The 72,089-nt window shown below is 41.0% G+C and overlaps 2 protein-coding genes across 2 annotated transcripts in view; one reads left to right on the forward strand and one right to left on the reverse strand.

Annotated features, from left to right (window-relative positions):
• Positions 1-5,703: 5,703 nt before the first annotated feature.
• Positions 5,704-41,602, forward strand: TTC39A (tetratricopeptide repeat domain 39A). Its single transcript, XM_018072368.2, has 18 exons — positions 5,704-5,797; positions 7,915-8,019; positions 14,367-14,498; positions 15,171-15,247; positions 15,685-15,752; positions 17,988-18,052; positions 19,320-19,419; positions 20,311-20,376; positions 25,849-25,957; positions 26,593-26,660; positions 26,790-26,849; positions 27,633-27,794; positions 29,400-29,491; positions 30,491-30,611; positions 33,193-33,304; positions 35,913-36,027; positions 36,680-36,796; positions 39,799-41,602. Exons 1-18 carry the CDS (start codon positions 5,760-5,762, stop codon positions 39,917-39,919), a joined length of 1,728 nt encoding a protein of 575 aa, XP_017927857.1. The 5' UTR covers positions 5,704-5,759; the 3' UTR covers positions 39,920-41,602.
• A 6,798-nt stretch (positions 41,603-48,400) lies between these two features.
• RNF11 (ring finger protein 11) overlaps positions 48,401-72,089 on the reverse strand; it is a gene marked incomplete at its 5' end in the record, with an annotated part of 29,250 nt that continues 5,561 nt past the window's right edge. Inside the window, 2 exons of the mRNA XM_018072019.1 lie at positions 48,401-49,616; positions 49,994-50,163. Of these exons, the coding sequence (XP_017927508.1) occupies positions 49,445-49,616; positions 49,994-50,163 (342 nt within the window). The remainder of the gene's footprint in view (positions 49,617-49,993; positions 50,164-72,089) is intronic.

Here is a 72,089-nt window from a genome sequence, read left to right on the forward strand (position 1 = left end):
AAATTCTCCCTGAGTCTTATTTCAGAAGTAATACAGACCTCTACCCTGATCTTGCAGTCTTTAGAAAAACAAATCTCAGAAATTTTTTTTTGTGGCTTCTTACCATGAACGTGGCAGGGTGAACTTCCCTTTTCCTTCATACTTTTTTGTTTGTTTCCTGGGTACCTAAATGTGCTCAATACCATTGCATGACAGTGGTCTAGTGCAACTCTTATGGATTTATCATCAGTTTTAATAAGATGAGAGTTAGACCTTTAAAAATTGAGGGTAACTATCAGAAGTGTAGGTTGACTGGAGGCAATAAAAATGTGAGAAGTTAGAGGACTTGGAGAAAAGAGCAAGGGGTATTGTAAGGTTGTCTAAAGACCTTTAAAAAAAACATGTTATGAATCCTGTGACCTTCAAAGTGACAAAGGTTGTAGAGCATTTGAGTTGAAAAAGAAGAGCTATTAAAGCTTGCTAAGTATTAATGTGGTCTGATTTCTGATTAAAATTTACTCTTAATTGCAGCTATCCTATAAATGCAGAGTATATTTGTTTTATTTCAGTGTTGACCCTGTGTGAGGTAATTTTTAATTTGTACGTTCCAATTAGGTTAGTGCAATTTGCAGGATGCTTGGGTTGATAATTTGTAATTTGCCAGAGTATATTGTGTGTCTTTTTCATTCTATATAATGCAGGCAGCTCTACTAACTGGAAGTAATCACCCACAGTGGTGCATTGAGCCCTCTGTGAGCAGTCCTGCTAGTACAACAAGGAAAGGGAACTGCAGAAATTACACCAATACTTTTTATTTGTCTGAACAAACCTATCTTAATGAATTTATTGCATTGTTTGCCTGTTCAAATACAGGATGAGAACTGTGAATGTATTGCAACCTATATCCTGCTTGGTCCAAGTTAATCATGGTGGGACCAAGGGCAGAACAAGTCTGCCAATTCCCTTGTCTCTTTGCTGCTCGCTTGTCTGCTTTGCCACATCCCTTTGCTTTGTGAGCCTTTGCTGGAACAGAAGGGCCAAAAGCTTGAGTGTCTTCTTAGCAAAAGACCTTTGACATTGCTGAGGCATCAATAACTCAGTGGTCTGAGAGCTGAGTTAACCTCAAAAATAAATGGTGTCATGCTCCATGTGCAACTTGAAATACCGACTGAGAGATCCTGAATTCCAGAATTGCATCACTGTTGTGTCTCTATGCAGAATATTTGAAGAACATGAATATTGAAACCTTTCCAGTTGCTTTGTTGTTGAAGTCATGGCATTTCTGCAGCGCCGAGGAGTCTTAGTCGTGGGCCAGAAAACTGTTCAAGAACTCAGAAAGATAAATGCTGAGGTATTACCAGCTTGGCACATATGACAGGAAGGGATACGGTAGAATTAATTTTCTTGCATTAACTTATTTGCTTTTGAATTAGGAAGAAATTTCTGTATTGTCTGAAAACTGAATAGTAACAAATTATTGTGAGAACTGCTTACTTGTTCTTTTCATCCAAGATTATTTCTGATCTCATGTGGGTTTGGAAATGTTTGCAGAAGAGGAAAAGAATTCTTCCCAAGCGATGTGCTTTTTGTTTTCTTTGAATGTAGGCATTTTTTTCAGCCTCATAACATTTACAGCACATTGCTCATCTATTTAGAAAAGTAGTAGTTGATTTAGGAATGACCTGGCAAACTTGAAAAGGCTAAAGGAGATAACCCTGGTATCTCCTAATGTCTCTGATTATCCAGCATTAGGAGAACAGAAAATGGCTTCATGGCAAGCGTTTTTATATTCAGTGGTGATCTTTCTGAAAACAAGCGATGGGAAGGACATCCCGGTGGCAGCGATGGTGGTGCTTCCCACACACGTGGTGGCCCACGGATGAGCCAGCCAGGTTGTGTCCCTGTGTTGGACGGGTCTGTTGAGGGTCCATGCGGTGCCAGCAGCTCTGGGTGCAGCTGCAGGTTGAGCTCTGGGGGGCAGGAGCCCTCAGCCCCGGCCAAGAGGCCGTGAACTGCCGACCCTTTGCACAACAAAGGGCCCGGGGACCGGTGGCCCATCCAGGGAACCGCGTGCTCAGAGATACAGGAGGAGATAATGACCCTCAGCCTTTCCCCGCCCTTAGGCTGTGACGGTATAAAAGCCCAGGAGTTCCTTTGTTCGGGTCCCTCCTCAGAGGCACCAGCTCGAGCTGTTATTTTGTAATTTATCTGTAGCACCAAGATTAAGTTATTTTAAGCATCGGCACATCTGAGACTGCTATGGGAAACCAGGAGTCGAGCCGGTAAGGAAACCGGGTCTGACCGTGAGTGTGGGGATGCAGCTGCCGAGGGGCTTCGGTCCCAGCTCAGGTGGTGGGAGTGTGACCGCCAGAGTGGCTGCTGCGTGGCTGACAGGGAAGATACCTCAGTACTGAAATGCAGACCTTGAAATGTGCTCTGGGAGGCTCCACACGTGTGCGAATGGGTGAAGTTTTGGTAGGTTTTGGTAGCCCGAGGGGCACAGTGTTGGTAGGGAGCAATATGGTTTTATGGTTTAATATGGTTTTAATCCTCCTTTCTCTTTGGATAAAATGAAGATGCTTTGGGCATGTGAGACTAATCTCTTTTCAGTTCCATTTAATATTCTGTAAAGAGATTGTTTAAGAATTTATTGCTTTCTTTTTCTGACCACATGGCAAAAAGCAGCCCTCTAAACCTCTTCGTACAGATAAATTGGACGTGGCACTTAGTGCTAGGGTTTAGTTGACATGGTGGTTTTTGGTCAAGGGTTGGACTCGATCTCTGAGGTCCTTTCCAACCTTAATGATTCTATGATAGAGATAATCTAATGCTAATTGTTGCTTCTTTGTACATACTTAGCTCTCCACCATCATAGTTGTAAGTTATGCTGCCAGGTGGCTTAAAAGAGATGCAGAAATGTTTCTATCACCACTGTGAGTGTTTGTGCTTCCTTTTAATAACATAAGATTAACATTATCATGCAAAAATTGAAACTGTATATTACACAGAGAACCCTTGATACCAAGGGAGTGAAGGAGGCCAAAACACCATATTGTCCAAACTGTTGAATATAAAATAGAATAAAGAGCAAATACCTCAAAACTACTTATCAGGAAACTTTTGAGCTGAAATTACAGTAATAAAAAAAAAAAGGGTTTCAGTGGGACAGCAGGAGCAGAAGGCAACAATGTGGCAGAGGTGTTGCATCCATGAACCCTGCATTCACTAGAGTAGCTTTGTTACTGTTTCTGAATAAGGTGAAAGCAGTGTCAGTTGTTACTGAGCCAGATTGTGCTGCTCAGGGCCTTGAGACAGGAGATCTGTGGTGTGATCACAGAGATTTTCCTTTGGAGTTTCTTTGGGATAGGAATATAATAATTTCATCAGATGCTTTTCTCTGATCTTGCATCTCACTTGCTGTACCTGTTTGGGACTAACCTGTATTTGGGGAAATGGGGTGTGTGTCCACTGCTCTCCACAACAGGAGTCTCCTGATAATGGAGGGAACAGAGGCCCCAGCATGTGGGCTGCCATGTGCTGGTTTCTCATGAAGTGGTGGTTTAGCTCAAGACTGCTTGACTCTTTGTATTTTATTCCCTTCCTCCACCTGAAGTTACCCATGCACACTACCTCAGCTGACTTATGCAGATAAGGTAGATTTGGCAGAGAAATGCATTAGTCTTTTAGGATATGACTGATTTAACTTGCTTTCAGTGTTTCACAGTACTGAAGGAGCTTTTGAATTACTAATAAAAGCATTACTATAAAGGCACAAACTTCAGACTTACCTTTTTTGTAAAGTTCTGATAATCACATAGGTTGACTGAGGAGTTAACCATTTTACACAGTGCAAGGTTCAAGGTGTTTTTTTTATTGAAGAAGTCTGTAAAACCCAATGACAATTCATAAAGCTTAGGCACTGCAAACTTACAGTAAGAAAACAGTCAACATCGTGCACACAGTGAAGTAAAATTATGCATAAATAAAGTAACTGCCACGCTCAAAAAGTCTTCCATCCCCTTCCTTTTGACCACGGAAAACATAATTCTTTTATTTTGAAAAGGAGGGGCAGGGAATGAAGATTTCATAAATAAAACCACAAGGAGAACCATATGACTATCCTTGCAAAACCTGCTGCCAACAAGCAAAAAAAGGAAAGAACCTTGTAAACCCAAGGGGAAAATGGCCTAAATTTGGAAACATTTCAGATCTTAGTTTTTTTAGATTTGTTTTCTTTAGTCAAAAGAAGACAGAGCTATGTGTGGGGAAGGAGAGGTTTCATGCTGAAGGTTGTCTGAGCATATAATTGTTTCTAGAGAAGTGGTATTCAAATAAAAACCTGCCAACTCAAGTCTGGAAGAACTTGGCAGAAACAGCCAGAGCCTTCACCATACAGGGCTTTAAGGTCTATTTGGGGAATACAATATTAATTAGAAATTGTACAATAAGCTAGTGAGAATGATGAATAATCTTTTCAGAGTAGCTCATGATCCTGCCATGGAAGCACCTAGCTAATTTTAAGTTGTAACCAGTACTTATTCTCAACTGGGGGGAAATAAACCCTGATAATGTCTTTTACCTCCTGCTGTGGCCCAGGTACATAGTGTTGTTAGGAAAATGTAATAGAGTCGTTAATGGGGCAGCCTGTGGATCTGTTACAATAATTTTTATACCAAATGCAGCACAGGCTTTTCCTGTAGAGGATGCCGTAAAATCAGCAAGAGATTTAATCAGCAATGTTAATGGATTCAGAGTATCTTCCTGGAATTATCCTTTGCTGGTTTATCATTTTTGGGTCTTCCTTCAGCAATGTATGTCTTCATTATTGGCACTGCTTTGTGTAATCTAGCAGGTGGATAATTTTTTACATTATATGCTCTTGGAGAAATTAATTTATCTGTGTAGATCACAGCTGATCAACTTTTACAGTCCAGCTGTCATACTGAGAGGACTATGAGCAGCTTCTGCTACCTGTAGTTATGGACAGGGCCAGTACTGCTGATGTGCCAGCAAAGCAGTTTGGGAGCGTACACTGTTTTATTTTGGGCAAAATCAGCCAGATCAGCTCACTCCACGGATTAAATTGTTAATGCCAACTCTCCTCGTTTTCCATGGCAATAAAGAGAGATTTTTACAAAGAGCGTGGAGAGTGTCAGTTCCTCCCAAAGGCATAGGAACTAACAAAAAGCAGTAGTTTGGCTGATGGGTTGAAGCCTGTTTTGCAGAGAATCCTTGCTGGGAAGAATTACTTGCTCGTCTCTCTTGCCTGTGTGCTTCTCACATTTGCAGCAGTTATTGCCTCAGTTCCCCTGCCTGTCAGCTGGTCTCGTTTGACTTTCGTTCTGGTTTGCAGGATTCTGATGTGCTCCAATTACTGCCACATGCAGTAATTCTTGTTGTCTCAGCTCTGTAATTACAGGGATATTTGGCTTCTGCCTGGTTTGTGCTGAATGAAAGGTGGTGATGCTGCTGCTCACTGCAGACAGGTCTGTAAGATCAGAGATAACGCTGGCAGCCGCCAGCACCTCCTCCATTAGTGGGATCCAGCGATAGACAAACTTCACGCGTCACGGGCTGGCATCCAGACTGCTCCCTTGTAGGATGCTGCCGGTGAGCTGGTGATGCTCCCAACTCCCGTGGTATCACCCGTAGTGTCCAATCGGGAGTGCGGTGCCGCAGCAGGCGCTGCCCTGCGCTCGCAGCGGGACTGCCACTCACAGCTGGCTCAGTGGCACCGGGTGCTGCTGGATGTTCGTGCCTGAACGCTGAGTGGGCTTGCAATGACTATGTCAGAAAACGCAAGAGACTCAGCAGAAAGGTAAGGAGCAGCACACAGCATTTTCCATTTGGCTTAGAGGCAGTCCTGATCCTGCTGCTGGAAGCAGGAGAGAATCTGCAGCCCACCGAAGCATGACTAATCAGTTTGCTAAAATGCTGAGCACTCTCGAGTTTAAAGTATTTCTTCCCTGTTGCTAACAGCGACAAATGACGATTTTTGTAGCATTTAAGTAAGGTGTGTATTGTGCTCAGGTCTAAAGCCCTTGACTTGGGAGCTACAGCCGATGGCAGGTTTCCTTGGAGCGTGAGGGAAACGTGCAGCTTGTGTTTTTGCTGCTGCTGTGGGTGGCACTGTGTTGTTAATTCTTATTCCAGAAAAGATGCCAAGTAATGAATATCTTATTTGTGCTTTGAGCTTCAACAGTGATTTGTTTCTTTGTCATCCTCCTGTTTCAAAGGAATATTTTGAAAAGGTTTATTTGTATTGAATGGGGTAATTCTCCTGCATGACAAGAAACAAGCAAACAAAAAACCCAGGTAAAATGTTACTAGTCTAAATATTTTAAAGCAGATGAGAATGTGTTTTATATCATGTTAAATATACTATTTGGTTCAGGGACACAGATTTAAAAAAAAAAGAAGATGGGAATTTTAGTACATGTAAGCAATAATTGATAAAGTTTTAATTATTAAGTAGGGCTCAGAATAGTTGGGCGGACATGATGTTGCATATTGTATGAGATGGATGCCAAGACTTGGTTAATCAATATTTGCAAAGCACTTGAAGAGCGTCTTGGGTACAGAAGGATTTGCATTTTATCTGAAATGTGATGACAACAGGCACTATGAACAAAGTCACATAATGTTTCTCTCAATTTTACAGTCCAGTTTTTCATATATGCAATTATGCTCTTTATTTCTTTGCAGTCATTATTCTTAAAACCAAAACCAAACCACTGCTGCAGTGGATGGTTATTACTGATGTTATCTGCTAGTTCTGTGCTCCCCTGCCTTTTCCTTAAGATGATATCAGGACTTTGCTTTCTGTTTTTCCTTTCAGCAGTCCGTGTTGTGCCATTTTTAAGGAACTAACACAGTTTCCAAGTCACAAGATAGATCACATTAGTTAGAGCTGTTTGGAGTCAGGAACATGATGGTGATTTGTTTGTATTTTGTTGGAGGCTGTTTTGTACAGACTTGTATACAACATATTAGTGCAGTATAGCTCTTTGATCATTAAATGCAGATGTTTTAACTGTCCTGATGCTGGCCAGGTGACCTTAACTTTGTTAGTGCAAGGCCTTATTGTTTCTTCTGTGGATTTTTTTTTGTCCAGCAGTTCTGGTGGTGATGAACTTGGGCCAAACTAACTCAGCTGGTCTGTATTATCCTGTTGCCAGTAACCTAAAGACCAGCTGAGAACCCTTGTGACGGGTCAGGCTGACATCTGAATGTTGTAAAGGAGAAAAGTACAGCCAGACTAAGGCACTGAGACTCTTCTGACTCCGAGATGCAGCAGCAGCTTTTTTTTCTTTGAGTGTGGAGGCACTTTGTAGGGACAGTGATGTTCCATGGGGCAAGCACAATGTGAGGTTTTAACCCACCTGTGAGTTTGTAGTGGTCAATTGCACAGGAACATCCTGCACATGAGCTGAGCTAATGCAGATGTTCCAGCAGCAGTTGGTATAATAATCTGTTGCAGACTGACAGTGTCTCATCCTTAAAGTGACAGCATGATCATAATGTCACCAGCCTGTGGTCTGTAAGCCTTCCAGTCAGATGTGCATCATCACCCTGTGTGATGAACACAGTGCTCCTGTGTTCTGGTACCTGAGCTCATCAAGTTGCTCTGCTCCCACATGGCAAATTCTGCATGTCCAGGTTCTTATGTAAAGTAGGTGCAGTTTCATCTTACTTTCAGAAAATAGAAAACTTAGAATTGCTTTTCACGTGTTAGTTGGTAAGAGCATAGATTTAAAAAAAAAAAAAATCCACAAACATAGTGGAATTCACTTGCATTTTTGGCTGTCACTAGAAATGGAATAGCAGATTATGCATGGGAATAAGGCTGGAACTGAAGAAGGGAGATTCAAATGTAGCAGTAATGCATTGGTAGGAGGAGAACAGATGTGCTGAGTTTGTTATCTCTTCTGGCAGGTCACCTACATCAGACCTCAACGTGGCACTGCGTGAATGTATGGCAGCTCTGGATTTATTTCTTAACAACAAGTTCTCAGATGCTTTGGCTTCTTTACAAGCAAAGTAAGTTGATAAGTTTTACTAGTTTTCCTCTGTTTATTTTTCTTTGCTTCACCATCTCTCAGGAGATTGTGACTAGACAGCTGATTTTCTGTTAATAATTGATAAGTCTTTATGGTTTTTGTTCAGAAGGGGATGGTAAGTTGATGTGTTAAGTTTTGGGGAAGACAGATAAGTGCTTTACACTTGGGTGGGTAAATAACAAGACTGATCAACAGTGTCTGCCAGAAGGAAGGAATTGATGTCCAGAGACACCCTCAGCTATAGTGCAATATGTGAGATTCTTGCTCCTTCAAGAATAAAAACCATCCTCTGTCACCTTTTAATTTTGCCTCCTTTCCCATATTTTTCTGCATATTCTGAGAATTTGAAAATTTATAGCTTTGTGTCTAAATGAGCAACTGACCATGAATTGAAGATTTGAGACACATTAGGTATGAATTCTTATTTTTGGTGATTGTTTTTTAATAACCATTTGCAGAAACCTTCTCACAGCTTATTTTGCAATTCAGTGTTGTGGTCATGCACCCTGTTTCCTAATTATGTTGCAGCCCTACATTTAATGAGTGGCCCAGCTGCAAGCAGTGAGATCATAAAATAGTTTCTGAAATCTGTTGTCTCAGACCTGTTGTCTGTGATCTGTCATACCCTATCCTGACGTTACCTGTGCTCTTGGCTTGTTGCAGTCTGTGGTCAATTTAAATTTCCCTCCACCCATCCACCCTCTTTGCTCCATTTATTTTTGTGCCATCAGCAAATTACATCATACCTTCTTTTAGGACACTGGAATATGAAACAAGTAAAATTCGTGGGTAATTGCTTTGTGTCTGGGTAACTACAGTGAATACCACATATCTGCTTTGCTGAGGTATCAGCCTCATATTTGATGCCATAATCTGTAGCTTAACCATGTAAGGACATTCTGGGAAAGACATTAATGATAAATTGTAGTGTCAGCTGTATTAATAATGCTGGCTTTATTCACAGTGTTATTTAGTGTTTATATATCATCAGAAGATATAATAAAAGCAGTAAGAAGAAAAACTGTGTTTTCATTAAATTCTGGCAGTAAAGCCCCTGTGCCCATCTGGAAATGCTTAGTCAGTGCTTAGCATAAAATAAGGAGATATTTTATTGAAGGGGGTTTCCAAAACACTGCAAAAGTTAGTGAGGCTGTGGCTCATTTTTTTCTGTAAATCCATTTTTCTTCTGTTGCATATGGTTTTCATTCAGCTCTAGCTGGGCTCTGCAGAGTGTAGTTCATGAGCTGATACTCTGTTTTTGTGCCTGACTGTATTCCACGCTGCAGACCCATTTTGAAAATAATTTTTCATGTTAACCTGTTGTTATGTTTCTGTTACCTCTGTCAGTGAGGGAAATACAGACTTGTGATCTTTGTGAGTGCAGTGAAGAAACAGGATGCTAAATTTCCCCACAGATGATATCCATTGTGGACAGTCCACCTCTTTAAGGAATGAGAAGAGTTGTAGAGAGGGCACACATGGTAGTACTGTGGGTTTTCTTTAGGAGCCATCAGTTCTTTGGTGTTCTCTTTTAGTGTGCTGAGATTTGAAATTGGTTTCCACAGTCCCTAAACATACCATCTTTGTTTAGAGAAATACTTTTCAGGTTTTATATGCTTGTGAAGAATTTCGTATCATAGATTTTTGCGGCTTTAACACGGTGCAGGAGATACTCTGCTCTGTATTACATTAGTGCAGATTCATTAAATTACTCACATTTGGCTTCCACAATAAGTGTATTTTCAACTAATTTGTACCATGTGCAGGTAACAGCAGATTTGGCAATGTATGAGAGTTAGAATCGGAAGAGTTTTCCTAGCAGCTTAAAAATAAATATCTGAGGATGGTGTCTAGACTTGTGTTGAGGTAAAGCTCTTTTTTTCCTGTTAGAAAAGCAAATCCATCATAATGAAGAGATCCAATTTCATAGAAAAATACATCTGGTGTTTTAGTTTCGTGTTATATAACCTTTCTTGTTTCCTGAGCTACCTTTTAGCTTTTAGAGTCAATATTCTTTATTATCATTAGCAATCTTTGTACAATAGTGGGTTCTGATTATCTTGTGCTTTCTGTAGTAAGATTAAATTAATCTTTTATATGGAGTTTTTACACTATATCTAAGAACTCTTAAGAAATTCCTTAAATTCAGTCACCAAGCAGTGATTTTCAATATATGATGTATTAACTGTAACCATGAGTAACACTGGAACTGTCAGTCACTGGAGTGGGGAAAAAAAATCCCATCATCCTTCTCAACCCTAAGACACAGTAAATTGATTAAATGTTGACTGGATTTTAGCCCTTGTGTCGTTGCAAACAGATAATAAATTAAAGAGTTGATTCTGGTGAGGTGTCCCCTTCCCTTCCCAGGACAAATGCTTAATATTTTAATAATTATCTTAAAGGGAAGCAGGGCATAATCACCTGATGGTTTGGTGGTGTCAAATCAAATTGGGACAATGGTAAATAAGATAAATTCATGACAGAATTATTGGGACCATTGGGTGAGCTGCACCACGTGTGTTGCTGCTTGCACTATTATAGGAACAATATGACAAGGATTCATTCCAGGCAGTTGACTTTATTCTGAAAATGGACTCCAAAACGCACTTGATGTTGTTTGGTGAAGTATTAATTCTAGAATGACTGTGTTTGAAAGGTAAATTCAGTCATCTGATGTGGGAGTATCTCAGGTAGGTGTGAAGAGATTGTGTTACTGCTTAGGTAGTTATGAAAATCTTGGTGGAATAGTAGAACTCTCTTACTGTCTGTTACTATCATTGGAATTTTTAAATATATGCCCATTTTACAATATTAAATGTTATCTTGTATATTCTGATCTTTAAAAAGTTTGAAGAGGTTACTAAGGAATGGCAGCCTTTTGTAATGGTTGTCTTCATGGTGTGGTGAAATGTTCTTGCCCTTATAGAACAAAATCAAACATGAGATTGTTCAGTGGGGTGGAGGAGCTTTCTTTGGGAACTGATCTCACAAAGAGAGGGTGTGATTATTTAACTGAGAATGGTGAAAGAATAAGGGGAAGCACACAGAGGTAAAATGAAGCCCTACACAGTGTTTGGATAAATATGTTGCACAGCTCTGCAGAAAGCTTGAGCTAGCTATTTACTGTGAAGAATATCAAGAACATGAAAAAGGTAGTTTTTTCTAGGGTTTTCTATCTTTTTATACCTGGAGTCTGGAAGACCAGTTTTATAGTTCATAAATTAATTGCTACCAAAACCTGACTTAACTGTTGGTTTCTCCTCTTAGCTGGAAGAACTTACTAGATTCCAAATTTTGGAAAATGGCTTAGACAAAAAAGATTTGGGGCACTCTCGTTTTTCACAAAAGATTAATAGTCCCAGGTTAATTCTGAGGTCAGCTTTTTGACTTCAGCTGGAGGGCTATCACTGTCCTCACTTAAGCACTTGTTTTCAACCAGGAATAAAAGTGTTCTCCAACCAGCTCCAAGAAAGGGCAGGCTGCACCAAAGTTGGAGAAGAAGCATGTGGCAGAACTCCATAAGTGCTTAAAGATATTACTTATAATCCTCTTATTCAGTCATGTGATACCAACTACTGGGATAAGTTATTAATCACAATATTAGTTGTATTGATGTCATACAGGCTTGTTAACTCCAACAATGTCCTGAGGAAAATGCTGCTGAGGAATCAAAAGAAGGAAAATTAAAAGCTATCAAGTTTCATTCTGTATTCACCCATATAAAACCCAGGCCTTAAAACTCCCGGCAATACACCAGGATGTAACTGGCAACTTCATTTGTATGATTAGGAGAAATAACATAGATAAGTTATATTTGGTTGCATTTCTACCAGCATCCCAACCCCTGGAAAATAAAAAGTTGAATGTTGATAAATACTAGTTGGCTAATGATAGACATTAATTACTGTCTCCTTCAAATATTAGAAGCAACATAGATGAAACCATTGATTAGGGAAGGGGCGATTTGGTATCAGAAACAAATTACTGGATAGAGAAATCTTCACCACATAAATGTGAATAGTACCAATTTACCTTTTAGTGCATTTAGTGAATTTAATATTTATTTGCTTTGATTTTGAAAGAAAATGTCTGTAATTTTGGAAGGGTACTATTTCACTCCCTCCCTTGTGCTTTGAATTTAAATCTCTGGAAGGGTTTTAGTTCAGTGAATACAAGGTGAAGTGTGTTTTTCTGCACTGAGGCTGATGAATAATCAAATGAACAGGAACACTTCATCAGGCTGGCATTTTGTAGTAGGTTCATTTTTTCCCCTACTTTTCATTATCAGTGTACTGAAAGAATCATGATGTGTGAGGCCAAGACAGAGCTGTCCTGACTCCACTGGATTTTAAACTCATTTCTCTGTCATCTCTCTGTTCATCTTACCTTGCAAATGAGATGGATGTGAGCATGGCGTGGGGTTTATAGCACTTATGGCACTAGGTGATTTCTCAAAATGGCTCTTCTGCTAGATTGGTTTAGATGGTGAGGGCCAGTAGGAATTAAGGGCAGCCACAGAGCACAGACTGCAGTGAAGTTTAAAGATGTGCACTGCAAAATTCTTCAGTGCAGCCAGCCTGGTCTGTGCCATGTGTATTGGAAAAAGTAGCCCTTGATGGTATGAAGCAAAGGAAGCATCAGGTACCTGTGTAATGCTGTCTGCTGAGTATTATTTTAACCCCTAGATCTCAAAAAATATATATACAAAGGAAGTCAGGATTTATCATCACTTGTATTTTTCTTTGGTGATTTTATTGCTTAATGTCAATGAGAGGGGGTTGCTTTAGTTGTAGACAAGGTTTATTTTTTGGTTCTGGAAAATCCTAATCAAACATCAGAGACTCCTAAGGATACTTAAAGGTGTACTCCATTGAGGAAACTAATTAAGGCATAATAATATATGAATTATTAGAAAACTTTGAGGCATCCAAGTCAAGATGGTGAGTTACTAGCTCATGGCTTAATGTAGGGTTGTCTGAAGTTATCCTTAAAGATGTCTTTCCATGCAGTTCAGTTATTAAAACTTCTGGGGGCAAGTGCTTTTCCAGGGGCAGAATTAAATGGATTGAGGTGTCTTTAAAGTCTGGCTTTTCTCCTTAAAACAAAACCACAGAATCAGAGTAGTTGAGGTTGGAAGGGACCTCAGGACCCCCTCTCTCGTCCTGCTGACAGCAACACTCCCCTCAGTGCAGCCCTGTTTTTGCCAAGGACACATTGCTGGCTCACCACTTTCTCCTTGAAAGGAAAAGAAAATGGAGTTGCTCGTTTTGAGAAACACCTGAAGTAGATGTATTCAGAACAGGTGTGCTGAGGGTGGAGATTTTGTGGAAAGGATATCCTTGTTTGACTGCAAGTATTTTTGAGTATTCCCTGCCATTCAGAGCTATCTGATCCGTTCTAGAGTGTAAACAATTAAAATAGCAGTTGTTGCTCCTTAGCAGTATTTGTCTTAAGTCACGCTGTTTGTCAGGGGTGGATTAGCAAGGCCTACAGAGAGTTTCCGTGTCAGGAATTTATCTGAGCTTGCCCTTCAACATATTTCTAAAGTCATCTTTATTACATCTCAGTGCCCAAAGACATTTGCAGAGGATTATACCAGACATGGGTACTGGCTGAATGCTTTAAATATGTGCAAAGTATAAACCCTCTGCCCTGTCAGAGGAAAGATGCCAGCAATGGCTGCACATAGGAATTAATTGTTTTACTTGCACTAATGCCAAAGTTTTTTACTTTCTGCAAAAGAGGCACTATCTGAAACCCCAAAGAATAATATTTAAGTTGAACAGATTGGGATGGAAGGTTGGCAGAAGGGGAGAAGAGGAAAAAACTATAATATTTGACATAGACTCTAATGCATCTGGTGGGAAGATCTGTTTCAAGAAGATTCTGCTTGGGCCATGGTTATAGTATTGTGTTACTTATCTCCTTGAGTCTGTCTTGAGTGACTCTCCCAAAATAGAAGAATAGCATCTGGATTTGTGTCATGTGTTGCAGTATTCATTAGATATTCCATTAAAAAAAACCTCTGTTGTCTCTGAATGGTGATCCATGTGGTTAATTCCTGTGCTTTGCTTGTTAAATACCTACCCTCAGCTCAGAATTGGTACATTTTAGAAGAGATGTTGAAACTGGAGCTGTAGCCATGATTTCATGTAGAAATCTCAGTCTGTTACTGTTTCTTAATTATTTTGCATGTCCTTTGTGTTTGATTTAGACCTCATTCCCATCAGGCTGATGCATTTCTGAAATTGGATTTGTATTTATTTTTTCAAAGCAACAGTTCAGTCAAATCAGCTGTGCTTTGCACCTTGTGTTTGCTTTCAGAACTAAAGACAGCATGTATCATGCCCTGACTTATGCCACCATATTGGAAATGCAGGCTATGATGACATTTGATCCTCAGGACATACTGAATGCAGGAAACACAATGAAGGAAGCTCAAGCCACCTGTCAAAGGTAAGACTGGAGCAATTCAGTCAGTAAATAGTTACTGCTCGGTAAAGGTTTGAAAGACATACAGGTTAAAAAAGGAAATGTAAGTTCATAGAAATCATAGGAAAACGGAGGTTGGAAGGGACATCAAGAGGTCATCTAGTCCAACTTCCCACTTGGAGGAGAGTCACTTAGCAGGTCACAGCACACAAATTAGAGTGTTCAGCAGTCTAGCCTTGAAAACTTCAGTTTACCACAATATCTGATTTTTCTTGTCAATTAGACTTCAGTCCTATCTGTAGTCCTGGTTCTGCAGTGTCTGGAAGTTGTTATTTACAATGTGCAGACTCTGCAGAATGTTCCCATGGGCGATGGTTGTGCTGCAGTTCCCTGTCTTTGAGTCTGCTTTTGCACCCCCATGGACGTGCACCCATACACACACAAAATAAATCATCCCCTTATCCCCTTCCTTCATCAAGACATATTTCCATGCATGAAGGGTAAAACAGATCTCAGGAGGACCATGTTGACTAAGTTCTCTGTGGAATATGCTGAAGTTTGTGTATGTGGTGAGATGACAGAGAGCTGAGCACTAGAGGTGTGTTAGTGACTGTGTGGGTGACCAGCTGAAAGATACTGTTGTTCTCTATTGTTGATGCTTCGTGTTCAGAATGACCAAATGGACTTTTTCTGCAGATTTAGGAAGAAATCTACAGTAGCTGATTCTATCAACAACCTTGTACATAGACAAAGCCTTGAACACTTTACTGAAGGTAATATTATCTCTCACATGCATAATGTTTTTTTTTTATTTATGCAGTTTGAATCAGATGTAAGTGTTCACTCGGTGTGTGAATCTGAATATATAAGCACATCCAAAATCACTGGTTTTGTTGATTGCTGACTCAGCACTCCCAAAAATTGCCAGGTAAAGACATACCTAAAAAGAAGTATTGAAATGGCTATAAAGGTACTAGATCCAGAATTTCATAGAAAGCACCAGATAAATTCCCGCAAAGTTTCTGTAACTGTGTTTCATTTCTGTTTGGAATTACATCACTAGTCTGGAACAGAAACACTACATCAAATTTGGATAATATTTTTCTCAGTTTGAGCTTTGTGATCTTATTCCTATATTAATGGGCTAAGGGTTTTTTTATTACTTTTTGACTGATTGATTTGTTTTTTTCTCCTCTCTGTGCAACACTAGAGGAAATCCATGCAGAAATTTGCTATGCTGAATGTTTACTTCAGAGAGCAGCACTCACATTCCTCCAGGTATGGACTCCTGTGTGCCTTGTGGGGGGAAAAAAGTACATACCATACAGGTTCCTATTTTAAAACTAATGAACTGGTAGAAGACTGTAGTTTAACCTGGTGGTGTAAGGCTGTTTCATCTGGATCAAGTCTGGATATTGGAACAGTGCTGAGTGTCCAATGACACCCTTCTCTACTCCCTCTCATTTCACACTCGTGTGAAATGTGACTGCAGTAAGCACCACTTTTCAAACACTGTGTGTTGGGATATCAGATTTTAAAAAATAAAAGAAGAAATGGTCATTGAAGCTGTGCTGGAATACGAGTGAATTTCTTGCTTCAGTCTGGCTGGTGTTTGCTTTCCCAAGACTGCTTTCCCACTGGTGTGTTCTTGAACTGCATAGCTATTAGGCTCCACACATGATTTCTCCTTAACAGTGCTGCCTGTTTTTTAAAAAAGGGGAGTCCTCCCTCTTCTTTTAATTTTGTCTCTGTACTAATGAAGCTTGATTTGTTTGGTGGAGCAACATTAGCAGTACATTGGGCTCCAGCATGCAATTTAAATTGTTCATCGCACTTGAAATAACTGATTTTTATTCTTGATTTGACTGTACTTGCTGTATAAAAGTGGGCCTCTTCATCTATTGAGGGGATAATAAAAGTCACAGTCAGAAAAGCCTAATGTTTCTTGGCTCAGTGGTGCTGGTAGGAAATGGAATGCAGGTGGTGGTTTTATAGTGTTTGGGAGTTGCCAGGTGGGCTCTGATTTATGTTGCTTGTGACAGTTTATGGACCGTGTAACGTTTTTCAGCAATCTGCTGTGTCCCTCTACTAGAAGCTACTGCTTCATAGTAACACCCATAACCTGAGGAGCTTTTATAGTTTCTAGAGTGCTGATGATGGACTTTGAAATGGCCAAGGTGTAGCTACGTGTTTCCATTTTCCTTTGGGATCTCTAGCACAGGGGGCAATTTGGGTGATGTCTGAAACCATGGAAGCGAGATTTTTGAAGTGCCTGTAAGAAATGAGTGTTTTAAAGCAATGTCTCTTGGTTTTAAGCACTGTTTTCACCGGTATCTGTTTTTAAAAATGTGTATAGATATATGGAGGATTTAAGAATAAGAAAATAATTTCTTGTCCTCTTCTGTGTTTAATTTTTCACGAACACATGAACTAGTTCTAAAAATTAAACAAAGGCATTTGGTTCCAACAGTTATTGAAGGGGGTTAATTTTGATGCTTAATGTAAGTGACCAAATCTGATTGAAAACACATAAAAATTAATCTCAGCATTTTACAAGGGCTGGACAATTCTCACGTTGGCTATTCTTGTTGGTGTAATGAGCATTCTGAATATAAACATTTTAAAACCATCTTCTTTCCTTGTTCCATTTTCCATTCAAAGGAAAATATAACTGAACCTTTACACATGGTAAGGTATTCTGTACCCCCTGGTGTACTGTACTGGGATTAGTTCATCTAATCCATGCTGTTTTCTCCACAATGCTCCAGGTAGCTTCTTATGATTTTTCTGTGATGGTATCTTCTGTTAAAACACATGCAGACTTTCTGTCCCAAAGTAACAGCAGCTAATAAAACAAACCAGAATGACAGACTATACATGATGAGTGAGGCAAGAAATTGCCACCAGGAAGTTAGGAGACAGAAGACTCTTTAATGGTCTCTCAGATACACTTTGCTGTAAGTTCTCAGTTTGTTATAGCTTATAATGTAACATGTTACCATCTCATATATATGAGTATTCAGGCCAGAAAGAGCATATCCTGTGTAACCTTACTGACCCTGCTTCCCTTTTTGGGATATGAAACTACATTCTGTAGACTCCTGAGGACAGGCAGTTACTTGTGAGCATTTCCTAGCTCAACACCAGGCACTGTGTGAACTGTGCTGAAGGACAAATGAGAGAAAGCTATTTTTTGAAAGAGCCACAAATGCATGTACCTTAGGTGACATTCACTAGCACAGTCCTTGTGTTCATTAATGCAAATTCAGATGGTCCAAAGGTGACAAGGGCTAAACTGATCACAGAAGGCATCAAAATAAAGTGCCTGTGTCTAAGCGGAGTAAAAAATATATTAATACAGAAAGGAAATCCTGAATCCATGTGTTGTGTCTCAGAGGTTTATATTGTCTGTGTCATGCTGGTTATGTTCCAGGTATGTGTTCACCTCAAGAAGACAAAAGACCTTTATAATGCTTGCAAATTCATATTGCTAATGTGTTTCCATTCCAACAGGATGAGAATATGGTAAGCTTCATAAAGGGAGGCATCAAAGTCCGAAACAGTTACCAAACATACAGGTGAGTCAGAGTGGTGATGTGATTAAGTGTACTCTATCAGTAAAAAGTGCTGCTGGTCAAATATTCCAACACAGTCATTAGGCATGTTGAAATGGCCTTTCTTTTATAGTTGTAGCTGCAGCTTTTTGGAACATTTGAAACCAGTAGCTGAAGCACAAGTAATTCCATAATAAATGCATAAAACCAAAATAAAATGAAAGGACAAGAAACCAAAGAGCTTGCAATGTAAAGTATAAATGGCTTCAAACAAAGATTAAACAAATTTGCAGGAAATAGAGGCTATTTAGTGTAGCAATCAGATGCAGTCTCCCCACATCATGAGGTCTGTGAGCAGTCAATTCTTAGAGGATGCTTTTCCCAGCATATGCCACTGTCTGAGTGATATTTGGTGAGCTGGACTTTTAATCTTGTTAAGTACACCAGTTCTGCTCTAAAGAGGAGGTGCCTGCTATTGCAAATGATAAGCAGGGTTGCTTATCTGAACTCACAGTATGCTCATTACTTAGTGTCTGCAAGCCAAGAACATCTGCTTAGGCAGAATTCTTTTCATCCAGGTATGTTATGCAGAGCCACTTTCAACATGTGCAAATGATTTTGAAGTGCAGTAGTAAAATCTAAAAATTCCATTAAAATGTACACCGTGGGAAGCATATTCAGTTGTGCCTCTGTCAGGACCAGCTATAGTTTGTATAAAACCGAAATGTTAATGAATGTAGTAACTCTTGGGTGTTCTTCTTCAAAGAAGGCTAATAAAAATGCTAACAACAACTTGCATATTAAGGAAAGCTGTATTTTAACAAAGGGAAAGTTTTTATGTGACACCAGCAGTTATGATTTTTGTACTCTACCTTCGGTGTGGGAAAAAATAATTGGTTGCAGTTTTGGTGAGAGTGTGGTGCAACAGAGAAAACACTGAAATATGGAAATGAAGCTCTATTTGCTTTGACTGATTGGTATTTTCTCAATGTAGTTTCTGATATAAAAAAGCATTTTTCCCTTCCCTGCTGTCAGCAGAACTGCTTGATAATCTGCAACAAGAGCAAACTTGAAAAAATAGGATGTATAAATGTTGCAAAGCCACAGCTTTTGAAACTCTCTTTCAGGGAGGAAAGGTCAGCAGACACTGTAAAAAAGACGAAATGAAATAAAACAAAAATTAAGAATGAAACATTTGCTTAATGACAGTGAATTAAAAGTAGCAGAAAACTTTTGCAGTTCTTACTGAATTGTAATTACTGAAATGTAACAGAATCTTGTGCACTTTCAGGGAGCTGGACAGTCTCATACAGTCCCCACATTATGTCAAAGGAGAGAACCATCTTCATTTTGAGGGAGGTGTAAAACTTGGAGTTGGAGCATTTAATCTGGTACGTACCAACAGTTCTTATCCTGAGCTGAAGTCCTGCTACCTCCTGGAAGTGACCCTAACTTGAATTCCTGAGAAGCTCCGCTGACATCAGTGTTGCTGATCGTGTGGTTAAAACATAAATGTGTGCTGACAGTGCAGGATCACAGTCTTTGGTCTAAGAAAATCAGATAATAATGCTCTTTAGAAATACAGAGACTGCTGCCCACAATGTGGGATGAGGGCCAGGAGAAGCCTTGCACAGAAGCAGAAGTTGCCTGTGTTGGCTGAGTTCCACTTTCTGTGGAACTGACACTTGGAGAGCTTGGGCTGTTGGCAGGGCAGTTGGTGGGGTGGGGTACAGGAATGAAGGGATGGATTGAGGTCCTGCTCAGGCCACTGTTGGCTGTTGTTGCCTGTGTTCTGGCCAGAAAGCAGGTGATCAAATGCTACAAGATGGTTCCTGGTGTGTCAGAGAGGCATTGACCCAGAGGTGGTGAGGGGTGATGTGACTGCTCAGGGGACGGGCTGCAGAAAGTGCCTGGTGCTTCCCCTTCCTTGCACTGCTTTATGTGAGTCTGCCACATGCCCAGATGTTAGATTTACTGCACAAGGACAAATATGTACTGTGTGGTGTGCACCCAGAATTTCTGAAACATCCAAATACTGGAGTAATGTGCTGTGTAAACATGTTTCTGTGCAGGGAATCCCAGGGACACAGGGTCCCTATATTAAGCAGATATTTCTGTTTAAATTGCATTTAAAATATAGCAGGTGGATACATTTACTCAGGAATTTGTCATAGAGAAATGTTTTTAGTACTTTTAATAATTATTTCTTGTCTTTGAAAAAATTGTGGGAGGCAGCTGAGAGACAGAAAGTTACTGCATAACTGTTGCATTTCTCTCTGTAGACATTGTCCATGTTCCCTGCACGGATCCTGAGATTACTGGAGTTTGTTGGATTTTCTGGAAACAAGGTAAATGTGAGCTAAATATTATTGGTACAGTCCTCTCACTCTTAAATTTAAAAATGGAGACAGGAGTTTATCTCTTCTTCCTCCCATTAGTTGTAACCCCTGAAACACCCTGGTATCACACAAGCACACTGTTACACTGATGCTTTTGTGCAGCTCAGTTTTCCTTTATTTTTTGTCTGAACTATTGCACTTCAAAGACTGGGGGGAAAAAACCTCTTTATTTAATTTCTGCTTTAATAGCAACTGTTAACTTGAGTGTGGCACCTAAATTCTTTTGTCTAAAGGAGTAAGTGCTTTTTTGCCTTTTATAATGCTTTCTATTTATAAAACAAGTTTCGAGAAAAAAAATGTTTCTTTATCAGAGCTGCAGCCTTACATGACAGGTCATCACCATTTGATTGGTTTACAGGAAGGGTCTAATATCTGAAAATAAAATGTCTTGTTTAAAAGCAAGGAGCAGAGTGTGGATTACAACTTAAAAATTTCTAGGAGCTATTTCACAAGAAGTAAAGGCAAAAATCAAATACTTTCACCTGTCAGTTAAAATAACAAAGAGCATCTAAAGCAAAATATTCTCCTAGAACTGTAAAGGCAATTCATGTACCAGCAGAGCTCTGAGAATACTTTGGTGAACACTCATCTTACTACTACAGGTGAAAATTGTCCCTCTAATTGAGTTTGTTGTTTTCTTTTGGGGTTTCTTGTATGGCTATGAGTGGGCTGATATTTGTGTTGATGAGTCAGCTCCTATTACAGTTTTTTAATAACTCACTGAAGCATGACCTAGATTACCACAAATTTAAGCAAAAACTGCTGTCTACACACCATAGAAAGGAGTAAGACGTGTTGATCAAGGCTCATTGATGGTCACTTATTTTAACAGCCTTAAAAAGTCTTTCTGCATTTAACAGGTGCCTAAAGGCAAAAGCAAAATTGCAATTGAATGTGCAATCCTTTCCAGTGGTGATTTCACAAAGCTTACAACAAGAAGTAGTAGACAAGAGTCTAGAAGGTGAAAGAAGCAGTGACAGAGGAGGAGAGGGAAGTTTGTGTGTCATGTGTTGCACCCATCCAGGAGAAAGGAGTTTTGAATACACTGTGTTTGATATTTTACTCTTTTCCATGAAGTGCTCACTGTGAGCATCAGGTTGTGCAAAAGTTATGGTTTGTGCCTTGAGCTGTTTGCAGATTACCTGAGAGAGCTGCAGTGCACTGGAGGACAGCTTGATTTTGGTGTGGGTCATGTGTTTATGAAAACCGGATAAAAAAATTGCATTGTGTTATCTTCCAGGAGACTAATCTGCCTCGAAGCCAGGAGATTTGCCCCTAGGGACTCTCCTTGTCTCTCAGACATGTCATTTTGGATAGTAAATGAGGACATGCCCAAAGCTCCTTTACTTCCTAAGCGATTTGTGGGCACTGTGGACAACATGATCAACTTAACAGCAGTCTGGAGCCTCAGAATAGTAGGTGGGATAAGATCAAGAAAGTATTAAAAGTAGCCTGAGGCCGTGTTTGTTCCCTTCCAGTCCAAGATGTGCCAGGTTGTGCCCATCTCACTATTCAGGCTCCTTTCCTTTCCATCATTAGTCAAAATATGGGCTTATTTGTGTTTAGTAGCATCGGCCCTGCATTTGGGCATTGAGGTTCAATGCAGTTTTGTCCAGTTTTGTGAGAAATGTTTTGTGGGCAGAGGTGTGTGTCACACACACTGTGCTGGGAGCATGTCTGCCTCACTGGGCAGCAGGTGGAGTGTGTGTTCTATCTGGACTTCTGTGTTTAAGGATGACTAACCTCTCATGGGGAGAGCAGGAGAGTCCTTGCACTATCTCCCATGGAAGCACTGAACCTTTCTCACTGAGTCCTCTGCCAGGTCTCAGGCTAATGTTTACCCTTGTTCTTATTTTATAGACAATTACAAATGCTGTGCTGCTAAACTGTAGAAGTTTGACATGAGCCTACCATATGTTAAGTGCAATTTGTCAGAGGGTCAGATGACAGCATGATTTCAGGGGAAGGCAGGAAAGCTTTTAGATAGAACGAGTGTCTTTCAAATTATACTTCTTTTATGTGGGAGGACATTTTTCCCAACGCAGCTGAGCTGAAGAATACGTTTGATGTGTCAATTTGAAATAAATTTAATTCCAGTTTCCCACTAAGCATTTTTTTCGAAGTGCATTTTGGACTCTTCAGATTTTAAATGAAGATTAAATTGAAATTATTTCATGGGATACATTCAAATGCCTTGTGTACCAGCTTAATTAGCCAGTTTGTTGTAAAACTGTTAGTAGTATCCAACCTCCTTGCTAAGCCTGCAGTTACGTGATCAGGTCATGGGACATGAATGATGACCTTGCTCTGCTTTCATTGTCAAGATCCCTAATTAAAAGAGAGTGATTTAAAAATAACATTCAAGAGCTTTTGCTTCAGGAGAGTAGATGGATTTTAGTCAGTAACAGCTGAAATAAATATGAACCAGCTTCAGTGTTGTCTGATAATGATTTTGAGCACTGTCCTTTTTCGTCCTGCATCCGCTGTGGGATTCCCCACTGTTCATGTAGGAATTCCTGAATGACAGAGCATTGGATGTTTTGGGACAAGGGTTGAATCAATAAGATACTGATGTAATATAATGTAGTGACAGTCTTGGGAATTGAGAGACTGTGGGATGTTATGGGGAACTTGGATGAAAGATGAGAATTCCCATACTGGATCACAGTTGTCCCTAAGAAGTGTCATTGCTCCCTGCTCTGTGTTATACTTTATGTCCTTCAGAGTAGCTTATGTTTTGTGTGAAAACAAAACCCAAATGTGCTAATATCATTTTAGAGCAATTACAAAAATGTCATTTTTGAGAAATTACAAACGCTTAATGGCTTGACATCTGTTTTATATGCCCTGTAATAGACTTTGTTTGGAAGCTCATTCCCAGTGTTCTGGGATTGCTCATATCATTTGTGACATAGGTGTGGGAAGTAGTTATGGGTTATTTATGGTTAGAAGGTGTGTCCTAACAATTAAATATAATGTACTCACTGGTGCCAGTCACTGGGTGAGCACACTTTGTTTACAGAATTACTCCTTAGGCTCAGGTAGTTGCTGCCTGTGCTCTGGTTCTGAGATCCTCAGTTTGATCCCGGTGAGCAGCACAGTGCCCAGCTCATGGCACCTCCCTTGGCTAATGAGGTTTGCTGGCTAATCTCTGGAGGCTCCCTGTGGAGAAAGGGTGTGTGCTTGAAAAGGTGATTCATGTCTGACCCAGGCTTCTGTGCCAAATTGTTCCTTGGAGGAGCTACCTCTGTCTCAGCCAGCCACAGAGGGAGCCTAGGGAGGCCAGCTGACTGAGTGTGGGATGTAAAACATGTTTCCCAGGGACAACCCTTCATCTTCCTACCTTCCTGGGGATCTGATTTTAACAGCAGCAATTTGCAAGAGTGTTTTTGAGGAGAAGCAGCTTTGTTGCAGCGTTTTCTGCAAGCGAGTGTTGTAATACTAATAACAACTACTTCTATATTTCTTTTATTCAATCTGTGTCTACTGATTATGTTGTAACTTTAATATAGAAAGTTTGGGATATTCGAGTGGCAGAGTGAAAAGTAAACACTCTTTAATAACTCTTCTGAACAAAATAGGATTATTGACATAGCACGAAGTGAACTGACTTGCTTGGTGAGCTTCCCATGCCTGTGTAACTACTCAGTTTGAGAATTTGGGCTTAAGTGTGTCAGATTTGCAGCCCTGTTCTGATGAAGGGACAATGTTCTTAACCCATTTACTTCCCAGTTACTGCTGTCCAGGGTGTGGCTTTGTTCCTTGTCCATACAGATGATAACTTTGTGTTTGGCTCTGATAAAACATGCTTTTGAGACTAAAATATGTGAGATCAGCTTTGACAAATGATTAAATTATTCTGTATGACTAACAAAATTTGTTTCTGAATCATTCTTAGTGCTATTTGCATTCATATGTATTTCTGTATTATGTGGAAGATACCAAATACTGTAAGGCCAATGTCAGTAAAGGCTCAGAGAAATATCAAACTTGAAACTTTTCACCGCAGAAAAATGTACTTTGGAAATCTACTTTGGAATATTTTTCTGCCAAAATTCATTCCATAGAATATTTTGTCTTCTACCTCAAAGTGCTACTTTTTAAAAAATCCAAATATTTGTGGTTTTCATCTGGGCAGTTTGCAGAAGTTCAATACATCATGTTTTGTTACTTATTTGTATCAATTAAACTTGTGCTCTCAGAAGAAAATGAAGTGGGTTTTATTTTGCAAAGTACTTGGTTTCCATTAAGTCATTGATTTTTCAGTAGTGATTTTACTGTATTTTAATTTCTTCTGTAGTGTCATGCAAGTCATTATTTTCATTATTTTGTCCCAACTAGATGTTATAATAGACCTGCAAATATGAGTTGTATTTTCCCCTGTGACAGTAATTAATGTTGTAAATTAAGATTAAAAAAAAAAACCACAAAAAACTGTATTCATGTGAAAACACTTAACTACACTAGTTAAGTGAAAAAATATGTGTGTGATGAAAATGAAAGTATGATTACAGGCTTCAGTGTTTACACAGTAAGCGATAAAACTGTGGTAGTGTAACACCCCTCAGTCAGCAAGGGCACACAAAGCACATAAATCTGTTTTGATCATGTAACTGTTAGACAGAATTTTCCCCAGCACACAGTGGATGTCTTACTGTGCATATTTACTAATAGGCAGATCTCATGTTTGATACATTTGCATATTTATAATCTTGCTGTTGATATGATGGAACCAGTCCTGGAATGGGCTGATAAATGCTCTTGCCTCAGGAACTTGAATCCTTGAAGTTGGTTATCCATCATGCTGTCACTGAATATGAATGTGGCGTTATACTTGATTGCTTTAGTTCTTCCAAAAGGGAACAGAAATACTCTTTTTGTATTTTTCCACTGGTGGTAGTGGGCCAATAATTGTTGCAAAGCTCTTTTTGTTCTTGGCATGCTTAAAAACATCTTTTTACCCTGATATCTTTTGCTCTGCTAGTTGCAGATTTTTTTTCCTTAATACCTTTAACTTGCTTGTCTAGTGAACCTCAACAAACATGGATACACTGCACAATGGTGATATTTGGGGTTTACCTTGCTTTTAAAAACTCTTTGTTTTTCTCTGGAATGCTGTTTAGCAGAACTTGGATGGTAGTGATAAATTCTCTTATTCTCTTATGTTAACCATGTAATACATCCCAAGTTGCTGCTCTGTCATCAGGTATCTTCCAGGTTACACAGTAATTCCATGAAAAACTATTAGATAAATTAATATGTGTATTTTAACCTTCGACTGCTGTGTAAGCAATGTATGTCAGTGCCTTTTTGGGAATTTGGTGAGTGAGCAATCTGAAGATGACACTGCAGAAGTTAAATTAGCAAAACTCAGCTCTGGATCTTTTCCAATGCTTTGTCCCCCTCTCTCTGTTTGCACAGGAACATGGTCTGCTGCAGCTTCAAGAAGGAGCATCATCATACAGCTTTAGGTCGGTGCTGTGTACCATGCTGTTGCTTTGCTATCATACTTTCATGACCTTTGTGTTAGGTAAGATTGTTTATAATAACTCTTGGATTTGATTAGTTCTTGTGGGACACAAGGGGGAAAAAGACTATTCCATCACTTATTTGTTGGTGACTTGTTTATTCGTAACCAGATTAAATGTAACTCCTTTGTGGGTCATTTTAAAATAGTGATTATAACTGAAGAGTGTCTTAATTTTCAAGATGGAGGTTTGTTTAACAAATAAGAAGGGAGATAATGGGGATAACCAAGGAAGCTGTGAGAGCTAAATTTGACTTCAGTTGTCAGATGCATTAATTGGGAGGTTAAAATAATGGCTGTAAGTGATGGATTCATTGTTCATGTTTGTATGTCATCCCTGAATTTTTGGGGGAGGTGATAGCTTCCCACTGACACATACTTCTCTGTTATCTCCTGCTAAAACATTCTACAAAATGTTTGTCTACACATGGGTTTTCAAGTCAGTAAGAACAATGTTGTTGGGGCTTCCTGTTTGTTTCCTTAGTGCAGCACCAACCTGGTTTTATGCCTTACTTAGCAGAGAGAGGAACCTACGTGTTGGCCAACTGAGGATGGATAATCAGTACCTTGCGTTCCTGGTTTTTTTTTCCTCTTTGTTTCCTAACTATTTTTATCACTTGCATTTTTATGCATTCTAGGGACAGGAAAAGGAAATGTTGAGGAGGCAGAAAGACTACTTAAGCCTTACTTGGCTCGCTATCCAAAGGTAAAATGAATCCTAATTTATTTGGTATGATTGTTTAATGTTTTCTTGCCAAATAACAAAGATCTAGACTGTATGGTCAGCTTGAAAACTGTTACAGAATACTTGTATTTTTATTATTATTTATTACAGGGAGCCATATTCCTGTTTTTTGCAGGCAGGATAGAAACACTAAAGGGTAATATTGATGCGGTAAGTAATCGTTTTGCTCTTGGGAAATTAAATTTCAAAAGCTTTGGAAAAACTCCTCCAGGAGTGATGTTTCCTTTTTGGCCAATGCTTCCTGTGGCTTTGGCCTATATGTAATTTGTAGTTCATGAATTACAAATAGGAATTTTGAAAATTATTTTGACTAACTTGTTTGTCCACCTCATTTTACTACCCTTCTCAATTTGTGGTGCTAATCTAGTCCACCAGTATTAATGACACAGTTTTTTCATTGTCTTTCCTATCCTGAAGCAAGTTGTGCCTTTAGTAAGACCCAGTGGTAATCCTTTGCCTTCAGTCTGAGTGGAGAGTCATACAAGACTTAAAAGAATTATGGAGATGGAGAATGCATGTCCCAAATACTCTGAGACAGGGTATCAGCTGGTGTGCAGGGCAGTAGCTCCCTTGAAATCCGTGGAACCACAGCAATAAATGTCAGCTGAGCATCTGTCCTCTGCCTTCGGTTTCCTAATTTCCCTAGACACAAACATTAATTTTGATTATGCTTAGAATTTTTATAACTTCCAGGAATGAGATGTGTGGCAGGGTAAACTTGCTAATGGTGTTAGCAAGTTGATGACTGTGTAACCAAGAATCTCTTGTGTGTGTGAAACCAGCAGATGTGATTTTGGGAAATACTGGGCTGTTAATAATTTGGAAGTTGCAGGAGCCATGTGGGCAGACCCTGGAGCCCCAGTGTCTGTTACAGCACTGCTGTTTGTGCACTTACACATGACTAAGGCAGTGTTTGGAAATGTCTGTGTGCAGGCAGTCAATAGGTATGAGGAATGCTGCGAGGCTCAGCAGTACTGGAAGCAGTTCCATCACATGTGTTACTGGGAGCTGATGTGGTGCTTCACCTACAAGCGCCAGTGGAAGATGGCTTTCTTCTATGCAGACCTCCTGAGCAAAGAGAACACTTGGTCAAAGGTGAGTGAGCAGAAGGGTGAAAGGCCCTGTAGTATCTATTAACTTTCAGTCGAGTTGACTTTCTGTAGCTTCAACAATAGAGATTGTAAAGTAAAACCTGGCCCTCCGTGGTTTTTATAGAGTGATGTGAACTGCAAACATTCAAATCTGAACAGACTGTGGGCAAGCAGAAATCTTTTGGGCCCAGCTGGGAGATGAAGATCAGCTTGTTGAAGAGGTTCTGCTGTGTATTCACTGGTTGTGTCATCAACAAAGTGCAATTAATGGCACAAGTTGCCATTTCTTTCATCACATTATGGATATGAGCTCTTCTGGTGATGAGTGGGGCGAGCCATGGCGGTGCCTCCAGGATAATAAGTTTAATTAGAAGTGGTGCCTAACCCTGCACATCTGAAAGGGAGAAGCTCTTCTATCTAGAATCCTGGTAACTTTCCTCCCTTCATCTTCCCTTTTTGCTGTTTTAAAAGTGGGGATTACATTTCCCCTTTTTCAGTCAGTGGGAATTTCCCTGGACTGCCATGACTTCCCAACTAATGATGAACAGTGGCTTAAGCACCTTCATCCACCAACTCCCTCAGGATCCATGAACTTGTGCACCTTCAGGTTCCTTCGATGATTTTGAACCCAAACTTCTCCTACACCAGACAGTTCTTAATTCTCCCACTCTCTGCCTTTGCCTTTTGTGACTTGGGCAGTGAGGCTGGAGCACTTGGTGATGAAGACTGAGGCAAAAAAGTCAGAGTACTTCAGCCTTCCCCAGATCTTGGGTAACCTGGTCTCCTTTCTTCTTCCAGAGAGGGCCCACGTTTTCTCTAGTCTTCCTTTTATCACCAGCATACCTATAGGATCTTTCCTTGTTGCTCTTGGTGTCCCTGGCCAGACATCAGGCCTTCAGCCTTCCTAAAAACCTGATCCCTGCCTGCTCAGACAATTTCTCTGTGTTCCTCCCAGGCTACCTGTCCTTGCTTTCACCTTCTGTAGGCTTCCTTTTTGTGTCTGAGTTTGTTCTTGTTCATCCACAAGGCCTCCTGATGTTTTTGCCTGACTCCCTCTTTGATGGGATTCATCTCTCCAGAGCTTGGAGGAGCTGATCTTTGAATATTAACCAGCTTTCTTGGGCCCCTCTTCCCTCCAAGGCCTTATTTCATGGTAGTCTACCAAGCAGATTCCTGAAGAGACCAAAGTCTGCTCTCCTGAAGTCCACAGGGAACGACTCTAGAACTCTAGAACCTAGAATTTAGGATATGTTAGCAAATTGTGATTGGACACATAGACTGTATAGTATTAATTTTTTCTCTGAGCATGACCTTTTTGTAAGTTTTCTAGCATGTATACTTAAGAGTATTAAAAACTTATTTACACAAGCACGAGATTTGTTCTTGGAATATGGACAGAAACTATAAGCTGATACAAAGTAAACAAAGACATACGTGATTTAAAACCAATGTTCTGTATTCAATTTCTAAAATACCTCTTGCTTAAATTTTTATAAGATTGTGAGCAAAAGCAGCAACTGCCACTTTGTTGCTGGTTTGTGCTTTATGTCAATAAAGATGATGCTGTAAATTCATTTTTCTTTATAGATATTCTTCATTGCATTTGCAGGCTACTTATATTTACATGAAAGCTGCTTATCTCAGTATGTTTGGACCAGATGACTGCAGCCCTTTTGGAGACAGTGAAGCTGAATTATTTAGGTAAAATTTGCAAGCTCACAGTTACAACAGTTCACTGTCTTTTCACACCACAGTGTTGGGGGAAGAGAGGCAAAATATTCATTGTGCAGATTTGAAGATCTGTGCAAATAGCATTGGATTGGTAAGAAATGGCAGAGTTAAATGTCCTTTAGACTAAAGTGGACCCTGAGTTCAGACAACAGATTCCTCCTGGCCTGGAAATACTTTAGGGAAAGGGTGTGAGATCTATCAGTCATACAGTGGCTGCTGCTGTTCCATGTAATAGTCATATTCTTTTCTAGTTGTTTCCTTTAATCAAAATGGCATGTAAGATGTGAAAGCCTTCCATGAATTGTGCTGCAAGATGTGTGTTCTCCTTTAGTGGGAATATCAGCACTACTTGATTCTTGGGTTTTGAGTTCAAGAGGAATAAAAAAAGAGTTAAATGCGAGTGATAATCTCACTGTGTTAATGTAAGCTCAAAAATGCCTAAATCTTGCTGGGGCAAAGAAAATCTGATTACTTTGGGGTTTACAATTTTTATATAAAACCTAAATATCTTTATTTTTTTAAATGTGCTTACAACATGATACTTTTCAGGTTTTCTCTGTCTTTTATAATCATTACAAGCAGATTTTACTGAATTGGGGATCCATTATGAAGTGAATAGTTTTAGTTGGGGAGAATGGGAGGAAGACTTACAGAAGCTGGCTTGCCTCTTTCTTAGTCTGTGAAGAGAGATGGGCCCTTTTTAAGTTTGGTGCATCATCTAATTTAATCTTTCAGTGGGGAAGAGTCCTTCTCCTGCTTCATTAAAGAGGAAGCCTAGAGATAAATGTGCCCTGCATAAAGACAGCTTCTGTGAGTATGTATTGCTCAGCTTCCCAGAGGTAGCAATAGCCCAGTGTGCAACAGCTTGTTTAAGTTCTCCTTGGTTTGATTTTTTTTTTCTTTTAAGTTTGAATGTTCGGGGTTTTTTCACAGAGGGAAAAGTCCTTGTGTTTTCCTTTATACTTTCAGGATTGTTCCCACTCTGAAACTGAAAATTGCAGGGAAATCTTTGCCTACAGAAAAGTTTGCAATTCGGAAAGCGCGACGGTATCTTTCTCCAAACCCTGTTCCTTTGCCTGTTCCACCTTTGGTAAGTTAGAGGTATCCACACACGTACCCTTTTCAACATCTTAATTTATAGAAATAAACCCGAGATAATTAGAATAGTGTCTTTCCATGTTTCTAAGGTAAAACCTCTGCAGGAGACTGGAATGTTCCCAAAGCAAAGCCAAATGAATGCGAGGAATGCTGTAAAACTGGGGCATGCACCAGCCACAGGGAACTGAGCCAGTTGTTTGTGACACGTAAATGTGTTGCATGTGTAACTCATTATTCCAGCTATAGACCAGCGTGCTCCCAACAGCTTTCTTTTGCTTCCCTTTTGAGGAACTTTGCCCTGGGTCTCTTTTGTCACGTGTCATTTACTAACAGAAGACTTTAAGGTACAAGTGAGGGGAGGTGTCAAGGAAACAAAGCAAGAACTGGGGACTGCCTGTAAGCATCTGTTTAATGTGCCCCTGAATGTTTGCAGTTTGCTCTCCAGAGCTCCTCACGGGTGCCGGGATGAAACGATCCTTTGGCCACTTCAGAGAGCCATTGCAACTGTAGATTTTTTTGTTTGTTTGTTTAATTTTTTTTGCCCTGTGATGCTGGGCAGTTCCCTGTGGCCAGATGAGAACAGCTGCATGAGGCACCCACTGCCTTGTTCATGGTGCACTTAAAAAAATCTATCTACAAAGAACATGTAGAAGAACATAAAAGGGTTTTGAGTCCACAGGTTTGCCAAGTGCAGTGGTGTTAACCTCTGCTGTGCCTTGAGCTGTTGTGTTTGAGAAAAAGATGGATAATTAGTAAATACTCTTTAAAAAATGCCAGAACAACGAGAGCTTCTTGGAGACCCCAGTGAGTAGCCACTTCACAGCCCACCAGTGGGGATGTGACACTGTGCCTTCTGAAGAAACAGAGTTGTTACAGCAGAGCCGTGGGTATTCACTGGGGGCCACGTTCCACTAATAAGGCTGAAGTGAGAGAAATAATTAGGTTACTTTGACGTGCCTTTCAGGTTTCAGAGAGGAAGAAGCACACGCACCTGGGGTTTGGCTGGGCTATCCTAGTGGGATTTTGGCAGAGCAGGTTTCTGTACCAGGATCTCTCCCTGGAGCAGCCGGGCACTGTGTCCTTGGCCACTGTGCAGTTGCGTTTCTGAGGCAGCAGGTGCCGCAGCTGAACAGATAAAAGCACTTTATGGATGTGGAATTGGGGGCAGAATCTCATCTCCAGGATTTTTCTTTTCATTATCAAGGGGCTTGCTGAGAAGAGCGAATTCTCAAGCAAGTCTTAGCTCGAGGATTTACCCAGGAATGAATGTGGTTTGAATACTTCTGTTTCAAAACCATGTTAATGAATCTGCACTAGGTACAGTAAGCTCAGCACAGGTTTTCCAATCAATAGAGACCAGATGGTGAAAGCAGCAGTGACTGGGGTTAACATGCTGTTTCAGCTATTCTAGCCTGACAGATTTTTGTACTGTAGTTACATAACTCAGTTATTCTATGTAGAAATTTTATTTTAATTTAAACACAGACTAGGTCATATAAATAAATAGAATAAATAGATTGGACGCTGATCTCTTCTCTCTGGTGACCAGTGACAGAACTCGTGGGAATGGCATGAAGCCGAGTCAGGAGAGGTTTAGGGTGGCTGTTAGGAAAAGTTTCTTCCCCCAGAGGGTGGTCAGGCACTGGAACAGACTTCCCAGGGCAGTGATCACAGCCCCAGACCTGCTGGAGCTCAAGAAGCATTTGGACAACACTCTCAGGCACATGGTGGGATTCTTGGGGTGCTCTGGTGCAGGTCCAGGAGCTGGACTTGATGATCCTTGTGGGTCCCTTCCAACTCAGGATGTTCTGTGAATCTATCATTAAACAACTTGTCATGAGGGCCAGTCATAAGCCTATGTAACATTTCCATCCTTTATGATTGCCAGTGGCAATGGGCACATTTGATCTGGTCATATACTGTAAGAGAGAACCCCAATAACAAAGAGGAATTGAACCAATAGTTTTTAGTAAAATATACTTTTAGAACAGTTGAGTAATAAAGAAGTTGCTTTCTGTGGGTACACCAAACAAACCTGAGAAATGTAAGAGGCTTACAGTTCAGTTTTAAAATTTTGCTGTTTTGTTTGAATCTTGGCTTAAAGGTTAGGGGGGTTGGTTTTCTTTTTCTTTTGTTTTGCTGTCCTGAGATTTCATATTTTTCTGTGGAAGCAATACATTTCAGCTATTTGTGGTTATTACTGCCCTGGCTAGGACAGAACTGAAAAACCAGAGGAGACTTTAACGAAGGGACAGTTAACCTTGTGCCTGAATGTTTCCAGTCTGGTTTGTTGCTACCTGCTTCATCTGTAAGTGAGATGGTGTTTGCATTCTATTCAAGCAATCTCCCTTGTATTGTGTGTAGTAAGCAACTCTTTAGTTGTCTCCCAGAGCTAATTTGTTCTGAAAACCCGTGTAACAAGTTTTCAGTTACAAAGAAAATATGTTTTGACAAACTGACTTTATTTAAGGAACCTGTAACGTTTTCATCATGCAGAGATGAACTAAAGTATTTGACAACTACATTTAGGCAGAACTGTAATTAATGATGCTGTCATTTCTCCCTGACCCTAGGAAATGATGTATATCTGGAATGGCTATGCTGTAATTGGAAAATGTCCCAACTTAACAGAAGGCATGTTAGAGACTTTAATTGAAGCAGAAGAAGCATTGGCAAGAAGTTCAGGTAATCAGTGATAGGGTTTAACCAGTTATTTTATAGTGCAATAGCTAAAGATATTATCTGTGAATAGAGAGAAACACTCATTAGTGAAGGTAATGGGATCATAGGAGGAACATAGATAATGAAACCATAAACTGTTTATGCAGATAGGAATATTTTTTTATTTTTAATATAGCAATAACTTACAATAATAGCAAGTGATTTTCCATCCATGGATGTGTGGATGTGTGTTAGGAATGGTTTATGACATGTATTAAAGGACTGTTTATTTTGGTAGATCAAAATCAGAGCATGTGTTGGCTTGGTTTTTTGGATGATGAAGCTTTGTTAGCCTCAGATACTGTATTTCTATTTTGAAGAATAAATAGGAGACAAGTTGGTCTTCTGTTTTAAAAAGTGCTGCCAGTTTATGGTGTGACCTTGGGCTGAATGGTCTGGTGTCACCAGAATACTATAGAAATCTGGGATATCAAGGGTGGGCTTCCTTTGCACTATGAATGAGCATAAGATAGGATTGAACTGAAACAGGCTCTGCTGCCACATTTTCTGTCAGTCTGTTAATTAGCTATACATGAGAAAGTGGAATTGATGTTTATTTCTTGTCAGTCTTTCACAGTTCCTGTGGGAGTACAACCAGTCTGCACATCTTTTCTCACAAAGCTTTCCCTTGCTTGATATTTGATCTTTTTACTATTATATACCACCTTCCTGCAAAAGGATCAAGCCCCTGTTGACAAAGGAATATAGGCTAAAACACTGCATTGCAGTCTTTTCTAGGGCCTTGGTCTTCGTGTGCACAGTCTGTTACACAAGATTTGAGAGAATTGCCTGAAAGCCTGGCTAAAATTATTTATTTTTAATTAATTGCATAAGAGAGCAGGGAAAATATTTTCAGTGAAGGTGACATCTTAGGAAAAGGCCTTTGACCCTTTCACTTTCTTTGTCACCCATTTTGCTACATTATTTCGAGTAAGCGAATTATTTCTCTGTTCCCTTTTTTTTCCTCATTTGACAAATTGTGGATAAGGCTGGATTTTGCAGGGATCTGTAGCTGATTCATGTTTATAGAACACTGTGAGGAGGACATGTAATCAAAAAGTAGGATATATTTCAAACACACCAACAATTTAAAGTATTGCCTGTTCCAAATATTGACTTGCTGTTTCCAAGCATTGTGCTTTCCTTGAGCTTTCCTGACAGGATTCAGATCTAAGCTATTATGTATTCAAGTATTTTCTCTGAGTTACAGTTAAAAGAATCTAGCAGTATAAAAAGATGCATCTGAGCATGTGCTTCTAGCACATTATACCATGTAAGATGTAAAAGCAAGGCTTTTAGCAGAAGTAACGTCTAGAAATACAATTATGCATATCAGGTTTGCATCTAGCAGAGGTTCCTAAATGTTTGCTGACACAGTCCAGGGCAGTCTGTAGGATATAAGCAGAGGAAATACATGCCTGTGGACATGTTCTTGGGACAGATGTCCAGAAGAGGAGGCAACTGTTGGTTTGGTGTTTTTTTTTTTTTAATTCTTATGAAATAATTCTTCCATGGCCTTGAGTCATCTCACTGTGCACATACTCAGCGTGGCAACCTTTGCCCTCTTGCCTGTTTCTTCTAAGTTAGTTTGCTGGATAGTCTTTGGGCATCTTCCCTGGGATTTGTTTTGGTGACTTATATATATAGGAGCCTTTGTGGGAATTTGCAATAGAGGTGACTCCAGCTGTAGGACCAAGGCCTCCGACTCAATACTCCAGAGGGAAGCAGCTGTTTCGTGCAGTCTGTGCCAGCATTTAATCAGCTGGAGTGATAAGTGAAGAACCAGGTAAGGCTTGGAGCAGTGAAAACAGGATGGCATTCAATAGCATCAGATGCAGTATCACACGTTTTGTAGAAATTCTTTTTAGTTAGGATTTCATGAATTGGAAATGATTAAGCAGGCTGTAGATTTTGCTTGTAAACTTTAAGATTAAGCTGCCTATATGGATTGGCTATGGAAAAGCCAGATGTTTGCTTTGAAATGTGCAGAAATGTTCTGATGAAGGAGGAGTGTTGATAGTAATGACTTCGAACCAGGCACTCATAATTAGAAGTAAATACTCAGAAGAGGTGTAAAGAAGGTGTGGTAGGAAGATGAGGAGATGGGAGGTGCAGGTAGCAAATTTCATATATATTTTTTTTAGCCAAGCAAAGGTGGAGAATTGTTAAAACACTTGCCTATGAATAGGCCATGTGACTAGAAATCAAGGAAGAAGAGCTGTACCTACTAAAGGGCAATAAAGGTCGAGAGATTACAAATTGAGCCTCAGTATTTACAAAATTAACACCTTAAATTAGTTTTTGGGTGTCAGAACAGTGGGGTAGCCTTTCAGTGGGAGTAGGGAAGGAAAGAACAGCCCAACAATTTTTAGACAAAGTTTGATTGATTTATGAAAAGGTCGATGTTTGTTTGTCTCTGCCTTAAATTAAATTCACCAATTAGTTCCTTCTGCCCTGTGACCCAATAAATGGATTGTGCTCACACTTGCCTTTGTAGAAGTTTCCCTACAGGGTAGGAAAGCCTCTTCTGTTCTAGAGTTTTCTAAAATGTGCCATTTATTCCATCCTGCAGCTACAGAATTACTAGCAGATGACCGGTGTGTGATAAAGCTGTTAAAGGGATTATGCCTCAAGCATTTGGGCAAGATCTCAGAAGCAGAAGAACATTTTAATTACATCTATTTAAAGTAAGTTTTCATACCTGGCATGTAGGAGAGCTCTTGAGTTTCAAGTAAGAGGAGATGCAGCCATGATATGAATAGAAGGGAGAGGACTGCAGCACCTTTGGTATTTATTTCAAGGAATTTCAATTTTAATTCCTTTTTAGCCATGTGTTGAAGAATTTCAAATCTGCAATTTTTATTGAAGTATTTTCTCCTTTTAGGGGACTATAGATGCATAAACTTTTAAGGTACCGCTCTACCTTTTTTTGCCCCCTTCCTCTTCCCAGTCATGAAGGAGCTGTACCCAAAAAGCCAAGTGCAGTTTGCAGAGACAGGTGGCAGCAGGATTACACTTGGAACTTCTGAATGACCTCTCTGCTTGTCAGTTCACATGGATGCAGCTCATAATATTGTCATCTTTTCTAACACTTCCCTGATAATAAAGGCTTTATTTTCTAATCCCGAGATTGTACATATTGTGTAGGATGCTTATGCAAAATACACATTTAATAACCCGGAAGGTATCTTGGGGTAGGGAACATGACAAGTGTCATAATAGAGATTGATTGCTCCTTCTGATCTTAGCTAATCTCCTGCTTATTCGTGTATGGAGCTGTTAAATGAGGGAAACAATATATCATTTCAAGGTCTCCAGGCTATTTCTCTTCCAATGCAGTGAGAAGAAGATAAAATATGATCATTATCTAATTCCAAATGCCTTGCTGGAGCTGGCAATACTGTATCTAGACCAAGATAGAAGAGAAGAAGCAATAAAACTTCTGGAAAAAGCAAAGTAAGTGAAAAGCCCGTGTTGATGTCTGATGAGTCAGTTTGGTATTTTCCTGGTTAGCAGGAAGCAGAAACATTTCATTAATATCATGGAAACTCATTTCAATTTTTCAGAGGAAGGATGCATGCCTTAGTTTTGGTTTGACTTTGCCAGTGGTAGGTGTTAGGTTTGTTCACTCTGGGTCTTAAACATCAATTCTGAGAAGAGCAAAAAAAAATTTAAATATGTTAATTGTAATGTCAGAGGCTTCCATAAGAAATAATCCATGTGTAACAAAATGTAATAATCTTTTACTTATTCATAAAAGATGTATAAAATGAAATCAAAGCTCTGTGTTATGGCTAAAATAGCATTACTTTAATTAAAGGCTAGCAGGGCCTGTTCCTTGATGAAATACACTTAAGATAATGCTTCAGGTTGCATTTAGTATCTTTGTATTGTTTCATCTGCATCTGAAAAGCAACTAAACCACCTACTTTTGCTATTTTATGTGACTGATTTTTCTAGCAAAGTAGGTTTATCAGGGAGTTGGACTTGATCGTGTGTGTTCTTTATTATAAAATTAACAAAATACAGGGTTTGCCTCTGTCTGAACCTTTACTTCTATGCTGAGCCAAAATTTTGGCAGTGGTGGGGAGGGAGAGAATCCAACCTAAACAACACTTGCCCTCTTCGAGCAGCAGCAGGGGTAGTTCACCTCTCTGGATCCTGAACGAGTCCAGATGTCTGCACCTTCCCAGTGCAGAGAGTCACTGCCACAGGTGTGAGCAGCTACAAAACTGGGGTCTGCCCCCAGTTCCAGAGAGGTCAGACAGAGTTTTTATGGTTTGTTTTTTTTTTTGTTCCAAATCAGTCCTCTCTGCAAGACAGAGTGGCGAATCAGCCTACCAAAGATTATGCCAAAAGCCTGTCAGCACAAAAATTAAAATACTGCAATCCTTAATCTTCTCTGCTTGTGCTTGTAAACTCATGGAAGATATTAAGAGCAGCAAAAATTGCATTAGCAAAGTGCAATGGAAAGTGTTTCAGTTGGCTTCACATTCCTCTAAACATGCCTCTCCTGTCCTAATTTCCTTTGTTCAAATCTCTAGTAAAAAGAGATCTAGAAAATAATGATTCGGAGCTGCTTGTTCCAGCTGGAACTTCTGTCTCTTGCTGCTCGGCCACTGCACCTTTCCCTGACAGCTCTTAGTGTCCCAGATCCCCTCAAGGGAAGGTGTCTGGCTTAAAGGGGAGCACCAGCAGACTGCAGCTCCAAAAAATTTGTTGTTGCCCAGTGTATGAAAGCTGATACTCAGACTTGCTGGGCCCAAAGAACTCGCGGAGGCTGTAATGATATAAAAACCCCCACAGAAACAACGATCCACCACAAAACCCCCCCCGGTATTTCAGTCAGTCCTAAAAAAAAAGGTGCAGTCCTTACACTTCCACCTGTGGCATTAAAATGCTTTGATTTATAAGCTTTCAGCTACAAACTGAATGTCTTGGCAGCCTCGAGGGGGAGAAGCGCGTTGGCCGCGGTGGGTTTCGGGAGTGCAGAATTATGTTTGCAGTTGGCAGGAGAGCAGGCGAGCACTTGGCTGGTGCATGACGCTTGATTTGCTTGACCTAAATCCACATACTGCTGCTGGCTGGAATTTTCAACTCTGGGAGAAAGAGTGGAACGAGATGATAAACAGTTTTGGCTTGGTCATGCGTGGAAGTGTTTCTGTTTGTTTGGCTGTGAGCTACAAACAAGAATATCAGCGTGCTGATGAGAAGTACTAACTCTGCATGACAAAATCTACTTAATTTAAGGAAAAAAAAAAAACTCCAAAGGGTTTTAGATCAGCACACAGCAGAACCCAGTCACCTCCTTTTCTCAGTCAACCTCTTGGGTGTTGCATACACAAAATTATAAGCTGGTGTAGCATGGGTGTGGAATTCCTTGTTTTCAGCAAGAGACTGCCATGGTGACAGATACCATGCTTGGCTGGAATTATGAATTTTGAACTGAAATGCTTTTAAGGTATACAGAGCTTAATACTTAATGTTATGTTTCTGTAAAGATGACAAATATCTTCTAAAAGAAAATTAGCATGGTCTAATCCCTCTTTGGTATCTGGATTCTGTATCCATCCTGCAGGAGCTGACATGTTAATTCCTATTAAGTAGGATCTGCACTTTCTATGTGGTCCAGGGGCAATTTTTCTTTTTTTATATAAGCTTTTCCATGATAATACAGATTCTTTGAATGTTCCAGTAACTCTTTTAGAGCATGACAGAGCTACTGGAGACTATATGCAGGTGACAGTGCCGAGCCGAGCCAGCCACTAGATGTGTGTGGTGGAAGTCCTGCCAGTTTTTCCTTGGGCCTGGTGTATTCCTCCTCAAAAGCTGATACAGAGCCTCATGTGTGCCCACTTTCTCTTTCCAAGCTTCTGGGGCAGCAAATTGTCTGGCTTTACTTCCAACACACAGTGCTTATCATTGGCAACCATAGGATGGAGGTGGAGCGTTTCCCTCTTCTGGTTCAGGACAGCTTCTCTTCTCTCTTTCTTTTTTCTCTTCCCTGCTCCCCCTTTACTTTCTTTAAATGGCCCTGATGAATTGAATCTGTTTTATTAAAATTATTTTTTAAAATGCTGAAAATATTTGTATTCACATCTGTCAGTTATATTTTGAGGGGGGAGGAAATCTAATTTCTGAATGTAAACTAAGTGGGTGCTACAGATAATTAATATGGACTCAATATTTTGATTGAGTGGACCAGATTCAATTTCTTATTAAGCTATATTTTTCTGGTAATTGCCAGACAGTGGCACTACAAATAAAGAACAAAGAACTGCATTGTTTGGCCAGGAACACATGCCTTGTATTTTAGAGTAGGCAGCAAAGGAGCTTGTGAAGAAAGGCTTTTTTTCTGTCTGTAGTTATTTTGCTTAAAACAGTAATACAAAGATAACTTGAAAATGTTTTAAATATATATATATATATTCATCACAGTGGATCTGCTTTTGTTTTAGACAAAACTACAAGAATTACTCCATGGAAACAAGGACACATTTCAGGATTCAAGCTGCCCTGCACCAAGCCAAATCTGCCCCAGAAAATGGAATGCACTCTGGAGCCTCAGCAGTGTCGTAACTTTTTCTTCTTTGATGTCCTGTTTGTTGCAAACTTTGGTGCAGAAAATTACTGACACTTTAGAGTTATTTTCCCCTCTCTTTCAAGTCAGTGAAAAGCCAAATAACTTAAAATTTTAAAGGTGATGCATAAAACGTTAATCTCGTGTAACAACATGGCAAAAAACCTCTCAAACCAACCATATAACCCTGAATATTGTTTTTCCAGCAGTGGCTTTTTGAATATTTACATCTGTGTCATTCAGTTTTCAATCGCGTGCCTTTTTCTTGCGTTTGCAACATTATGTTGTAGCTTTGCTTAGCGAGAGAGGGGAACAACTGAAAAAAAACCCCAAACAACAAAACTTCAGGTTTCATGGATTTAATCTCATTTAGCTCTAAATGTTTGTTTGGATCCATGCTGCCAGCAGTTGAGAAGGAAGCATCACTTTTTCCCAGTACCTGCGTTGTTGGAATGGTGTGAGAAAATCTCGGTGCACATGGAACACATCGGGGAGGAGCTCTGGATCCTGGGCATTTCTAGTTGTGCATGGGAAGTTCCCTTTTACCAGTCACATTTTGCTTCTTTAAAAAACTTGCTGGTGAAAAGAATGGTCTCCCTTATGCTGGTACCTTGACTTTAATTTGGTTTTCCTGTCAAGTCCGCTGCTTGTAGTGGCTGAATAATTTACTGAGGGTTGTGGGGGGGAAAGGTGATGACAGTATAAAACTGCATCACTTCTTCCTTGACCACGCAGAGTTCTTAGAAAATGTTTTTGCCACAATGAACATGATCTGAAGTTTATATCAAATTTAAAGCACAAGTCCTTGAAGGTCATTTAAGAAACAGCAATATTGCTCTGGCTGCACAGCGATACAGGGGTTCCTGTGACACTCCGTTCCTTAAGATGGGTGTCCTTAGGGTTGTCCAGCTGGAGATGTCCATGTTGAAAGAGGCCGATGCTTCCTTGTGTGAAGAAGCTGGGGCTGGAGGAGGTTCCCTTGGTACAAAGGAGCCCTTTGTCTTTTTGCTCTTTATTGATCTTTTGGGAGATTTTCCGTGTAAGTGGCTTTGGGAGTAGAGCAATGAGCTGGGTCTGCTTTCCACAGTGCTGGCTGCCATGGAACTGCTGCAAAACTGCTGAAGTCAGTTGTAACACAGCTTTGACTCATATTTATTGTTCTCCAGGCTAGTTCTATGTTTGTAAGCCTATGGGTTTTTTGGGGCACACTTCTACCTCCCTTTTGAAAGAGCTTCTTCCCCATGACCCATTCTGATGGGTGGAGATGGGAGGTCTTCTGACAGCCCTTTTTCTCCAATGGAGATGTTTGCCAGGAAGATTCATATCTATGTACCTCACAGTGAATGTCCTTTCTAAAGTGATTGTTCCCAGCAGAAGAGAAAATCAACAGTTTATAGCTCTGCTTTTACCTTCTCTAAGGAAATTACATTGTTTTATAATTGCAAAATAATATGCAAGGAGACAGAACCACCTGTTCCTCAACAAGGAGAACTTGCATTGTCTTAAAAACAGACACCCTTTATAAAAGCCTTTCCAAGTCAAAATCATAGGTGAAGAATGTGTTTTATAAAGTGACTTTCTCAGATATATTCAGTTCAGATAAATTTCTCAATTCAGATAAAATTCAGTATAAACAGTTACGCTATTTACGTGCAGCACATCAAAACTTCAGTGTAAAAACTCAGTCATTCTTTGTATAGAATAAAAAAGTTTCTTGTTCTATTATTGCATATAATGCCTCTTTTTCTAGTTGTGTCCTTTTCAAATATTTTGGCAGCCTTAGCATCTTCTAAGCAAGTAATAATGCCATGTGAAAATTAGCATAAATTTTACTTTGCAGAAAGTGAACAATCCTTCTGAGTGTAGATTCATTTCTCAAGGCCACTGAAACCTCTTTGAAATTTCACCCACAACAGAGTTTCCCCTGATCATAGATACACTGCACAAAGGACATACTATGCAGTACACAGCCAGCTTCCCTGATGCTTTGCAGCAATGAAAATCCCATGATTTTTCTAAGGTTTTCATAGCCTTCAGAAGATTTTCATAGTCAGCTTTGGTTGAACACCAGCACCAGTGACATCGTGGACCTGATCTCCAGCTTCAGCTGAGGACTTTGTAGTTCACTGTGATCTTTTACTCTTTTTGGTTCCCAAGCAAGAGGAAATAATCACCTTCCTGATGCAACAAGGATTTATGGACTAATAATATGAATTCACTAAAGGAAAGTAGCACCTTGCTTGCTAAAGGATGAGTAGAAGGTCTGGTACGTTGCCACTGTGTAAGTTTTTCAATGTGTTACATTTTGAATTGCCCACCATGACTTTGCTCATCAGTTCACTTCATTTGGTGCTCCTCCATGGTGGGGATCAAAAACTCCGTGGTGTCAGTCTGGGCTGGAAGGTCGATGCTGGGATTGTTTTTCCACTGCTCTTCCTGAGGCTACTGCATTCTGCCTGGAGCAGCTTTCCAGAACAGGGAATTGCTTCATCAGCCTGGAGGTCCTGAGTGCAGTGAATTAGGGAAAGCACAACTGGTGTGAGTTCTCAAACAGCCTCAGAGTTCAGTGTGTTCACTTAGTGGAAAATAGCGGATATTCTAATGGAATCACAAATCAGAGACTGGAGCAAGGCCTAAGATTCAGGAAATGGAAGCAGTACTGCAGGAGCACTTAATTGCAGAAGGAGCACTACCTTCTGCTTTCAAATGTTGAACTGAGTGATACTTGAGAAACCTCGCTGTGTACCAGGCTTTAGCCAACAATTGCCACAATCAGCTCTTCCTGGTCCTCAGCAAAGCCAGAGATGTTACCCAAAGACAAAAATTACTAACTCATACGCCACAAAAGAGCTCTCTGGACTTGGTAGGACCTTTATCATAAAACCTACAAACTATATTTCTTTTTCTATGTAGTTTTTTTATTAACACTGGTAAGTAGTTTCCTGCCAGTGACCGAGGAGGGGCAGAAATTCATACTCCTGGATGTCTGCAGCAGTGGCCATGTGAGATACTGCTGTCACCTGAAAGTGGTGCTGGGCAGGAAGGGAAAAGCAATGAAATGAGCATCACTTTTATCATTAGATGTGTTATGTGGAATCCCTGTATGTAGGGTCTCTCCTTAAACCGAGGGGGCAGATGAGCTGAAAAGCCAGCAGCTCCCACTGATGAGGTGCATCTGCATCAACTCCCAGCTCCTGGAAGTAACAGGAGATGAGATATAACCTGTTGGATCAAGAAGGGTGGGCTGAAGCTGAACCTGGTCACAGGTTTTCTCGATGATTAGAAGAGATTTTGATGAAGTCACAAACATGATACAACTACTATTATGTTGAAACACCCACTTATGATTGCTCAACTAAACCAGTGGCATAGGAACCTGCTTTGATTACTGATATGCAGTTCTACTGTGAACTACAATTAGCACATGCTGTCATGGATGGTTAGTTTAAAGATTGTCCCCTCCTAACTGTGCCTGGCCTCAGGTTGTTTACACATTCAAAACTTGGCTTAGGAAACTGCATTTTATAAAATATAGCAGCATAGAGCAGGATCATATCAAGCGTTTCCTCCCATTTCACACTGGTTTTGGAATTAAATTCTATACTGAGTGCCTTGGTATTTTTAGTTATCTACAGCCTAGGTCCAAGGCTACTAAAAGCTCATGGGCTGACAGCTGTGACAGCTTGTGTGCCTCTGGCAGAACAGAAGGATCAAGCAATGCTCTTCTGTAGGAGACAAGGCTTTCCTAGAGGTCAGCCCCAGAATACAAAAGCACTCTCATGGCTTTAAATACAACACTCAGCCTCCAGATGCACCTGCAAGATGCATTTCTTTGCCTTCTTAAGCATAAAAACATGGCAGCAAAGCAAATGTGTATGAAATGACCAAAGCAACACATTCAACTCAGTTCGCCCTCTGGGAGGAAGAGGAGAAGATAAAGAGGTGAGTCATGTTGTTTACTGCTGTACAGGAAAGTGGTTAATGGTTGGCAACGTCACTGATGAACGAGATTGGGAAACCTGAACAGACTAGAAATGAACTTGCTTCTTTTCTCATTATGTTCTGCAAATACATTTTGGTGGTAGATTATGTGCAAAGCGTGTACCAGCAAGTGTTTTAATTGAATGATTTGTCATCTTAAAGCATCTTTAAGATGCTATCTAGGTTTGCTTCAGGTGTTAAAAAAAAAAAGTCACAAATACTTTCATTTAAAAACATGCCCAGTCAATCCCTGTCTCCAAGACTTATGAACAGCACAGAGCTAATAAATACCTGCATTGCACTGTGGTAAAGTTCTGCATGGTGTTTGCTCAAATTCAACCATGCCTCTGTAGGACTGGGCTTCATTATTTTCCGGGGTTTTTAAATCTGTAGACCTACTTACCTTCATTGCTGGCTAAATGTTTATTTAGAATTATGCACTGCAGTGAAGCCTACCTGCTTTCTCTCTCCTTGACTATTTTACAGAAAGAATACAAAACAGAACGGTCATAACCCCCTGTGTGTTCTTTATGGGCTGATTCAACTAAAAAAAAAAGAGAGAAAAAAGTTTATCTCATGTTAGACAAGTACAGCAACAGCAGTTTTAGGTCTGTGGCCTAAAAGTACCATAGTGATGTGGTGAGAAAGAGAAGATAAGTAGAGGCTGCAATATTCTGGGCAGTTTTCCTCTCACTTCCTTTTATCCTGCAGCACACAGGGTGTGGAGGTGAGGAACAACTTCCTTAGTGCAGGAGCTCTCCAGGCTGCTTGCCTGCAGTGCTGGAGCCCTGGGGGCCCTGCTCGGTGTCCACAATGTCCCGGGTGCAGTTCTACAATGAGCTGGTGCTTGTGAACGTGGTGCTTTTCCTGGGGTTTTGGTGAAGGTGCTGGTGTGAGGTGCCTGAAGCTGCCTCTGCTCCTGTATCTCTGACGGTCAGCGGAGCTCAGTAAATCATTGTGGGGAGGTGAAGCAACTCTGGAGGGTCACAGAACACAGGGATCATGTTCAATGTCATCTTCATCTGCTGTCATCGCTCCCAAGGTTGCACAGCCTCTGTTGGGCAGCTGCAGATGTTATTTTTAGAAGCAGACATCAGGGACAGTTAGTGTTTTGGTATTTCAGTCGTAGAATGATACAATAGCGGGTTGGGAGGGACCTCAGGGTCCAACCTTTCTTGCCAAAAGCCCAGTCCAGGCAAGGTGGCCCAGCACTCAGTCCAGCTGAATCTTGAAAGTGTCCAGTGTTAGGGGATCTAACACGTCTCTGGGGAGATTATTCCAATGGTTTGATTGTTACTGTGAAAAATTTGCTTTGGCTTTTGTTCTTATGGCTTGTGCATACCTGGGTCGTGGGTTAGGTTTCCATTCTCTGATGCTGGGCTCATCACTGGTGCAAATACTTCTTGGTATTTCTAAGGAACAGCAGGAATTCCGTGTATGGTGCCTTTGCTAAAGGTCTGTCAATGTCTGATCTGTCACACACACACACAGAAAGCATATATAGATATACACAAAACATCTCTGTATGCATACTCACAGTGGTAGCAGGCTCTGTAGCCAAAGCTTTTTGAAAAGTTTGTCTGTCACTGTGCAGTGAGAACCCGACCAAAGTGCATCTGGGGACTAAAAGTGGGGCCAGGAAAAGTGCTGTGTGTGGTGAATGGAACATTCCCTGTTGTGAGCAGAGGTGTTGAAATGCCTTATTTGAAATAAAGACAAATGTTTTGGAGGGGTTGGTGCTGCAAAGAACAGGTTTATGAAGTTACTGCTGCTTGTTTTCCAACTGAGAGGACAGGGGAGGGCTGGGGGCTCTTTGTGTGCAGTTGGTGTGGCTGGGCCCCTCTTGCTGAGTAAGCACATACCTCTGTGCTGCTGGGAACACAGACAGCCTTTTGCACAAAGAATTTTTTCATTATAGACTCCTCTCTGCAGCTTTTCTTAGCAAAGTATCAGTGCAGAGTGGATGTTGTAATAAATCAGTTGCTAGCATGAAAATGTAGTTATTTCTTTTGCTTAAATCAAAAAGATGCTTTTGCAGAGTATGTTTAAACTGTTCTTTTATCACAAGGCATTAACTTTGCATTTCACACCAAGGCTTCCAAAGCCCTTGAACTCTTATCCCAGAACAGGTTTAAATGCGAGATAATCTGCAAAGGATGGTTAGCATAAATTATATTCTTCAAAGTTAAGTGCTATATAAAAGCAGAAGTTAATCCTTGAAACTAATTTTTATTCTGGGTATTAAGTCAAGAAGGGTTCTTCTGAACAGACTTTATTCATGTGTTTTATAGGTTGTCAGCTAGAATGTATGCTTTTAATAAAATGTGGTGTCTGTAACAAACTGTGTCTATATCAGCTGGCATCCACTTTGTTTCTGAGTCCATTTTAATCCAGGATTTAACTGCTGAGAGGCCCTGTACATTTGGTTTCAGCCATGTTGTTACTTATTTTACTGACACTCTAACTCAAAGGAATCTTCATCTTTACCACGATTGCACAAGGACAGGAAATGTCAAAGCCCTGAAACTGTGGCAACTGAAGTAAGTTCAGGTATTTCCTAATCCCTTATCCCAGAAATGTACCCTCCTGCCACTGCAAAAGGACACTGTCAGCCTTCCAAACACGGAATTGCTTTCAGCCCTGGGGAACTGCAGGAACTTTTAAACCCTTTTGTGGCTCAAGCCCTTCTACACCACTAGCTCCTCACGAAGAAATTCTCTGGGCTGGCTTTTTTTGCTTGTTTATGTATTTTATGATTCTCTCCCAGATTTACATAATGAACTGCCAACAGGTAATGAGGATTATCATCCTTAGATGTGAAATGATTAAAGTGGTAACTCCTGTAGCATGCAAGAGGTATCTACAAACTCAGGTTGGTTGCACACAGTAGCTGTAAGAGGGGTTTTTGTTTTGTTGGTTTTTTCCTTCAAATCACTTTGCAGGCATTTTCCTATGGGCCTGCCCACCCCAAAACATACAGCCCTGGCATAAGAAGGGCTATGGGTGAAGAGGTTCAGGTGAGTCAGAGCCAGCCCTTCCCAGCAGGCTCTGGTTGGGAAACAGCTGTGCTGTAACTGGACTTAATGTGTTTGAAGTGTGAGTAATTTATCAGACTACTCTGAGACAGGAGGTAAATCATCTTATAGATGGTAGAATTAAGACACGGTTCTGGTTCCACAACTGTAGCTAAAATTAAGGTTATATGTTATTTTGCATTAAGTTCAAATCAGTTCTTCTTTGAATTACAAATCATCCAGAACAGCACTGCACCTAAAAACTTGAAAAATCATTTGATTTATTTGTTATATTTACATATTTGTCTTTAAGGTAAAATTTAAACTTTTTGGAATGTTTTTGTGTAATCTGCTCTAGGTTTAGCCCTTCACACCTTTTTGCTATTTAACAAGTATTTTAATGAAAGGAATTTCTTCCCTTAGCCCAGTAAGGGTATCAGTGTTAAAAGTTCAGCTGTACAGAGTGCCTAGGAAAGCATTCAGCTCAGTAATCCATCACTTCCTTTCTTTTAAATCTTTCTTAATCAAGTCTTGTAATAAATAAAGACTAATACCACCATGACAACACTGTTTTTTTCAAATTGTTCATTTGCCAGTTTTAACAAGATAAAGAAATGAATACTTAATGTGGACATTGTTATACCAAAAAAAAAAAAAAGAACCCAACCCCCGAAACAAACAGACAAAAAAGGAGGACACAAAGGAACACACATGGAATGATGAAAAGGAACAATGATATTGCACAACTTCAGGTCTCTCTTCCCAGATTTTGATCCATGTAATTAAGTATGTATGAATTCAGCAAAACATTGTGTCCAGATAAATAGATAAATGTGTGGCCATTTGAGTGAATCTAGAACTGCAGAGTGTTTTCAGTTCCTTCTGACTGCTCCTTGGAGTTCTTCTCTAAGGGAGCAGGGTGCTGCCAGCTGCAGGGATAACAAACAAACATGTTGACTCCATTTTGCTGACCAGTTATCCGTAACCTGCACAATTCCCCTACACTGTAAATGCAGTAAGTCCACAGAGGACTTGGGTTGTTAAACACAATTTTTTGTATCAAGTACTCAAACTGTAGCTGAAACACAATCAAGAACATCCCCAATTTGCTGTGGTTAACTTGAGATTGCTTCTCACTGTATCAGGGTGGCACTGAATGTATAAAGGTCACAGTAGGTACATCAAGGGGGGGAAGAAAAAAGGAAAAAGTCATGCTTAGTGGAAAAAGGTCTTTACAGCTACAATCTTTGCCAGAGCCTCTCTTAACAAGCACATACTGTTTGCTACAGGAACCAGCTAATTGTGTCATTCTGGCTATAGCAGGACTGTTTGCCCCCTCCACTGCTACTCTTGACAGTCTGGGTTTATATAAACTTTGCATTTATGTGCAGAACAAAGTCTAATTCTCTCCTCTATGAGTTCATTCCTGTTTGGTGGACTGGTGTGTCAGCCAGCAGGGCTCAACAGATACATTTAATACAGGAGACTGAGATACAGTATGTTTATTCTTAACTTCTGATAACCTAAGGACTACAAGAACGAGAGATGCAGTATCCATTTGCTATGATCCAAGACAACCATCTTTAGGGAGAAAAAAGTAGAATAAGTGATCAATACTAACACTACATTAGTTCCAAATATATATTTTTTTTTCCAGTTATGGCAGCTTAACTATTTATTGTTCATCCGGCCCACTTTTAATCTGATCAAGTTAAAGGTCACATATTAAAGTTTAAGGACTGTTATTTCATCAAAACCAAAGGAAGTTATAAAAACCCATGAAACCATAGTTTCACTGTAGGTCTTACATCTTCATATTCTGTATCACTAGTAGAAAAGGGATAATGCATCTCAGTTTGCTTACAAGCTAGGAGATCACTTTGAAGTCTGCATATTCCTAACTGCAAACAAAATATAGCACTTTTAACAGGTTATAAATAAACTGGTTTTCAAGCATAGAGCCAGCCCAACAATAACAATACACTATTAAAAAGACCTAAGGCAATGAATTCCATCTCCAATGAAAAAAAAAAAAGAAAAAGAACTGTGCAAACAAGCTTAAAACTATTTCTTTGTGCCAGTGTTATAAAATGTAGATTTCAATAAAGCCTTGACCCAAATGCCAGGACTTGTGAAAAGAATCAGAACAAAACTGGTTACTTTATTTAGGAAAAAAATACTCTTATCTTGCTGCTAATAAAATTGGATACACGCAGTTTAAACATTTACAGTTGCTGTAACACTTTACACAATTCCTATATATGGGTGTAAGAACAAACATTAAAAGACAATGGTGGGTCAAGGCTTTACATTAAAAATAACAACCTACTTTTCTATAGTCTCTAAAATACTATGTTTTCCAATATTTGCAGCCATTCAGGAATATTTTTTTTTTATTTATTTATTAGGAAATGTATACTTTGTGCATGATCTTAATTCCTAATTCCTGGCTCTTTGGGCTGAATGACAAAAGGATCAAACCCATTGAAGTGGATGGTCTCCTTGGAGGTTCAGTAGAGAAACCCTGGCTCAGTTAGTCTCATACGATGAAAGCAGTGCTGCATCCACTGGCTCCATGCAGGATGGACAGGTAAAGGATCTCATCAACCAGTCATCTATACAGTCCAGGTGGTAAATGTGCATGCACGGCAGAAATCGGATAGGGTCCCCATAAACAAAGTCCATCATACAAATGACACATCTGGGGGGGGAAAAAAAATAAAATATTGAAGCTGCTGTTACCAAACTGGAAATGAAAAATAGTGTACTATCTACTCCTGGATGACTTTAGTATTTGTAGGTACTGTGAGGAGTATCCTTGCATAGGAGAAAGGCAAAAGCCTTAGAATAACAGAATAGTTTGGGTTGCAAAGGACCTTAAAGCTCATTGAATTCCACCCCACTATCACAGGCAGGGATGCCACTCATAACATCAGCCTTCTGCATGGCCATTTCCTTTTTCAGAAAGCTGCGTTAAACTACAGCCCCCGAAAAGAAGGCAGAAACAGAATGGCAAGATCAGGTTTCCCAGGGCAGTGTCACAAAGCAAGGCAACAGCCACGTGTGACTGGGACTTACTCTCTGATCTTCTTTTCGGAGCCGTCTCTCCCGGGATCATAGACTCCTTTAGGTAGGTGCTGGATGAGGCCTATCCGCTGCGCTATCCGGATCTGCTCTTCTTCTGTCAGCTGTGTGGCCAGCCGGGTCTGGCTTGGAGTTGGGTGATACACAGGAACAGGGACCTGCTCCTAAAATTAAAATATTTCAGTTAAAAACTACCACAGAGGCTTTCCTACCGTTTCGTAGCACAGAACTTGGCATTCGATTTTTCCTCTCTTAGTCCTACAAATATTCGTACGAACTCCCACTCCTACTTTGCAATTTTGGGGCTATAATTACACTGAGAATGGGATAAAGAATTGAGGCCAGTATTTGAGCAAGGAGCTGCTCGTGGTTGTTCTCTGCAAAAGCTTTTGATCTCAAGGAATTGTTCATACATGAGATACCCGGACAACAAACTGCACGTGCCAGCAGGCAAATAAACCTTACAGGGACCTGGTAAACTGCTGTGGTAGGGAACAGAACAACACAAGGGCTGAGGGAGAGCCCCCAGCATGTGCAACAAAAAGCAGAATCTATGGGTTGGTTTTTTTTACATTTAGGAAGAACTGTTTGCTAAGATGAGGGCACTGCCTACTCTTAAGTTTTAGAAAGCAAGGTTTTATTTGTTTAGTAATGACTAAAATTTACGTGAGCTGTTCTGGGCCACACAAGGTCCAATCCAGAACTGTAGATTTAATTCTTGTGGGTTAAAAAAATGTCACCTGAACAATAAGAAGAACAGCTTAAGTAAGTAACCCAAGTTTTACATTTCTTCTTATATATTAATATAATTTTATGGGTTCTCCCAAGCTGGACTTCAACTGCTGAAATGCTTAAGGTATATATTTTCCGAAAAAAATTTAGGCAATGTATAGCTGTTATGCAGTCCTTCGTCTACCACATTCTCAGAAGTTTCTTTTGAATATTAATGAACTTTAGGTCAGATATTTTCACTGACATTTATATCAACATGGTACTTAATTTACTTGCTTTTAAAGCATTTTTTGATACATAAATACCAATTTTTAACACGATACATTATTAGGACAGTATTGGCCAGTAGCCATAAATCTGCTGTTAACAGGGAGACAATTTCTTGCAAAAGGTCTATTTTGATGGTACTTCTTAAACAGCAGAAAAAAACTCAACTTATAGATGTGTCTGAAAATAAACCTGCTGCATCAGAGACACACTGATTAATCTGTTTGGAAAGTGCAAAAGCTGATGTTTCAGAGGACACTGCTGCAGGCCAAGCAGAGAGCAGGAGTGTGTGCAGCTGTTCTGGTCACCTCCGACCGCTCTCCCATTGCCCGCTTGCTCCCTCATCACTGATGTGGGGCACACACAGGATTTCACTGTCTGACAGAGTAACCACCTTCCAAAACATGCATGTCCTTCCAGACCATAGGCCGCCATGGGCACCTCCAGATATTCCCAGCAGGAACACGGCTGTGTTCCCCCCTCCTGTGCCCTCTGCCTCCTGCTCTGGCAGTGCTGTGTTCACCCATCACCAACACCCGGCACAGCCCAGCTGTGAGTTTAACACTGCGCTTGGAAAACCCAATAAAGCCATTCTTATTTCACTGCTGGGGTGCACTTGAAGTGGACAGTCATCTTCCAGACTCCTGGAAGGCCAGGAGAAAGCTGCCCGAGGAGTGTGCAGCCTCTCACCAGTGCCGCCCAACAGCAAAGTCCTTGCTCATGAGAAATGCTAATCACAGATACAAGTCTGCCTGGCAATTCTTCACTGAACACTGTGCATGCCACTGGCAATTCAGCTGTGGGGTAGAATCCACAATCTTCTCTTAATTTAGCTACACTAGGATTTCCCCCTCTGATTTCCTGGCAGAACTCAGAGGAATTATGAGAAGGTTCAAAAGACAGAACACGCCAGGGGTTCTCCAAGTGATTAATTTCCCGACTACTCTAAACCGTATTTCACAGAACTCTTTTTAGATCAGCTGACTTTTAGTGCTTTAAATTATCTAAAGTCTTCTCTAATCATCATTTGGATAGAGAAAAGCACCAGCTGAACCTACAGATGACCTGTCAGATATAAAGCATTCAGAAAGTGACTGCAACCTTTGGTGCCTGCAAAATAAAGCATTTTTCCCCTCATAAATGCTGCCGACCCTCTGTGCTGAACACTGGAGCTCGAGGCAGAACCCGGTCCTGGTTTTATGTTTCAAGAACTTAACACCACAAATTCTCAGTAACTTTTTTTTCCAGGGGCTTTGCTGTACTTCTTTGAACAGGTTATTAAATCAATAGCAGAAAGCATTACTGCTTCCTCCTTTATTTGTGACACAGATGTAGAGAACGCTCAGCATTTGGAGAGAGATGCACCCCTCCACGTCTTGGAATAAAAAAGAGGAGTAGTATAACTAACGACAGGCACAGCATAGGCTGGTGCCAACATGGGCAGGACGGGAGGCAACAGCTCCCCTTGCCCAAACCAGGGCTGCAAGTCATAGTGCAGGAAAGGCAAACACAGGAGGGGGGAAAAAAGGAGGAATAAAGATCCAAAAAACCCTCAAAATGTCTGAAAGTAGCAACAGCAACTGGTAGTGAATGTCTGTACCAGAACAACAGCAAATTGATCACCTCGGTAAACATTATACAGCAAAAGGGAACCACAATTAAATAAGAATCTGTTGTGAGTTAGAACAATTACATCTGGACAGCTCTGAAGTAAGCAATCAGTCAGCTACCCAACCGACCACGGCTTTGGTTAAGTTTGGGAGAGTGAATAACATAACTTTTAAACCTGTGATAGGCCAGACAAGAACAAAATCTCATTCTAGTCTTTTACAGGCACTTTCTGCGAGTGACCACCAAGGGACCATGTACTTGGGGAACCCGATTCTGCATTATTGCAAAGCCCCTCTGCTGCCCCTCTTTGCAGGGTGTTCCCTGCAAAGACCTGAAGGGAGGCCTGAAGGACCACTTAGGCCCCTTTTCCCTGCCAAATACACAAATGCTTTCTCCCCACGGCCAGTGCTGCATGGAAACACTCCTCCCTCAGGCATCCTGTCTCAGGTTCCCTCCCAGCAGAGCTGCCCTGTGCTGCATGTCTGACATGGCCCATTAAGGCGGGAATTTATAGTTGCCAGCTGTGGGCTTCTACAATTTCACATGCTAGACAAGAATCTCCTGTCAGATGAGTAACTGGGTGGAAATGGTGGTGTTGCCATGACGTCTTCATGCTTTGAAGGCAGAAAACTGGGGTTGGTGTGGCTGCTCTGAAAAACGTGTAAGGTAGTCCTGTAAATAAACTCGAGTGGCCGCTCCATGCCCAGGCACTGAACATGCTGCTTGCTGGCACTTTCATCTCACTCCCAATTGCTATTAAAAGCCTGCCCAAACTGAGCCCTGGACACAAACATACCAGGAAAATGGAAGAACACAACTGCACACGTTGCAGTGTCACATTATAGACTACATGGACACTGACCCTTTCAAAGGGTCTTCTCCCCTCCAACAGTGTGTTCGTACCTGTATGATTCTAAAAATACTTTATTATTCATGAGGATCTGAGAGCCCAGATTTCTCTGACTGAGAAGTGGACATCCCCAGAGGGATCAAAGCAAGAGATGGAGCATGAAGTGCTCCCTCAACAGATCCTGATGACCCCCCACCAGCTGAGCTGGGCTCCTTCAGCCCTGCTGGCACACCCCGAGGCTGGCCCCGCTCGCAGCCATCACCCCTCACCACGCTGGCAGCTGCATCCTTGGGTTTCTCCACTACCAAATCTCTGGACTGTTTTTGGAAGTTAAGCTCATCCGACAATAATTCCAAGCCGCCCGTAAGGCTGGAGTGCAACCCTCCACATAGTCTGCGAGGGTTTATCACCCCTCTGCAAATCTTTCACAGTGTGTAAAGGCTGCTTTCGTCAACCCACATTAAGGCAAGGTCCTGCTCACTCCAGTGCGGGTGTTCAAGGGTAACAACGTGAGGATTCCACACTTCAGCCAGCTCACATTTGTAGCTAGAGGCCCCTTGACATGTATATATATAAAAAAAGACTGTATTACCCAAGTGATTATTATTTTACTGCAAAGACGAGCATGAAATTTATTGCTCTGGTGTCTCATATTTCCCTTATCAACCACGGAAAATGTTTTTACAGACAAAATTACGAAATACTGAACTTCTAGCCAAAGTCTGTGTTATTTATCATTTGATATAGATGTCAGGCACTTCAAACCAAAGATGAAATTTCATGCTAACTCTATTACTATATGCAAAAAAACCCCTAGCTCAGGCCAAAACAAATAATCAAACCCACATATTACTGTTGGGCAATGAAAGAAAAATCACTTTCTGGCCCTTAATTTGCTTTAATCATTATTTTTTTCCCATATGAATCTAGTAATGATTAACCACCTCAGATGGCCATAGTCCTAGAGATACACAACTTTCTTCTTGTTCACAAAGTCAGTGGTGTCAGCATAAGTTTCCCTGGCTTTCTGTGCACAGAAATCATTCACTCCCAATGTTTATTCGGCCCTTAAAAACAGCGGCATTAATTTAGGCTCAAGGACTAGAGCAGGGTTTGTGTTTCCATCTCACCCTGGCTCCTCCTCCTTCAGGGGGGAGAAATTATAGAGGGCATCTGGAGGTCTGCATTTTTCACTCCTAATGGAAATAAACATTTTCACACATGGCTTAAAAGGCCCAGCCACTTTCTATGTGCAGATTCCCAAGCATGCTTTGGGTTCTCGACTAGAAAAAAGGTTTCATCAAGCATGATTTCCAGTTTTAAGTTTCCTCATCAATGCAACCTACCTTGGTTACTTATGCTGCCGTAAATCTGCTTTTCCCTTGTTTTATAGTCTTTTTGTCTTGTTTTTGCAAGTGCCATGAATTTGTAATACTCTGAAAACAGGTCAGTGCTAGATCAGAAACTCTTAATCCCTGGATAAAGATTATTTTAAGATCCCTCTACGCCACATATCAGCAGTATGTTATCAGGGCTTTTGTCTGTTTGTTGTTTTTAGAATTGCACCAACATGCACAAATTATCCTTTCAGGACGGTCAAAGGTGAGATGAATAATTTATAACATCTAATAGTTCTAGAGGTTAAAGCTTCACTGCTGTCCCCAAGATCCTGCCTACAGCCACCTGCTTTCCACTACCGAATACTTTGCTAAGTTTCCATCTCCAGATTTTCTTCCTCACCTAATCCAGTGCTCTCCGTGTGTCTCACCCTGCGATATTAATTTGCATTTTATCACCGGATCAACAGCATATCTGTTAATTCAGTCTGACAAAGGAGACAAACATCTTCCAAGCTACGTTCATCCTAAATATTTTTTACACTTTTTAAAATACCAGTAGCTGTAGCGCTTATGCTCCTTGCGGTTGCTGCCTCATTAATTAATGCAAATATAACAGTTCCATTTGCATTTCCCCAGCCGTTCCCACAGCTCTTTTTTTGAAATCCCTTCGATATGCAAACGTCTTTCATGAGACACACTGTGTGAAGGCAGCTGCCCTGGTTCACACACAGCTGCAGCAGGGCTGCACAGCCTTTGCTGCTCACCAGCCCTCCAACACCAACCTGACACACGGCCAGGCCCCTCTCCAGCCCAGCAGCTGAGGTGCTTAGCAGGGAGCCTAAATAACTTAAGAACAACCTCAATTTATAGATGTAAAGTCAGGAGGTGAGAAAAAAAAAAAATTGTGCTTTTGGGGTATTTTTGAAAAATCCTTAATGAATCTGATGGAATTTTCTCTTCTCACTGCTTTATTACTCATAAGGAACTTGCTGGGATGATGGTCCAGGGGCCTTTTCTGTGAATGCCATTCTGACTGGGGTGAAAAGACTCAAACTCCATCCATATGTGAACACACATTCTGAAATAATATCCTCCCCCAAGACACATTAATGTAAAACCACGCACCATTATATTGTGCATTATACGACAGCTAGAGCTTACTTTAATAATCCTTAGAATATTATGAGCAGCCTGCCAACTGTAAAAGCCTTTTTCTGCCATACAGGAGAGAACAGTTCATTTATAAAGGTGAACAGCAGTTGCTATAAAACATCATGTAATGAAATTGTTACCCAATTTTTTATACTGCTGCTTCCAGGTAGCCACTCTATGAATAACTGCGACAGCTGAACACTTAATGCTAGAAAGTTCTTCTGAAAGAAAAATCTCCTCCTCTCCCAACTGGAGGGGACATCTGGGGCAGACAGCCAGGTCAGATACACATGCACACACACACACACGCTTCCTACCATGATGTTCTTAAAGGAAAATTAATAAGAATTCTGGCATTGTAGGAATTTGGCACTGTAAATATAGTCAGTAATTAATATAACAACTGACTAAGGAACCAGTGTTCACCAGAGGAACTTGCAGAATCTGCACAGTATTTCTTCAGCTGCTGACTCCAATTAAGAATCAACACCTGGTTTGAGTCATGGATCACTTCAGAGGGAGGTGTTTTTTTGGAGAAAGCCAGTTTTTCTGCAGTGATGGTGTAGTCTCATTTCAACTATAACCAAAACTGTAAAATTGTCCTGTGCATTTTTCACAATTATTCCATTGAAATTACTAGGAAAGAAGAGTTGGAAAAGATTAGCAACCATGAAAGAGACTCCTGGCTGACAACTCTTAAAATATCACCTGTCCCCTGAGCTCAGCTTTGCTACCAAAAATAGGACTGGGGCAGAGGGAGAAGAGGTACAGACTAGATGCATCCTGCCTGCTGCTTTCCTAGACAGTGAAATTTGTTAGAGAAATGGACTTTGTTTTCAAGTTTTGTCCCTGTGCTGTCACACAAACCCAAAAAGGCTACCTGCTGCCAAGACAAAGAGTTGGCAGTGCCCTTGCAGCTTGGCCACAGCAAACCCAGCCTTACCTGGCAGATGGAAATCACCTGGAGCTCTGCAGAGTCACCTGCTCTGAAATTTGATTAACCATTAGGGCAAACCTAAATACAAAAGATTAGCAAGAAAGAGTTGTAGGGGAAAAGCAGTAATTAAAAAGCAGTAATTAATCCCTGGAAGCACAATCTCCTGACAGAGCCAGACAGTTTTTACATTTCTAGGCTGCACAGCAGGTTTCTCTGACTCAAGGACGTCAACCTTGGGTACGGTTCCACTGGCTGATTTCTCATTCACCAGCTTTGTGTCAGTTTTAGGTCTCCTTGTTCCTTTCTCCAGAGATCCCATCAAACATCAGGCTGTGAATTTCTTCAGGAAAGTGGATAACATACACTAACACATCCCAGACCACTAAATTGCTCACCAGAGAACTGACTCCAGCCCTCCAGACAGCCTCACTGACAGCTCAACTTACAGCATCAGGCCACAACTTCTGAGAGATAACAAAACCCTCTTATTACAGCTCCTAGCATGTTTATTTTAATAGGCTTTTTTTTATACTGGGAAGGAAAAGATTCATAAACAATTTATAAAAATTCATGCTTTTCTGTCAAGCTACTGCAGTGAGCAAAGCCAGGAAAGGACAGTTGCACCTAAATATTAAATTAAGGACACTCAGGCACAAAATGCAGCCTCCTGAGACTTGTACTCCCTAAGGACTACAAAGCAAAGCAGCTGGGCAGGGAGAAAATCTAGCAGAAGGGGCCAGCAGTCAGTTCTGCAGCTGGTGGTAGAAGAACAGCTGTGTATGTGGATCATCCTACCCCATAAGCAACCACAACATCTGTGTTATTGGTATATGTTCTCTCCCATTTACGCCAAGTGGTTCTTTGCAGAAACCCCTCCTCAGGCCTGGCAAGCTCAGACAGTTATTACAGTGCTATGACTACGTTAAACACAGCACTTACGGTTCAAGCGAGATGGCTGCTGGAAAACTGAGAAGTAGATTTAACAACAAATAAAAAACTGACATTTTGGGGAAAAGAGGCTGAAAAGAAATCTCTCAGACTGACTCCTCCGCTGAAAGGTACAGAGTGAACTTACTGTGTCCCATTCACTTACTGCTGCGGAACTGCTGGGTCGCAGGAAGCAAAAATAAAAAAGAACACCCCCCAAGAAAAAAAAAATGGAGTTAGTGTGTTTTTTGGAGGCTGAATTCAAGCACAAGAGACAGGGGAAGCTACAATGGAAAAGGTGACAGAACACTAACAGTCCACACAGAAACACAGGAATCATTCACATTTCCTTCAGACACAGGTTTACTTTCTGGAAAGGGTAAATATCAGTCAGTGTAGCTTGTTTATAGCATAAATCAAAGGGATAACAGCTAAAAAATGGTAGTATTGATCATCCTGGGGCACACAAAATCTGCAGGCAGCCATGACTCTTGCTATGCCAGGCCCTGTCTGCAGCAGCAAACCTGCCTTGCTCCCTGATGTCCAACACATGTGGTTTGTCCTGGATATGATCTCCTGTGCACACCCCTCAAAGCACTCCGAGGCTTTGACTCACCTCTGAATATAGCACACAAAAAAGGCTTAAGCTCACACGTGCTTCTGCCTCACGAGACATGAGCTTGGCCCAAATCTACCATCCCAAAACTCCCAGAGCATTGCATCACTCAGACAAGTGCGTGCAAGTCCTCTACATGAAGGGCTTGGTACGGATCACTGGACAGGCATCATCCCACGAAGAGCACAGAGACACAGGTGACCTCAGGTGGGCAGTGTAACACTGCACGCTATGCCCTGAACCACTGCTGAGCCTGCACACTCAGCGTACCCAAGGAAGCACACCCAGCTCCTGCTTTTGGTGCCATTTCAGGGAATCTGGGGATCAGGGCACAGCTGACTCCAGTTGCTCTAAAACAGCACTGCCTCTGGACTGTGGGTCCTGCCACTTCCCTTGCAGTGTCTCCAAGGACACTGCTCCCACCGCCTCTCCGTGAAAAGCAAACAAGCCACTGCCATCGACTGTGCGAGTGCTACAGCTGCTGAAAAAGTTGGGAGCAGGCAGCCAAGAGGAAAACGGGAGGAGTGCCCCTGTTGGGACTCAAGCCAATTGTGAAAACCTGACTCCAAACACTTAAAAAATAGCAAGAGTGCTAAAATGTATCTTTTGGCAAGAATTAGGTCAGCTTGATGGCAATTCTAAGAACAAGACAACTCTTCTCAGTACTTCAGGAACAAGGTAGGAAAATTACAGAAATCAGCCCTAATTAGCCAAAAGGACAGGCTGGGGACAACAGCCAAGCCAGGGAGTAAACATGAAAATGCACATAAGCTTAAGGTACAAGCAATCAATCCATCAGGGGAGGACTGCTGAGATATAAATACGAGTTCTACTTCAGTGTGTAAATAGACATGTATATGCATAATTAAATGTGTCAGTTTGAACTAATAAGAACATAACATATAGTAGAAAAATATTATGCAGAACTAGGACTGTATTTTAGAAAAAGAGTGAGTAGGATATCAAGGGATCAGTGAAATCAAGTGATGAATGATCTCATCTCTAGGCTGAGCGTTACTGATCCACACATGTCAAACACCCTCCTTGGGCAAAGAGGGCTCTGCAGAGCACAGTTTAACAGCCTCGCCTAAAGCAGTTTCCACACACATCCAAAAGCATCCTATCAAGGAGTGCAGGTCCTCCTACACCAAGTTTCTAAAACAGGACTTAAACAGACACAACAGTCCCAGCTAGACTGAGAACATCACCCCTATGTGTCAGGTCTTCTGAGAGGTGTCAACTCAGCTTCAGATAAGAGGTAACACAGGTAACGAAAACAAACAGGCACATCAACGGCAGCCACCTCAAATCATCTACCCCTCAAGCACTATCCCGAGAGGACACAAAATACTTCTCTGTAGCCACTCGGTTGTACACAAGCACCAAAAAAGAGGTTTGAAAGAGGACACAGTAGTTCTTTTTATAGAGATACAGTCTGTTATCCAACCAAAACACACAGAAGAGGCAACACAAGAGCAGGCTTCTGCAAACCTTGACAGGGGCCTTCCCCTTACCAGGGACCAGCTGATGAGGCAGAGCCAGCCTGGGAAGGCGGGCCAGCAAGGAAGCCAAGCAGAAACCCGACGAAGAATTTTTCATCAGGACTCACAGCAAACAGGACTCTCACACAGTGCAAACCTCTGCCACGGCATACAGAGAAAAAACAATTGCTCTGCTAAGGATAAATGACTTGGAGGAGAAAAGTGTTAACAGTGTAGGTGCTACTGCAGAAGAGCTTCAAAAATCAGACAGGGCTGGTCACAAGCTGGGTCTGTGTAACCACAGAGCAGGAAAACCTGCAGCAGAGACTGCTGGTGTGAGACTTCACTGACTGCTGTGAGACTGTCAGTGAAGCAGCCCATGAGAGTAGAGTTTGTTCCAAAACTCAGGAATCTGTGCTATACTTCACTGGATCATAACTTTGTACTCAATTTGAAATATTTTAATGGCTTTTTAACAAAGCCATCCTCAATTACAAACGCTTGCTCAAGCAGAAAGGTGCCACACCTTGGCAGTTTGATGGTACACTCAGCTCCACAGGCCTTTTTATTTTCTTAATGGCATCTGAATTTCTAAAACTGAGTAGATACTCCTGAGATCCAGGTGTGTGACGGAGCCTCAGCCCAGGCAGTGCAGCAGGGAGACTGCGCAGATGCAGCCAGGAGACTTCCTGAGGCCAGTTAAAGGATATGTCAATGCTGCCTTTTGCAACAGCTTAACCACAGCCATTTTAAGCATGTTTCTGTGTTAGGCTGCTAGAAAGCCACAGACAGATGAAGCCTCACATACACCTGCTATACACTGGGGCACCTCAAACACAGTCTGAGTCTCTGCGTGCCACTGTCCGTGCCAGCTTGGTGAGGATGACCCTACCAGCCAACAGCTCCTCCCCCCTTCCACCAGCTACTGGGAAACCAACTGGGATTTCTTCCACGTTGTGAAGCTGAATTGAGGTTTGAATTAAGGGTACAAGCAGCTGTGCTGGGCTGTGCAAGAGATTTTGGCCCAGCCCAAGGGCACTGAATTGTGTGGACACTGTCACCTCTCCCAGGCACACACTGTCTGCCATCTCCCACTTCAGGAAGAATAAACACACACACAACAAATGCAATTTGACTATTTGTTTATCATCATTTGATAACATCAATTATTTCAACTCTGAGTCAATAAGCAGCAGCTTAAATAGCCAGAGGCCCTGATTCAGGCTATCGGCTCATCTCAGCCAGTCATTTATTAATCTTAAAGGAATGCCTGAGACATTAAACCATTATTTCTGAATCTGTTGTTTTTTTAAAGCAGTTCTCTATCTAAAAGCAAGGAATGACTGCATGAATATTAAAGGAATGACTACATGAATATTAAGGCACACTAAGGCTTGACAGAGCTCCACTTCTCGACGCAGTATTAGCAGTGAACACAAGGGCAATGTTTCTATTTTTTCCAGTTAAGTCTTGTCCTCACAAGCAGTGACTCTGCGTTTTTAGCTCGAAGGGCACAAATCCAAGTGTGATCTCATGCAACTGTCAAACCTCTTCTAACAGAAAAAAAACCTGTGCCAAGAACAGGTAGAAGAATCATAAATAGCTCTCTCAGGAGTTGGTTATACAAGCGAAATATTTCCAGAACACATTTTTCCTACTATTTTAAAGTTTTAAATGCTCAAAGACAGTTCAATGAGCACCTGGTCACCTCTTTAGTGTGTCACCAGACAACACACATTCATTTCACTTGTATGTACGAAACATGCAGCCAGTTGCTGGTGCAAGCAGGACAAGTCACAAACATTTGGCTTCACAGATGAATAAGGTACAACTTCCACCACTAAGTGTACATGCAACCACCTGGCTAATCAGCCTCTTCAATCTGTGGTGTGGTGGGTTTTTTTAAACTCCTCTTTGGATCTTCCCTGTGCTGGTTTCACACCAAAAATACTTGTGTTTGTTTCAGCACAGGTGCCTTTGGTTTGAAGGGGGAATTGAAGCAGGTCCAAGGCTCTGCAGGGGTGAGGGGGGAGATGGGGAGCACAGAGCCCCACCCAGCCTCTGCAGCCACCACAGCTCCCATTTCACCTTCTTCAACCCCAGTGGGATGAAGAAAACGTCTCTCTTGTCAGGCCATTCTGCTTACACCCACTCTCACGGGAGATGGCAAGTGCTTTGTTTACATTAAAACTGGCTTTCTGAAGGAAAACTTGAACATTTTGACACTGGATTCATCCTGCTGACTGCATGGATCAGTAAGATCTACAAACATACCCCAGCAGCACACTTAGTAAGGATTTCAAATGCTACCAGGGACACGCACTTGAGCACCTACTTAAGTACTTGCCTGAATTAAGGCTCAGGCTGTCGCAAAATCTCAGAATAACAGAAAACTGCTTGAGAGGAGGGACATGAAAACAAAGAGGTCATTTTTCTAAATATGGATTGACTGGTTGGAAGACAAAGCCTCATTTCTCCCCGACACACCCGCATGAGAGCAGCTGCACAGCCGGGAGATCTCCAGCCCCAGCTCACCCACATGCAACTACGTACCTTTCATGTTGTGTGAAGTACACCAGAAACCCTGAACACTGAGCACAGAGATACACAGGATGTAGTTTTAGTATCCAGTTTTAGCTGGAGCTGAGAAAATCACACACAAATTTTATCTGTTCAAATTTAAAAACACCGATTTCCCAAGAACATCACCCCTGACTTTCAAATACTCTGATTTACATCCAGGTGAGAGGACAGAGCTCGGGTCCTGTGCCGAAGTGTAACTCCTCTGCAGGTGAGGTATATGCTACTTTCAATGCCCCTCTGAGTCAGAAAGGAAAGCCTAATGTCATCAACATTATGCTACCAACACTCTCTCAAGCTTTGTGAAGATATAAAGAAACATTTGTACTTAACGTATTCTCCTGCATTAATGTTTAGGGTGGAATAACCGTGTCCTGCCACAACCCACACGATCACTAAAATAAGTTCTGTCAGTTTATACACACACAGACAAACTGCAGTCACGACAAAACAGCAGAATGGAGTAACACTGAGCTTTGAGGCTGTAAATCTGGACGTATTTAGTATTTTACCATGTAAAAAAAATACACAGCCCCAGCAAAACAGCTATTAAGAAAACCTGGGAGTTCTTTAAATTTAATTTATGACATTTAGTCTAGAATGCACCTTATTACCTTGGGAGTCATAAGGGTGTAACTACAGAGGTAACTGTAGCTAGATGAGCTCCGAGAGAAAAAGCAGCTCCTTGCTCAGATTGTAACTTCATAAGCTGAAATATCATCACTCAATTACTACAGAAATATTTTAGTTATCTTTCTAGACTTTTCCACTCGTCATAAGGTCCTGGACACCCCTCAGACAGGCAGTGGATGCAGAAGAGTAATCTGGGAAGCAGACAGCACTTAGTGCTGCTCCTCCAAGGCTGAGGACCTACAGGACTAAACTCACTTTGTCTCCTTACACACAGCTGCAGCTAAGTGAAGGCACAGAATGTGCTTCCCTGGAGACACCAAAAGATTTGCTGAGTAATCTCTGAACCAAATAGGCAAGATAACAAGGTGAATCTGAATTCCTGTCTTTATTTGGGATACCTCCTTTCTTATGGATGACTCTCCAGTGCAGTAAAGACATGAGTAGAAATTACTGCAACAAACAACTTTTTGTTCTTTCACTTGTTTTGAGTCACACAGTAGCAGCAGAAATAAACTGATCCTTCTGGGAGATGGGCAGCTCTAGATGCTTCCTTGGGGGCAGAAAAGAGCTGGACATGGCTTTCTCCATGAACTTTGGCAAAAATAAGTCCAGTGTTCATCAAATGAAATCTGCTGAATGCCACAAGTACCCTATGGGGCAATTTCAGATTGGCAGACCAGGTAAAGAAAATTTCTGTGCTCTGCTGGAGCTTTGTACAGAAATCAGTCTTAAAATAACTTACAGGCCTGCTCCTAATTTTTTCTATCATTCCATGTAGCGTTCCTGGAGATATCTTCAACATGTCATGGAATGGTTTACCCCAATGAGAGAGGATAACAGCACGTGGAAAGGTTCTTGCCCCTTGGAGCTACGTGTTCTACAGATTTAGAATAAATATTGCCTATGACTTCTAGTATAGGTCCACATGACAAAATTCACTGCAAGACAGAGTGTTCAGTCAATGATCCCTCCATCACTTAAAATATGCCCTATTTTAATATTTTCTTTCTGTAGCTGTTGTTTTTTATTTGGTTTCACTGGCTATGGTTGAGGCAGACTTTGTATTTCAGAAAAACCAAGTTGCTTGAATATCATATCCACTAATAAACACAATAAAAATAGAAGCATTAGCCCAGAAAAACAAAGGCTGAAAGGGATATAGGATCCCTAAATAAATCAGGAGAGTAAACATCAGAGAAACAACTAAAAATCTGTTTGGTACAAGAATAACAAGTGCAGGTTTGCCATAAATAATCTAGAATTGTGAGATAGGCTCTTGAGCCTTAGTTCCCAGCTGATGAAAAAAAGGGCAAAGCTTGACCAGTGTCTTTCCAAAATCATGGATTATCTGCAGAAAATAACTGCACTAAGCATATACAGAACTATCCATATATCCCCTCATTCAGACATCAGAAAACAGACCAATTCACACACTTGTTAATATGCAGTTTCCAACACTGTACAGAACAGGGTTGTTATCCAAATTAATATGTATAACAACTAGCAATAATGCTTGTCATATTTAGTTCAAAGCTAATTTAAATAAAATATGGAAGACAGTGCTCATTAAATCTGAGCCTTGTTTTGTTGAAGCTATTATAGACATCTGCAAACATTGTGTGTCCACCTGGAAGTTTAAGACACTAACAAAACAAAAGCCTTAAATGTCAGACATTTGTGGATAAAACGATTTTCCATTAGCAATTCTGGTTTGATCTCAATGGGGTTTTTCATAACCCACTAGTGGAAAACATCTATGGTGGAAGCACCAAATGTTCTTGGCCAAACCCTGCTTCCTGCAGCACAATCTACAGGTAGAAGCAGGAACGAAGGCAGGGCTGAAAAAAAGACCTTTATATAAAGATGCTACCTGGAAGTTCTTGCACATTCTGAAATCTCCAGCTTTACAAACCCACTTCTCTTCCTTTAGTAGCACCAGGCAGCTGCCCCACTGGTGAGGACCTGGCCCATGGCAAGAAAAGGTAAGGTCAGCAGTGATCAAATGCACATGGGATTATTGCACAGGCACTATTGCTGGAGCACGGTGACCATTCTGCAATTATGATTTAAAATCATATTTATGTTTCTTCAGTTTCCTCTGTTACCTAAGTCTATTTAAAGGAGAAAGAGCAATAGCTACTGGTCTAATTTAAATAGTTATATTCTGTCCAGCTGAAATGTTTACTGTATTCAAACTGAAACCGGGCCAGTGTATTTTGCGAAACAATCCAAGGAAACCTTAGTGGCAGCAAGTGATCTCATTCAGAAAACAACTTCTACAGCTTTGCAGTGCCCCACAGCCCTGGAAACGTGGAATACGACAAAAAAGGAAGGGTGTCCCTTGCTGTCCCAGCAGCCCCATCTCCTGCACCTTTGAGGCTCTTTTCGTAGATCTTCAAGACAAAAACTAAGCCTGACCAAATATAGTTCCTAAGACCCAAAAAAAGCTGTAAAGATGGTATTTACTGCTCGAGTTCAGCATTACTGGTTCTGAATTCAGAAAACTGAACAGAAAGGTACTGAGCAAGGGAGTTTGAGCTACTTAAGAGCACAGCAAGGACTGGGGTTGTTGGGAATGCTGCACAAGCAGATGTATGAAGGAGCAGCAAGATTTGCTTCTCAAATTTATTTCCTGAAACAGGACTTTGTCCCTCAATTTACTTTGAGTAAGTCTGGCTTCAATAGGAAACTAGTGGCCTCCTCTAAGAGATGCCAAACTAGAATAAGAAGCCACAACACATAAAGTAGAACAGTCACATTGAGGCAGCCAGCTCAGCTCCTGCTCTTGCATACTTATATGATTTCTTAATTTTAAACATTTCAGACAACAGAGAGGTTGTTTTATTAAAAGCCACAGACACTGGCAGTCCCCACATACATATGCACAAAGGTAATCAAACTCCTAACAGCAGTGACAAAGCTTGCTAAGTTATGTTCAGACTTTGGAAACCATCCACGGAGTCATAACTGGGAGGTTTGTGTGAGGAGAGAGGCAGAGCAGCACCCACAAAGCAGATCAATGATGTTACTGTGGTCAGTTGTGTCCCAAGGGACATCACAGTCTGCTGTGCAATATGAACAGGCTGTGAAAGTCTTCATCCATTCCTGTACCAAGTCTACTCATGAACTGTTAGGCAACATTAATAAAGGTTCTTTAAAAAAGAAAATAGTGAGCATCTTTAAGGCTGGTTGTAGTAGACAGACCTATATTTTTTTACTATGTTTTGTTCTGTTTGTTTGCTTTTTTTTTTAAACCAGAAAGAGCATATTTAAGAAATAAAGAATTAAGGTTTTGTCTATATCAGAGATTTGTCCTGAAGCAGCAAAGTCCCTCCAACTGAAATCACCACCCCGATGAGGTTAGAAATGACACCTTTAGACTGCATGTCATGCATATGACCATTCCCAAATGCACTCACTGCCAAAGCTAGTATCAGATATTCATTCTGTGCATGCTCTGATACGCAGTTAAGTAGCCTCCATTTCAACATGGGGAAGCCAAATCTTCTCTAATATTGGTGGTAATAGCACACATCTAATACCTGACACCTCTAGATCTTTCTGCAGATGTCACTAAGTAATATGCAATCTATAGACAGCAAAAAGTGCAGACAAATCCAATCTCCATCACAAAGTCAGTTCGGTTCACTAAGCTGACAGGAGGAAAAATAGTAAGACAACCCATTTCAGACACTTGAATGGCACAAGCTGACTCACCAAGGGATGAGATAAGCACCAAAGTCACCATGAAGTGACTGGGGAGCACATGGCTTCAAGTGGAAAGCAGGAGGGAAAAGGAAAGCAATTCCTTCTGGCTGCAGTGGATAGTCAGATCAGACCTCCTTGCCCCAGAAACATAGACACACACAATGCTGATCACGAGGCACACCACATTTCTGCCTGGGTTCAGCTAGTGGTCTGCTGAACAGAGATAGCCCCTGAGCCTCTCCTTTGGCCTCAGCTCCCTTCATTCCTGAGCAGGGCCTGTTGAAACAATTATCTTTAAGTGCTGGAGCACTTAAACTGATCCTGCCATCAGTTTAAGTGAATGCAGATGCTGGTTTCTCCACGTGCCAGAGGTGTACACAGTTCACCACAGGAGCACCAACGGGTTCCACTGTCACCATCCCCGGCATGGTGAAGGCCCCAGGAGAGGAGTATGTGGTGGTGGTAGGCAGTGGCACTTTCTTTAGGGACTTGGAAAGTACCCTTCTCTCCTCAGAAAGGCTGCAGAAGCCCAAAACGCTTAAGTTGCTGATGCACTCAGATAAACTCTCCTGTATCTTAAAAAAAAAATGCCTTACTGACAAAGCGATGGATCCATTTCCCTCAGCCTACGGTACAGCTCACTGTTTGACTCATCACCCCGAGCTGGAAACATTTGCCTGATCCCTCAACACCAACACCCTGTTTGGTAGCATCTGTTATGTAGCTGTTACTACCATTTTCCCAGTTTTTGTTTTCCAATAAAAACACCACTGTGCCAGCAGTGTTGCTTGGAGGTATCTCCAAATGCAGGATCTGACCAGAGCAAAGAACACACTGACCCCAGGATATCACATTCTGCAGAAACTGCTGCTGGCACAAAGGCAGGATCCAAAATACTTGTTAACCCAGAGGTAAATGGTTATTATTCAGCTGCAGCACATTGAGGAGACCCAGAGACACGAAGTTCTGTATGATACAGTTGGGAAGTCTAGCCTTCACCAGGCTGGAATCCAGCCAGTGGCATGTGCATACGATGTTATTTAATAGACCCCCAAAAAAGAGAAAGGATAAAACACCCTCCTTTCCTACCTCAGCCTAAAACTACAGCTCCTTTCTCTTCAGTTCATCAGCTCAGAGTAGGTGACAGCTACATAAAGACAGTTCAGGAGAAGCTATATATAGGGTGAAGTGAACTTTTTCCCAGAAAGCTCTAGATCTAGGTCATCTTGCTTCTTCTGGGAGGTAGGAAAAAACAGGTTACTCACTTAACAAGAACACAGTTTCTAGAGGAAAAAAAAAGATTACTTGGAGCATGTAATTTTATGTAGATAGTACTTTTTCTTTCCTAAAGGATTTTTAAAAACAAAACTTGTCATTAAACACTGTCTCTCTCAAACCCTGACTCCATTTACTGTAAATTGAGAAACTTGTTATATTTACAGAAGGAATGGGCATTCTTTGGAAAGCTTACTTTCAGTAGCTTAGCCACACAGTAGAATAAATACAACTTCAGGTCTTAGAAATTTCAGAGAGCTTGTCTAAATTCAGACATAATGTAAAATCCCTCCTTGTATCTCATTTGTGGTTCTTACAGATGACTGACTGGAAGGATTATAAACAACCCAGCACAGCTCCAGGCGAGTTATCGTATGAATCCACTCTGATGGATTAAGTACCACATTGCCACTTCCAATCAAGGACAGAGTGGGAGAGCAGCCGAGCATCTCACTCATGTTTGGGCCAAAGGCCATCATCTACCTCAGCTCAGCCACTACAGCATCACAAATGCCATTAGCTGAAGAGATGTGCCTTGGAGAGCAGGGCAGGAAGAGTTTTCTCAGCTCAGGACAGACCTTAGAGTGACACTATTCATGCAGTGCTCCTTACCAGTTTCTGATCAGCAGACCCCTAAAAATTGTCAAGTAGAGCTGTGGACCTGCATTTCAGTTTAATGACTACAGATGGGATTTCATTAGCTTTTGTGAGCACAGTCAAAACAGCCCACAGAGCCTCAGAGAGCCAGGAACTATGAGGTGAAAAAGCACTAACCTAGAAAAGAATTAACAGTTAATTTAAAGTGAGTATTTTTGCTTTAAGTGATACTATTCCTTTCCAAGAAGAGTAATGTACTTTCAAGGACGCCATTCTCCATGGGACAACCCACAACTGCCTCAAGGTCTCCAAATATATAGGTATACCATTACAGAACTCTGTGAAGCAAACACTAAAGCAATGACTTAGTTATATTTCATAAGCTAAACTGAAGATAAATGGATGCAACTGCAACAAAAATCATAATACTTAAACAACCAAGGGAAATCCCAAAACATCAGAATGGCAATGGCAATTAAGCAAGTACTATCATAGAGCATAAAATAAAGTCTACAACTGTTAAAATATTAATTTCAGCATCTTAACTAAATCTGAATTTAGAGCATTGGTTTGCTGAGCCTTTTATGTATTTTCCACTGAATGCAGCAGTTCACTGCTTTCTGTTAAGCAACTGTACAGACCAAACCAGTTTAGCAGTTTGGTACATCTGTAATCAAGCAACGCTTGCACTCGTTTGTTCAAAACCTGAGAGCAATCACTTCTCTTTCTGAACTTTAAATAAAATTTATGTATTCAGGCAAAATAAATACTAGTCTTAATCTATGCTGCAAAATTATACTATGTCTGAATTAAAGATTTCGACAACCATGTTAATAAAACACTGTGATTAATGTTCAGTGCACAGAACAAGCTCTGTATCTGGCTTTAATTACAGTGATGAATAAAAGTCAGACACAGGCATCGTCCCAGAGTATTCATGCATTATACTGTCCCATAGATACTGAAATAATGGAGTCTGATGCACTTTGATCTCTTAGATAAGCCTCCCACAGCTCTGAAACAGAAAGGGCAAGAGCACCCAACCTCATCCAACTCTGCAATGTTCGCACACTGAGTCATAAAAGATTTGTATCCCCACTACCAAGATGCATCTCATGGCAATAAATACAGATAAATATTGCTCCATTTCCTTCTGGCTAGAGCTTGTATACAAATCATCAGGAGAGGCACACAGAGTGATAGTGGTGAGGACTACAGGGAAACCTTACAGTCTCTACAGAGCTATATATACTTGGACAGTAGTTATGTTATAGATATATCTCTGGGGTATATTCTAGTCAAACTTCTTTTTTTTTTCTAAAGCAGTTTGTCCATGACAAAGATTAGAAACTGGCAGCATCTGGTAAATGTAATAGTTTTGATCATGGCTGCAGGACAGCCAATTCCTTGCTTTTGTCCAAACCAGCACTGACTGACTGATTTTTTGCTTACAACTGGATAGTCACGCAGCTTCATTGAATTTTATTAGTCATAAACCAGATGTTTCCTTGATGCTTCTAGGACCTCTCTTAGCCATCCAAACTCTACTGGCATATGGGCTAGCTACAATCCCAGCCTCTGGAAAACTCAGCATTGTCAGTCAGCTGAGACTTGTCTTTGACTGAGGATGAGGACCCCTTCATGGGGCATTTGGCCTTGGAGTACAAGGACTTCTCTTGAACCTAGAAATACAACTGCCTCTAGAAATACCAATTACTCCATTTGAGTAAAAAGCAGACTAGAGTACACAGAGGGCACTCCACTGTCCAAAAAATACAGTTGAGGGAAACAGGCTTCAGTATTGCAAGGATAATAGTCTGCACGTTCGTCACTGCACGCTGGGGCTAAGGGAGGAACTGAATTTCCTGAGTCACAGTTTCTCTCGTTCTTCCAACAGTTTCAGTCCTCCCCCAGGCACCTCAGGCCTACATCATCCCTCAACTAAACCAGTGGCTAAAACCAGAGGCAGGATGAGAAGGCTCAAACACGAGCCCAGCCTTTGACAGAGGGTACGTGTGCGTGCTCCTGCGCGAAGCAGAGCGCGCGCGCGAGCGTTGCGGCGGGTCAGCAGAAATGCCCGGTGCAATAAACCAGCTGGTTGTGATTTGGCTGACGCAACTGCGGTTGGAAGGACGGTCCTTTTATCTCCTCCTCCAGTTGCTGCACGCATCTGCTGTTTGTCCGTGTCACCGTGTGTGCATCGTGGCCCAGCAGCTTTTATGCCACCGGCATTCTGACTTTCTTCTTCGCTGATGAGAAACAGAGCGGTTGGCAGATTTCTGTGGAGGGGCTGGTAAATAAAATAATCAACTCTGTAACTGTTTGGTCTCTTGGAAATTGTTTCATTAGTTCATAGGAAAGTCGCGGCTGATTTGCTTTAGTCCATTCCACAGATCCTTATCTCTTCAAAACATAAAACTAGTTTGTTTTCTGCGGTTCAGAAACCGACTCCAGATGTACAGCCAGCAACAGCTGATCCCAGAAATGAACCAGCGGTACATACGGGAAGCAGAGGAGCTTCCTAAATGCATGGTGGTCCTAGAGTTTGGAGAGGGCGGTATTGCATGTTTGGGTTGGCTTGCCCAAAAGAATGCACAATCTCCCAGCACAGCAAAGATTCATCATCCTGATTAGGCAAGATTTCTTATTACCATCTCCACAGCCCCTTCCTTCCCAGTAATCGAGCATCTGAAACACAGGCTGCCAAATAAACGCTGAACTATCAGATTCCAAAACAGATTTTAGGAGACTTATCTACTGCCTTAAACAGATCTTCTGATGAAACTCCCTCTCTACAGCAGCAGGTTTGTCATAAATTTCCGCAGAGGTTCATTCTATAATGGAGGAATATTATTTTATTAAAATCAAATTACCATGGAACACTTTACAAACATGAATTAAATTACAAAGCATGCCTGCACTAAAGATAAACTTCATTACTTCTTTACTCCTCATTTTACAGTGAAGAAACTAAAGTGATCTGCTCAGGTTACAAACAGAAGACATTAAGCAAGGATGATGATGGCTTATGCTAGGGTTAGAGTGGGGGTTTTTGGTGGATTTTGTCTTGTTTAGTTTTGGGGCTGGGGTTGTTTTCCATTGAAGTGCAGTTTTGTCCAGCAAGCAGTTACACAACTCTAGCTCTGCTGAGACATGTCACTGCTATGGTTGCCCAAGAAGCTGGCAGAACAAGACAGCATCTTCTACAAATACACATCCTACCTTCAGAAACAAGGCACATCTTTGCTTCTGAGACCTTCACAATGTCAGGGCGAATTTCTCTTCTGGTCTAAATCAAGATCGAAGCTTGCTTTGCCTTTTAGAGTCAGAGCATGGTGACTCTTCAGCTTTTTCCCCTGAAAAGGTTCTATTCTAACTCAGCCA

This window comes from Manacus vitellinus, unplaced genomic scaffold (assembly GCF_001715985.3).
Source record: "Manacus vitellinus isolate BGI_N305 unplaced genomic scaffold, ASM171598v3 scaffold_21_pilon, whole genome shotgun sequence".
Lineage (NCBI taxonomy): Eukaryota > Metazoa > Chordata > Aves > Passeriformes > Pipridae > Manacus > Manacus vitellinus.

What these genes read in the sequence shown, in the direction of transcription:
- TTC39A (XM_018072368.2), top strand. Translation starts at nt 5,760, where the DNA reads ATGACTATGTCAGAAAACGCAAGAGACTCAGCAGAAAG. An exon ending in ACTTGGCTCGCTATCCAAAG is followed by an intron (nt 26,661 to 26,789) that starts GTAAAATGAATC and finishes TATTTATTACAG; the next exon opens with GGAGCCATATTCCTGTTTTT. An exon ending in AAACTTCTGGAAAAAGCAAA is followed by an intron (nt 36,797 to 39,798) that starts GTAAGTGAAAAG and finishes CTTTTGTTTTAG; the next exon opens with ACAAAACTACAAGAATTACT.